Source organism: Enhydra lutris, unplaced genomic scaffold (genome assembly GCF_002288905.1).
Source record: "Enhydra lutris kenyoni isolate GAN:26980312 unplaced genomic scaffold, ASM228890v2 scaffoldscaffold37, whole genome shotgun sequence".
NCBI lineage: Eukaryota > Metazoa > Chordata > Mammalia > Carnivora > Mustelidae > Enhydra > Enhydra lutris.
In genome coordinates, this window is record NW_019154121.1 from 20,797,393 (window position 1) to 20,869,481 (window position 72,089).

The window sequence follows — 72,089 nt, forward strand, 5'->3', positions numbered from 1 at the left end:
TAGGCAACCACTAATCTGCTTTGTCTGTCTGGATTTTCCTCATCTGGACATTTCATGCAAAAGGAAATTTACAATTTATGCTCTTTTGGGACTGACTTTTTTCACTTAGCATAATGTTTCTAAAGTTCGCCCATGTCGTGGCATGGATGAGGACTGCATTTCTTTTTATGTTGAACCATAGTCCATTGTATGGATAGACCATATTTTATTTCTCCACTCTTCAGCTGATTGACATTTGCATTGTTCTCGCTTTTTTTACTACTGGGAATGATGCTGCTGTGAACATAGATGTACAAATCTCTATGTGGATATATGTTTTCATTCCCCTCAGGCAGATATCTAGGTGAGGAATTACCACATCACATAGTATCTCTAAGTTTAACCATTTGAGGAAATGGCCAGACTGTTTTGCAAATGCCTGTGGCATTTTACATTCCCATCGGCTGTGGAGCAGAGTTCCAATTTCTTCACATCCTCCACAGTCCTTATGATTACATTTTTAAAAAGATTTTTTATTATTTATTTGACAGGCAGAGATCACAAGTAGGCAGAGAGGCAGGCAGAGAGAGGGAGAGGAAGAAGCGGGCTCCCTGCTGAGCAAAGAGCCTGATGTGGGGCTGGATCCCAGGGGCCTGGGATCATGACCTGAGCCGAAGGCAGAGGCTTTAACCCACTGAGCCACCCAGGCATCCCTACATTTTTTTTATTTTAGTTTGATCATGCGCTTTGAATCGAGCAACCTAGGCTAGAATCCCAGTTTTGCTGTATACTAGCTATGAAATCATAATTAACTTCTGCCTCCATTTTTTTTCCCTCTGTAAAATGGAATTAATAATAACAGCCACTTCTCAGGACAGTGGTGCGGCGAGATTAAATAAAACAATAGGCTTGTAAAGCCCTTAGCACAGTGTGGGATTCAGACAGCTCTCCTTGGAACAAAGTAACAGTGACAGCTTATTATTATGGGCCTCCTCTAGTCCACCGGCTTTCTGTCTGAGACGCTCTTAAAGTCACCTTGTACCTCCGAGAGCACCTCCTCTTAGCTGACTGGGAGCTAAGCTGTGAGTGAAAGGCCCAGAGAGCTGCCCTTCGTTAATGCCCAGAGCTTATGGCAGATGCCAGAACAGTTCCACTGTGACGGCAATTCTCAGAGCCTCCAGGGGCCACCACGGGGCGCTGCCCTACCCCAGCAGGAGCTGACAAGGTGACTTCCCACCCTCTGCAGGGCAGAGGGGCCAGGAACCTTAGCAGGCCCTGGTTGAGGAAGCCTCAGATTGGGTCTGAACCACTTTTTATGTAAATAGGTTTTCCCCCTCCTTTTCTTTGGCAGGAGCTCCGGTTTTCATGCTATCATTTTAGCAACAATCGCAAACATGATCTGTACACGCAGGCATTGTATGGGGGGAGAGAGATGATTACTTGCTGATTGCTACTGTTGTTCATTTTGGAGATGACTCCACAGGTGAGAAGGACACTGCTGCAGGCTGGGGCAGCGGCGAACAGCAGAGTTCAGTAATGCCAGGGCATGGGGAGGGACGACAGGGGGACAGTCCCTCACCTGGGGAGACCTGGCAGTCAGAGTCGCTGTGCTCGCCAGTCGAGGTATCTGTCTGTGGGAATGGCACAGCCAGCGTGGACAGGAGGCACAGGCCCATCACCTTCCCTGCTACCCAGTCTGGCCCATCTTAGTCAGTGACCCAGGCCTCTGGGCAGGAGCTTAATTATGCTGCTTGCTGTGTTCTGCACATCGAATCTCTCAAATGCATCCCCCCTCTGCGTTATCTCACTCCTGGATCACTGCAGCAGCCTCCTCCCTGCCTTCCGGTCTTCCTGCCTCTAGACTTGCCCACACAGGGATCCACAATGGATCTCCAGCCCACATGATCTTCCTGTGCAACTAACAAGATCAGGTCAGTTTCCACCTTCAAAATCTGCAATGGATTCCTTTTGTGGGAGGATGAAATCCATCCTAAAGCACTGTCCACTTCTTCTCCATGCTTCTAGAGCTTACTGTGACCTCTACAGTGACCTCTACTACACTGCCTAGATCAGAGGTTCATTTATCGGCCTTTCCCCATTCACCCCAGGTTCTCTCAGGTCAGGAATTCTGGTTTATTTATGCAAGTATCCTGACATCTGAGAGCTTCTGACTCACAGTAGGTGCCCAATAAATGTGATCCCCTTTACATGTGAATAGTCATGAGGGCACCTGGGTGGCTCGGTCGGTTGAGCTTCTGACTTGATTTTGGCTCAGGTCATGACCTCAAGGTCGTGAGATCGAGCCCCGTGTCGGGCTCTGCACTCAGTATAGAGTCTGCTTGGGATTCTTTCTCTCCCTCTCTCAGCCACTCCCCTGACTTACACTCTATAATACAATAAATAAGTAAACAAAATCTTTTTTAAAAGTCATTATAATTTTTAGAATTCATTTGCCTTAATTGTTTCTCTTGCTGACCTTCACCACTCTGAGGTACAAACAGTAGCTGCTACTCCCATCTTACAAATGGGAAACCCGAGACTCAGGGAGGATAAGGGATGGTTCAAGGCTCCTACAAAGCAGGAAAAGGGGAGAACTATACTGACACACGGGTCTTACAAAGGAGCAATTGCTAGAATTCCATGAGGAAGGCAAGGCAGGTTACTATTGTGGACCACCCACATCAATATTGCTATTAGAAACATCAATTTGGGGCCCTACCCCCTAGATTATAGACTGGCAAGTGGCCAAGCCCAAACTTCCCAGCTGCTGTCTTCCTGCTAAGATCATATTCTCTGTATTGTCCTGTGTCTTGCTTCTGGGGTTACTTGTGTCCTCGTTTCCTAGTGGTGGGCTCTACTACACCAGCTAAAAGGAAAGCTCCTTCCTACAGACCCTGTGCAGCACCCACTCAACACAGTCTTTTCCTATAAGGTCAGAAAACTGTGGGGGCCAGAATAGCACCCATCCTTCAAACGTACTTCCTACCAGCACTGATGAAATGAAGTCTGACAAGTGTTTCTTTTGCATGACTCTGGGAGTTGAGGCAACCAGAGCATGAATCACTTGTAATGCCCCCGGTAGAGGCATTTCCAAGACAAGATAATCCCCCAGTGTGTACAGAAGCTGCACAGACAGGCACAAAGGTCAGAGGCTGTGCTTCTGCCTGGAGCAACAGCTTTGTCCTCTCCTGCCCCTGCCTTGACTTTGAAACACTCTGTCAACACTGATCTGCCTGGAATCAGAAAGCGTCCATGTGCCGGCTGAGCCAGAGAGAAGTGGGATGGAAATGGCATTTGCCCCCGGTGGCTTTGCTGGATGACCACATCCCTCCAGGCTGCCATGCATGGACACACTGTTCTGGGGAGTAAGCCTGGAAGGCCTGGCCTTCATCACTCTGATGGGTGACCTTGGATGACCCTTGCCCTCTCTGGGTCAGATTTGCTCAGGTGCTAAGTCCCCAAGGCCCTTCCCAGCACTGATGTGGCATCTATGACATATTCCAGGGGGATACTAGTTGCAGTGGGAGTCTGGCTGGCTATCTTCCTACCTCATGGATGGGGAGTCAGCTGATACCCCAGGACACAAGTCAACCCCAGCTGTTTCAGCTGACAACTGTCTGAAGACAAGGGAAGAAGAGAGGGAGAGGTCAGCGTCCTCCTGAATTTCCATGTCTCTGGCTTTGAAGGGTTGTTAAAGGTCTTCTGGTCCTTTCCAATCTGCCCGCCTATTTCCTAAGTCCCCGCTAGCCCACTGGTTCTCAAACTTTCATGCATTAGAATCACCTGGAGGGAAAAACAGATGGCTGAGCCTCACCCGCAGTTTCTGATTCACTTGGTCTGGGCTAAAGCACCAGAATTTGCTTTTCCAACTTCCCGGGTGCTGCTGCTCTAGCTGTTCTAGCCATCTCAGTGGGGACCACTGCCTAGCAGCCATCCTGCCCCTGCTCTCCTGTGTCCTGGCCCTACCTCCCTTGCACAGATCCCCCTCAGATGGAGTTTAAAACCCGTCTCCCCTGTGGCTCCTACCCTCTCTTCATAGTCTTCCCTTTAGAATCCTGGCAGGTGTGAGCACCTGACGAGAACAACAGCAGTTACCCCCTCTTGCCAGGCACTGGGCCAAGCATTTTGCATACAGGAGCTCGACATCTTGTTGATTCCCTCCAGCCATACGGGAATAAAAATATTATTTCTACCTCACAAGGTCACTGTAAAAATCAAAAGAGTCAAAAAACATGAAATGACTTTGTAACCTTATAAACTGTTACAAGTTTTGTGTTTAAGTGCTCCCTTAGTTTGCTAGGACTGTTATAACAAATACCACAGACTGAGTGGTTTAAACAACGGAAATTTCTTTGTTCACTGTTCTAGAGGCTAGAATTCCAAGATCAGGATGCTGGCCGCTTTGGTTTCCTCTGAGGCCTTTATTTGGCTTACAGATAGCTGCCTTCTCCTTGTGGCCCCATTGGGTGGTCCTGGTGTTTGTGGGTCCTAATCTCTTCTTCTTAGATGGACAGCTGTTTTATTGGGATAGGGCCCACCCACAGGACCGAATTTTACCTTAGCTACCTTTCTAAAGGCCCTATCTCCAAATACAGTCACCTTGTGAGCTAATGGGAGGTAAAGTTTCAACATATGAATGGGGGCAAGTGGGACATTATTCAGCCCCTAATGAGTTTCTAACTGAAGCTTGATTAATGACTAGCTGTGTGACTACTGAGAATCACCTAAACTTTCCGGGCCTTTCTTTCTTTCTTTCTTTCTTTTTTTTTTCTTTTTAAGATTTTATATTGGGACACCTGAATCCCAGTCAGTTAAGCCGCTGCCTTCGGCTCAGGTCATGATCCCAGGGTCCTGGGATCCAGTCCCGAATCGGGCTCCTTGCTCAGGGGGAGCCTGCTTCTCTCTCTGCCTCTACCTGCCACTTTGCCTGTTTGTCCTCTCTCTCTCTGACAAATAAATAAATAAAATATTTAAAAAAAAAGATTTTATATTTACTTATTTGAGAGAGAGTGAGAGAGAGCACGAGCAGAGGGAGAAGCAGCGGAGGGCAGATGCTTAACCGACTGAGCAACCCAGGTGCCCCAGGGCCTTGTTCTCTTCATCAGGGCCCAGCTTCTAGTAATTCCAGGCACAGTGAGAGAATCCAAATTGGATGGGGGGTGGGGTAGATGCGTCAGCTTTCTGGGGAATTGAATTTGGAGAATAAAGATGATCAGGATGGAAGCTGGCTGAGAATCAACGGAGGAGGTCCCGTGTCCAGGTACCCCTTTAGGTTAGAGGCGTGGGGCCCTTCCCACCAGAGGAGCCTTCGTTCTCAGCTTCTCGAGGCTTTGCCGAAGAGGCAGGAGCCCCAGTCCTCGTGAGGCTCTGGCAACCTGCGCTGCCAGCCCTCCATTCCCCTGCTGATCTGCTCCTGATCTGCAGAGACTCCAGCCAGGGTACTTCCTTCACAGTCCTCTCTGTGGATTCCAGAACTTTCTGGAGAAGGGATGAGTGGGCGGAGAACACGGGCTTTAGAAACCAGCTAGATACCTAGAAGCAGGAGAATCATGGACTCAGTTACAGTTCACGGAGTTTGCTGTCATTGTTGTAATTATTCTTATAAGCGTTTACTGAGCAGTTACGAAATACCACCCTGTATCTTCTCAACAATCCTGAGACGGGTGCTATTACCCTATTTCTTAAATGTGTAAACTGAGGCTTAAAGAGTTCATTCAGCTATCCACACCCTCAACACCTGTAAGTTATCGAGTTAGAACTTGAACCCAGAGCTTTCCGAAGCAAACTTTATGTGCTGAACCTCTGTCCTATTACACCCGCATTAAAACATTGTGTGGTGGGTAGATACTTAATAACATAGGAAAATACCTTTGATGTATTCAGGGGGAAAAAGATTAAAAATTCACTATCCCTATTCTATCAATAAGTGTGTAGGGGGTTGGGGGGTTGTGTAGAGGGAGGGGAAGAGAAAGGAAAGACAGACTCAAGTCAGTGGTTATTTCTGGATGGTGGATACTTTCCTATGTTTTCCATAGTACTTAGAATAAATATGTATTACTTTCTACATCAGGGGAAAATGGATTTTTTAAAGTGGAAACTGACAGACAAGGGATTTGGAAGGAGACAGACCTGGGTGAGGATCCCCATGGTAGCTTCCCAGCAGCTGGAGCTGCCACCTGTCTCTGGATCCCTCTGAAGGGTCCAGGGACTGGTGGGGAGGGGCAAGGAGTTAGGAGTACACCTGATTGGGGTTCTATTTTTGAAAGAGGGCTGTGCTGGCATCCCCAGAGACGGAGCACGGTGTCTTGCCCTGAACAACCACTGCTATTTTTAGAGGGCGCCAACGAATTGCAACCAAGGAGAGAGGCGGGAGGAGCTCCTGGATGCTTCTGGAGACCCTGGGGGTCCTGAGCTGAATCCCAGTCTCTTCCTTCAAACAAGTCTGCCCGGGAAGTCGGTCCTCAGCTTCCCTGTGCCTTCGGATGCTGCAGTGACATCGAGAGTGTCCTTAATGCTGTGAGGGCAGAGAGGGCTGGGGCCCAACCCGAGGCGGCCACTCTGTGTCCTTGACGGGTGTGCTCCTTATAAGCGTCATCAGCCCATGGGGCATGGGAGATGTCTGAAGTGGACATCTCTTTGCCACAGCCAGAAAACAGGCAAGAGAGGATTACTGTCTGGGGGCAAAGCCTCCAAGACGTGTTCGTGAAAATTTTTCGAGAGGGGCAGAAATAGATAGAGATTAGAAACAGGTGGAGTCATAGAATCCTCAGCTGCAAGGGCACTCATCCAGCCACCGCGTCTGTGTGCCTTGCCAGCCCTGTGCTCGCAGAGCTGCTGTGAAGGGACACATCCCCTGAGCACCCCTCCCACTTCTACACAGTTGCGTGTTTGCCGATTTGTTCTAAGAAGTGCCTTGTCCGCCTAGCGTACATAATGCCTAACGATTAATAATGGTGGTGGTCACCCTCTGAGGTCGTATTGTAAGGATCCCACCCACACTTTCTCATTTCATCTTCACTATGGCCATCTGAGTTAGATACACTACCGTCCCCATTTTGCAGATGGGAGTCTGAACCAATGCCTAACACATAACAATAACGATAGCAAACGTTTACACACCTACTGTGTTCCAGGCACACTTCTAAGTGATTTATTTATGTGAATTAACTAATCTAATTTGCACAGAAGCTTGTAGGTAGTATTATCCTTTCCAGTTTGGAGACTGACGTCACGGAGCTTGCAGGGAGCTAAGGTAGGATCGGAACCCTGGCCTTCTGGCTCCAGCAGCCGTGCTCCTAAGGGTGAGGCCACCGTGTTCTGTGTCCTTGTGGATATTTGTTTGATGACTTTCTCATCCTGACCCATTCTTCCTCCTCTGTCTTTGTGCCACACACATTGGCCTCTTCCAGTTCTTCTGTCTAGCCAAGCCCTAGCTAGTGTCAGGGACTCCTCAGACGCAGTTCCCATGTCTCCCAGCTATGTCCGTACTACTTGTCATCCCTCAGATTCCAGCTTCCCTGTCAGAGGGATGCTTAGAAAGATGCTCTGATTTCTTCCTGACCAGGTCAGGCCCTTGTTTTTCCTCCCTCATAATAGCTGTGCTGCTTCTTCAAGGGTCCAAAAGCTCCCCGAGGGCCGGACAGAACCACTGTCCACCCACCCACTTCTTCCTGGACATCCCGATACAATATGGCTACTCAATCATGACTTGTCACCTACAGGCCTCGAAGCAGGGCTAGAAAACGGGGCTGGCGTTGGTGACACAGGGATGACGGCAAACCGGTGGGTCTGTTCCCTCCAACTCACCACAGTTTACCAAGAGCACCTTGGTGTCTCTGAACAGTCTGGTACTTGCTTCCTCACAAAATAGCGCCCACTGGAGAAGGGAAAGCAATTGAGAGACTCTGGGAAGGGAGGAGCGAGGGGGAGAATTCAGCAGAGGTTCTCAGCCCTGGCTGCTCACAGGAGCGGGGATGCCCCTACCTCAGCGGAACCAGGCCTGAGCACCTGGAGCTTCTGGGGGGCAGACCTAGGCCTCAGCACTTTTCACACCTCCTGTTCCTGGAGCCTGATCCTCCTAGACTGTGTTTTGGAAGCCAAGCCATCCAGAGAGAAGAGCATCTCTTAGAACACCCAGTCCTGCCCTCCTTGCTCCATGGTTCCTCAGCCTGTGGCAAGCCTGCTTGAAGGGCCGGGCCTCACAGAAGCCAAAGATGAGGACAGTCGCCAAATCACAATCATCCTCAGCATTTAGTAATAGCAGCTGACAATTATTTTGAGTAAACAGGGTGCTGGGCCTTTTGGTTCATCCTCTTACCTAACCCTGGCCACAGGCCTGTAAGCTGGTAGGTGGTGCTGTCATTTTTCCAGAGGAGGTGGAGCCCAGGTTGGAACTGGGCCTCAGGGAGTCAGAAGCCCGTGCTCCCGCCCGCCTGCTGGGCTGATGGGGGGCCGGGAGCAGGGTGCAAGCAGCAGGGCTTCTGGCTTAATCACTAACAAGACTGGGCAGGGCAGTGGGGGGGGGCTGATTGGAACCTGCTACATTCCATGCTAGGATTTAGGAGATGGGGGGAGGGGCTCCCAGGGTCCCCCAGTAAATCAATGCATTTTAAATGTTTCCCAAATTGCTAAGCTATTTCAGGGCTTCTGAGGAGAAATAGCTTGGGGAAGAAGCTATTGGCCCTTTGTGCCCTGAACAGCAAAACAAAATGCCAGATGAGAAAATGAAATCACAGGACATTGTGGGAAATGGGGGAGGGCAGAGAATCACATGGGAATAGTTTGGTGTGCAGGTTTGGGGAGAGCAGTGAACCTGTGTTTCCAGGTAGAGTGCTAGGAGGCTGTGTGGTATGGGGGGTTTTGAGCCTGGGCACTAGAGTCCAAAAGTTCTAATCAAACCGCAGCCTGGGACTCTCATGCCCCCACGGTGACGTGCCCGTGAGGGTTAAGTGTAAGCAGGCTCCTCACAGGCAGAGGCTTCTCTGTGGTTCTTGAAAAATGCAGATGCCCAGGCTCCACCATCAGAAAATCTGATCCTGTTGCTGTGAGGTTGGCCCAGGCAGGGTTGGTTGGTAGAGATCCCCCCCGTGAGTCTGGTAAAAGGCCCAGCTAAGAACCCCTGCCTCATTTCTCCCTCCCCTTCTCTCCACTACTCCTCTGTCAGACCCTTGGTTTTTTTCCCCTCTCAAATGGGCTTGATGTTCTGTGAGGAAACAATCCCCAGACCATTCGGAGTGACACACACATGCTCTCAGTAAACTGTGGTGAGGTGCTGGGAGCAGACCCAGCCTGTTTTCAGTTACACCTTTGCCTCTGAGAGGAACCAGCGCCAGCCCTGTTTGCTGTTTGGCACAGAAAAAAGACCTGGGAAAAAGACATGTGGTTGCCACAGAGCAGCAAGGACTCAGAGCCTTTTTGCTAAAAACCCATCACCCCTGGTCTGGCATTGGTTGAACACACCCCGTACGCACACACAGCCTTCCCCTGGCCAGCAGCAAGAGGGGAGCTACGCATTCATTCCTGCAACCTAGGCTACTGCTACAAGGCTTTCTCATTGAGACTGTTTGGAAGGTTCTAGAAATATGGGTTAGGCAGGCTCTGGGCCTGGCCCATCAAAGAAACAAATCCCCAGATCCTAAGGAGAAGAGAAAATGAGTCTTCCAGCCTCTAGCACTCTGTTTGCTGGGTGACCTGGTGGAATGGGAGGCCTGAGAACAGGGGTGACTTACGCTGTGTAAGGAAGAGAGCCCATCTCCCTGGAAACAGACTGAAGGAAACACAGAGAACAATTTTCCACCTGTACACAGAGCTTTACCGTGTATGCTCATCATAACCATGGCTGTTGTTAACGGACCCTCAGCCAGGGACTGATTTCTCAGACACTGTAACCAGCAGCACCCCCACAATAGACACACACACACACACACACACACACACACACACACGAGGCAGGGCTGAGGATCCTGACTGACTTCATAGGCAGGGAAACTGAAGCTCAAAGGACCACAGAGCTAGGAAGTGGTGAGGCTCAGGCTTTTGCGAATTTTAAGCAGCCCCTTTCAAACTTTTGACTGAATCTTTTCAACCACTTTAGAGATGGGCCAAGGGGAGGTTGTTACCACTATTTTAAAGATGAAGAAGAATAAGGCTCAGAGACACACAGTGATTTCTCTAAGTGTCACACAGCTCAGCACCAGGGCCCGGACCTGAGGCCAGGTGAGTCAGGCTCAAATGGCTGCTTCCCCAACTTCAGCCCAGGCCTGCCTGTGGCACGCTCCCTGCTGCCCCATATTCATGTCCCCTCTGGATGCCTTACCAGCTGGGCTACCCCGTGTTCCAAACGCTCCCATCCTTCGTACCCCTCGTGAAACCCACTCTGCTTTCCACTTTCTAGCTGTGTAACCTTGGAAGGCTGATTACCTCCTGCCCTCTGTGAGGTCATTTTCCTGCCAGGTGGGGAAAGGAGCACCTGTCTCTCTCAGGGCTGCTGTGAGAATGATGAGGTATTGTCCATGGCACCGTGGCCCACACAGGGTCCTGGCTGATGGATACTTGCGGATCAGACAGATTTATCTGCGGAGAATTTCACACACAGTCATCCAGCGCAATCCTAGGATGAAAGGAGACAGTGACATAACCAGGGCCACACAGCAAGCTGGGGCAGGGCTGGCTGATTCTCAACCCTTGTGTCCTGATTCCCAGGCCAGTGCTCCATGCACCGGGACCAGGTGGCACCCTAGGACTCAGGAGAAAGGTCAACACAAGGAAGGAAATCCAGGAAAGATCCCTCCACCTTAACCTACCCAGTGCTTCATTAAGAGAGACCTGAGCCCCCCTGCCAGGCCATTTCACTGCTGTGAGGCCCTCCAGAGGCCCAGTTTCCCAGTCAAGAACACCAGGGAAGGGGAAGGCTGGTCTTTTTCTCAGTCCTAACATCCTAGAAGGAAACGGTGGCTTTGGTGTTTGTGGTAGGGGGGTAGGCAGCCGGCGGGCAATCTCACTATCCCAGGTATCCGGCCTGGCCTTCCTGCTGCTCACACAGGGTCCGGGAGCTGGGGTCGTGAGGAGAGTGAACAGATCTGCGGGGAGCTCCTGGGATGGCTTCTGCTATCAGGGAGCCCCAGGGCGGGGTGGGGGGGCTTCTGCTATCTATAACTTCCCTGACCCCCCACCTTGCTGGGGAAAGAGTCCAAAGCAAGAGCTGGAGCTGGTGGCTGAGAAAGGTGGTTGTCACTTGGCCTCTGGAGAGAAAATAAGTCTCCAAAACTTTTTCTTTTTATGCCTGAGACACTCTGATGCAGTCTGTTCTGAAAGTCTTTTTTTAAACTGTAATTATAATTAAACCTGCTTTGCAACACGAAGGGGGGGGAGCCCACGCTCCTTGAATTGCACCACCTATTCAGATTATTTACATCTTTATGTGATTCCTTCCACATATGCTGCCACAGACTGTTTCTGTTTGAAGGGGCGGTTTGGGGTAAGGGCTTCAGAATACTTGGTTTAGAGGCTTGGGGGGAATAATGTCTGACCCTCATTCATTAGTTCACTTAAAAAAAATTAATACTGAGTTTTTACCCTTTGTCAGGCTCTGTACAAGATCCCTAGAGTCGAAAGAGGAGTTAGACTTGGCTCTGCCTTCCAAAGAGGGCAAAGAGAGGAAAAAGAAAGGGGGTTGCCATTTATGGGGCACCTACTATGTGCAAGGCCTTATGCAAGGATTTTTTTTCTTTCTTCTTTATAGCAGGAGCACAGAGAAGGGAGAGATCAGTGTTGTCTGGACTGAAGACTCTAGAAGGCTGTCTGGGGGTGTGGGGTGGGGGAGCACCATTTCAGGAGACTGGAAATCATCTCTATCTAAACCCCGCTGGGTATAGGGAAGCTGGCCTCCCTTACAGTAAGTGACCAACTGCCCCCAATGCATTTCCTCTGACACCAGTGGTCTAGAGGTCCCGCAGGGCTCTCTGACCTGACATCGGGAGCAGGACCAGCATGGGAGTCTGGCTAGACAGGCCTGGACTTGGCAAAGCCAGCAGGACAGAGCAATTTCTCTTATACACTCTGGGGCCTTTCTCTTCTATTATTCATGCTAACTGTGGAGCCCAGGCCATGTTAGCTTTGGTTCCATTTCAAATCAAAGTAAAATCCATTCTGCAAATATTTGTTGAGGCCCTCCAACTTCTTAAACAGACACTCCTTACACAGATGGGTAAGACCTAACTTCAGGCTTCTCAGGGCTCTCATTCTAGGAGGAACAAGAGAGTGAATATCGCAAGAGCTGTCACAGGGCATCACAGGAGCATTTGCAAAAGGAATGTTCAGTGGCTTCATCTGCTGCTGCTTAATGAGGACCTACTTTGTGCCGGCATGGTCCTAAGGCTTAGGAGTCAGAAAGGAAGAGGATATGGTCCCTACTGTTACGAAGCACACATCCAGCTTCCTAAAAAACAGCAACAACAACAACAAAAACCAGAGCTATAATTTTGAGAAGACGACTGTGAACTGAGGGAGAAGGAAGGCTGTGGGAATAGATGAGGACTCTTGCGGATGGGGGAAGAGAAGGACACCTAGTATCTGTCAGATGCCAACCGGATGTTAGGGGTTTGCATGTTCTCTCTCTTCACAGTTGCTCTTCATGGGTTCGTTTTACAGATGTAGGAATTGAGACTAAGAGAGTTAAGTTGTTTGCCCAAGACAACAAATTATGAATATGTAAAATTTTGCCTTCTGTCCAATAATATAGCCATATTTACATTCATAGAAAACTGTGTTTTAAAAGACTTGCTGATAAGTAAAACTGATACTCCTTTGAGATTCACCGTACATATCCACTTGTTCCTTTTCCCTCTCCTTGTGGGTACTGCCTTTGAGAGGGTAGCAACAGGGCTCAGGGGAACAGGATCAGGAGGAAATAGGCAAAAGCCTTTACACATATTTTTATGTTCCCTAAAATTCAACCAGAAAGAAATTCCACCTAAGGAACTATGCCAATTACATCTGTTTTAATACCTGTGGATTTCTTACTAACACTTTCCACAAGCACTAGGAACTCTAGGATAGCCCTCCTTCGCAATTTCAATGAGATGTTTAAATATTTGTTTTGCGTGCTTGCAGGTAGCACCTGTGCTAAAATTTCCCCATAGCGTGGTCTGCAAGAATTGACTGCCTTTCTGAGGTCAGGACGTGGATTTGCTAACTTCCACACCCCACCCTTCCATGTTAGCCTGGCCTGGACCTGCTGTAGACAGAGCCCAGCCCCCGCAGGGACCCCAATGCCTTCTTCCTCCTCCCTCCTCCAGGGTTCCTCTTCTCCCTCCCCCTCCTTCCCCTCCTCTTTTTCCCTCCTCTTCTTTGCCTCTTCACCATGCTCCCACCCTGCTGTCCTCCCTTCTGTTCCTTCATTTTCCACTTCTTCTTCCCCTCTTTCCCTCCCTCATTCTCCTCTCCTCACTCGTCCATCCCCCTTTCATCGGCCCTCTTCTCTCCCCTCCTTCCCTCTTCCTGTAACTCCCTCCTCTTCCCTCTGCCTTCTCCCTCTTCTCCCCTCCCTTTTCTCTCCTTTATCATCTCAACTCTGCCAGGACTCCCTTGAAACCCCCTACACTAAGGCTTTTTCAGCTAGGGTTTGTGACTCCCTGCAGGGTCTGTGAGTAAGTTTCAAAGCGTCTGTTTATCCTGGAACTGGAGCCCAGCATTCTGGGATTGTGGGCATAGGTATCTCCTTTTGTGGAGAAGTTGCTGGGGTTTGATCTGATTCTCACGGTGTCATGGAGTTGGACACACCACTTCTCTTTCCAGTTCTTCATCTCTGGTTCATTGTTTTCCTAACTTCCCACAAGTGAGATTCACAGTTTACTTATAATTGATTCAAACTTTTGCAACTATTGAAAAAGTAAGTGCACAGAAAGCCTTTGTAGAGAGAGCCCAGTACTCGGGAAGCCTGAGCGTCCCCGGCAGTCGTGTGGATTAAATGAGATCTCCTGGGTGAGTGTTGGGCATGTAGGCAGTGCTAACTCAATGACAGTCTCCAGCCCTCCCCCTTTCTCTTGAAACACTGCTCTTTGCAGATGAATAAAGTTGGGTCTCATTTTCAAGAGCTGCCATGACACAGTGCCTCAGATGGAGTGTCGTCTTTTCTTCCCATTCTGTAGGCTCCAAGTCTGAGATCAAGGTGTTGGCTGGGTTGGTGTCTTCTGAGTCTTGTCCTTGGCTTGAAGAAGGACCTCACATGGTCTCTCTTCTGCATGTGACTGTGTCACAAGCTCCTCTGCTTGAGAGAACAGCAGGCGTACTGCATTAGAGCCCCCTCGTATGTCCCCATTTTACCTTATTACTTTTCTATAGACCCTATCTCAAAGAAAACTCATATTTGGACGTACTGGGGGTTAGGACTCCAATATATGAATGTTGGGGGAGGACAGAGTTCAGCCACCAACACACTGGATGGAATCCCTCCCTTGCACTGGTCTCACCAGGGCCCTGCCTGAGGGGCCAGTCTCGGGGAGGGGGAAGTTCCCCAAGCCAATCAACTGAAAACTATTGCATTTAGAATTTGGTCTTAATTCAAACCACTATTGACAGAAGGTTATTTAGGAAGCACTTTCTGGCTGAGCGGGTCCAGAATTAATTATTAAGGACCCATCCTTGCCCTGGCAGGAGTCATGGACACCACGTGAGCAAGGAGCCAGCCCACGTGGTTGCCTCTGCTTCCTGACAGATAGGAAGAGTCTGTGTTTTATTTATACGTGCAGCTATTCTTAGTCGTGTACTTTTCCCTGTGTCTTCAGCAGAAGGGAGTCTTGTAACGACTCCATCTTGAACCCCTCTCATATTCAGATTAATTGATGGGGTTCAGGTCATTGCCCTGGAGTTTAAGAGCCAGGATGCAGTAACCCAAACACATTACCAGATCATTAAAGCTGTGTGTGTTCAAGTTTAACACCCACAAGAAGAAGGTGGAGGGAAGGGTGGGGAGGCATGGGGGCACTGGAGCTAAGAAGTAGGTTTAAAGATTTCATACATATACACCCCACTCCCCTTGGAGAGTTCAGTTAACAAAATTCTTCCCCTAATACCACCTGCAATGTAGATACGTGGTCTGAAGACAATCTCTCAGCAAGGCCAATGGCCAGGGGATCAGCCTCCGAGGGGCAGTTTCAGATGCAATAAATTAGAGCTGTGCGCTTAGTAATATACATTGGATGCGGGCGAATCAATAGTCTTGGTGCATTCAAGTAAAGATTCCAAGTAGTTGATTTCAGGAATAACCCTTGCTATTTATTTGCATAGTTCTGTGACCTTAGGCTGTGCTTTTTTAGAAGATTTGAGATGGCGAGGGTCTCTCTCCTCTTGTTGTCCCACCCCACCCTCTGGCATGTAATTTTCCCAGGATTGCCGGCCTCATAGATTGTAACCTCATTTATCATTTCTCCACCGTCTGCTCTTCTCTGTTCTGAGGACTGGCTCTGGGTTTCTGCCATAAGGCACTACAAAGTGAAGAGGAAAGTTCTCCACTGACTAGTTGTTTTGCTTTGGCATGTCATTTACCCTTCTGGGCCTCCTCTGTATAGTTGAGGATAACATACCTGCCTTATGGAATTGCTGGTAGGATTAGAGATAAAGGATGTGAAGCCTTCTCTGTGGTGCCTGGGATACCAGTTGATTGACAAATAGATGTGATTATTATTACAAGTTTCCCTAGATGGCTTTGCTGGGTGGAAGGGGTGCTCTGGGCAGTCAGTACCCCAGATTCCTACTCCCCTCTGTTACCTAACGGACCTCCATTCTGAGCCACAACCGCCAGCCTAGAAACCGAGGTTCTCACTAGTTCAGCCAACTATCAGCCTGGCAATAGAAAAGATGATAGACTCATCCAAGACATGGGAAGATTAGTAAAGGCGCTGCAGTAGAAAAGAAAGAATATAGTTTTGGCAGTTAGAAAGATCCAGATTCAAATCCCAGATTTACCACTTTACCTCGGGCGTATTCCCTTGTTTCTTTGAGGCTTGGTTTATTCGTCTTTACAAGTGAGATAAAAGCGTATTTGCTTACAAAGATGAATGTGACAATGAAATTAAATCTTCTACACATATAAAATACACCTCTGTTCCTGGCACAGAAAGACACTCAGACCTGGGAACAACATCGTCATCATCATCATCCTCATCATCATTGTTAGGAATATTACCTCCTTGGCAATTGTTTTTGGAGATTTTGACTATGTCAGGAAGAATTTTGAAATAGAAAAGCTTCTCTGCAGTGCTAATGTTTTGTTTTGTCTTTTTTTTTTTTTTTTTTTTTTGCCCCCTAGCCCAATGCACTTTTTCTAAAGACTGCTAAGGCTTATGATTCCATCAAAATCAAGAATTTGGTAATAGGCATGAACAGTTACATCCCAAACCTTAGGCAATGATATATCAGCTTTTCCTTTCACAGGGTCCAAACACGTGAAAATCAAATGGTGTATGCCAGTACTCATGGGGAATAGGCTTTCTGTGGAAAGTTCCACGTGAATCGTCACCCGGCACCAAGAGTCACATGGCACCATGACAGTTGCCAGTGATGCAGTGTGAAATTGGATGGCCATCTAAGTGGACCCAGTCAACCTACTAAGTCCTGCCTCAAATATGAGACCATAAACTTTGGTTCTACCGCCTTTCAAGTCATGGGCCAAGGAGTAGAGGACTCTATTTTTTCACATATTTTAAAATTAGTTTTTCATTTCAAAGAAATATATAGATTGAACTGGCCAAACTAGAGGATTGAAGTTACAGGGATGCTTGGGAGGTTCAGTCAGTTAAGGCTCTGTCTTCAGCTCAGGTCATGAACTCAGGGTCCTGGGATTGAGCCCTGCATTGGGCTCCCTTCTCGGCGGGAAGCCTGCTTCTCCCTCTCCCCACCCCCACTCATGCTTGCTGTCTCTCAAAAAATAAAATCTTTTTTTTTTTAAAGAAGTTATATCCAACATTTGTACTTCAGAATGCAATATTAAAAGCCTTACATATTCAAATTGATTTAATTATAAAACATTCTCAAGGTTAAAAAAATTAAAAAATAAAACATTCACAAGGTAAAATTCACCATTTTAGCCATTTTTAAGTGTACAGTTTGATGGTGTTAAGTCCATTTATGTTGTTGTATAGCTGTGAACACCATGCATCTACAGAACTCCTTTATCTTCCAAACCAGATTCTGTACCCATTAAGCAATAACTCCCTTTTCTGTCCTCTCCCTACTCCCCAGCAGCCACCTTTCTAGGTACCTCAGAGACGTGGAATCATATGGTATTTGGGTTTTGGTGACTGACTTACAGCAGTGGACATAATGTCCTCAAGCTTCATCCCTGTTGTAGCATGTGTCAGGATGCCCTTCTTTTGTGAGGCTGAATATTATCTCAGTGTACTTTTAGGCAACATTTTGTTTCTCCATTCATCTCTCAAAAGGCACTTGGGTTCCTTCTACCTTTTGGAAGGTTCCTTCTACTTTTCTGACTGATGCTGCTAGGAGCCTGGGTACACAAGCATCTATTCAAGTACCTGCTTTCAGTTCTTTTGGGTACATACCCATGAGTGGAATTGTCCAGTCATACGGTAATTGTCGTTCAAAAGTTTTGAAGAATGGCCACACTCTTTTCCACAGCAGCTGCATCACTTTACATTCTCACCAGCAGTGCACAAGAGAATCCATTGCCCCCTATCCCTGCCAGTGTTTGCTAATTTTAGGTTTTGATAGTCGTCAGCCCAATGAGGGGCACCTGGCTGGCTCAGTCAGTTGGGCATCTGACTCTTGGTTTCAGCTCAGGTAATGATCTCAGGGTCATGAGATCAAGCCCTGCTTCAGGCTCCTTGCTCGGTGGGGAGTCTTGCTAAAGATTCTCTTTCCTTCTCCCCCGGCTCTCTCTCTCTCTCTAAAATAAATAAATAAATAAATATTTTTAAAAAGATTTTATTTAAATCTTGAAGAGAAAGAGCACAAGCACGGGGAGTAGCAGGCAGAGGGAAAGGGTGAAGGAGGCTTCCCACAGAGCAGGGGGAGCCTGATGTGGGACTTGATCCTAGGATCCGGGGGTCATGACCTGAGCCCAAGACAGACACTTAACCGACTGAGCCACTCAGGTGACTGTAAAATAAATAAATAAATCTTTAAAAAAAAAATAGTCTTCCTAGTGAATGTAAAGTATGGAGTCATTCTTATTTATTTCTCCATTTTTTTAAATTAATAAACTTTACTTTTTAACGGCAGTTTTAGGTTTATGGCAAAATTGACTGGAAGTATAAAGAGTTCTCGTAAACCCCCTGCCCACACACTTGCACAACCCCCCCCCCCACCATCAGTAGCCATATCACAGTGGTACATTTTACAGTCTGTGAACTCTACACGGACACATCATTATCCCCTAAAGTCCTGAGTTTACATTAAGGTTCCCTCCTGGTGGTGTACATTCTATGGGTTTTGACAAATGTATAATATGAAAGAAGTTCTGGTGATCCCTCCTTGTTGTTTGCCAAAATACATTTTTAGAACTGGGTGATGAAGCTTGAAAAGCACAATCAGTGCTTTCCCTTTCCATGTCGCCTTGGTTAATGATAAGCCTGAACATAAACGTATTTACACGATATGGTGCCACTGAACCTTCGTGGCAGTTCTCAAGCTCAGACCTGAGCTTTCAGAGTCAGAGAGATCCTGATTCAGCTCCCAGAGCTACATTTTCTCACTGTGTGCCCATGGGGAAGACACTTAATCTCAGTAACGCTCAGTGTTTTCTCCTATAAAATGGGATTGGGTTATAATATCAAATTCACTGGAGGGTTGTGTGAATTAAATGAAATAATCCATATAAAGCCCTTTGCATTGCTCTTGAAACAGACTAGAGATTCAATAATAACTAATATTATTCCAAACCATTCTGAGCACCTACTATTTGCCAAGCTCTCTACTGTTAATCACCTACTTGGTCTTCAAACCTTTTTTTTTTTTTTTAATCATCTGTCCCTAATAGTAAATGACTTTTGACTATACATATTCAGCATTTTCATCTTTACTTATAAGTTATACCATGATTCACTCTCAGTCCATGTACTAAACATTAGGAAAGTTTAATGCTGTCTTTCTTAAGATTAAGAGAGAGAGAGGATGTTCAGTCATGTTCTCCCCAGCTACCAATAAGTTGTCTTGAACACTTTGTTTTAGAGGACTCTGGTTTTGCTTATTTAAGACAAGGGTTGGACTTTTTTTTTCATAAAGGGTAGATAGTAAAGATTTTTTACTTTCTATAGTCTCTGTTGTTTTTTTAAAAAAATATTTTAACTAAATTTTTTTAAGCAAGCTCTAGGCCCAGCATGGGGCTCGAACTTACAACCCCAAGATCAAGAGTTAGATGCTCTACCAACTAAGCCAGCCAGGCACCCCTTGTCCAGTCTCTGTTGTAATTACTCAACTCTGCTGTGGTTAAAAAAGCAGCAAAGACATTATGCAAGCAGATGGGCATGGTGGTATGCCAATAAAACTTTACTTGCAAAAACAGGTGTTGTCCACAGTTTGCAGACCTCTGACCTGAAGATGATGCCTGTTATGAAGATGAATCTGGCAAGGGTAATATGGGTTAACAGAGAAGGGGCAAGAATCAGAGCAGAGGCTGTAGCAGGGTCAAGGCCAAAGGTGATGACAGCATGAATCTCCCAAGCAGGAACCAAAGGGACCTCAGCAAATTCTCATTTCCTTCTCTATTCTGGTAGATGGTTGCTAGCAGCATACTTTGGCCCATGCCTTCCCTCCTGGGTGAATTAAGTAAATGTGATTATACTTACATGGATTAATACTATGTTATTATTACTAAACATATACTACATAGTATTATTACTATAAAATAAGTCCTATACTTCCATGCATCTATAGGAACTTGTAACCACATACTCATGAATCTGCACGCAGCCCCATGTTGACTCATTAGCTTTCTCGAGTCCTTTGGAAAAGGAGGTAGAGTAAAAGTGAAGGAGTGAATAATTAGATGTCAAATAATTAAAAGTACTGTTGAGGTGCCTCGTTAGCGCAGTAGGTAGCACGTCAGTCTCATAAAAGTACTGTTGAGAAAGAATGCCTTTCAAATAGTTTTTTTTTAATTGGGTTTTAATATGGCTGACTTGGAAAGTTTCTCTCCAGAGATGATGTTGATTGGTAGCCTATATAGTTATTAATAACATGTAGTCAATCTGCTAGGAGTATATTAAGTGTTCAGGAGAGAGAACATCAGGAAGTGGCTGCCAAGGATTCAGGCAACAGTGTCTGCTTGGGACACATTGTTTTCTTGGCAGACAGTCAGTGACCATTGCACAGAGCTGGAGTTGGTGTATAGCCTGAGATGGCCCATGGGTCTGTATCTCACGGTTTTGAAATGTCAACCACCTCTACTGAGACCGGAAGCCATCAGTTAAGTGATTGGTCCTCCAGGCAGTGCATTCAGCAAACAGTTTATAATCAGAGACTCCTAACCAAAATTTTAGTACCACATCTGTAAAACTAGGCTGGGTGACTTTAAAAAAAAATACATTTATTATCATATTTTCTCACTTCAACATTTAGACCTATTTATTCTTGAAAATTTAGAAACTCTAGGTGAGCACGTGGAAGAAAATAATAAGTAGCTATTCCCCTACCACACTGAAATAAATGCTCCTGCTTTCTCTGATCCACAAACACACACACAGATGCACACAAACACACACACATTTCACCTCTCTCTAATCTCTAAAAATAGAACCCTCCTCCGTATTGAATTTTGAGATCTGCTTTTCTTGTTGAACAATATGTAATGTACAACTTTCCATGTCATTACATAGTCATCTACAAAATCTGTTTGTAAGGGCACATAGTATTTTATCATGTGGAATGCCAGCCGTTTTTCTTTACATTTCTCCTACTGTTAGACATTTGGGTGGATTCCCATCGTTTTCCACTCTTCTGCTCACTACTGCACTGAGTGCTAGTGCTGGTATTCGGTCGGATAGCACTGACAGGGCAATGCAGCCTGCCATGTCTCAGCTAGTGGGTGCCTAGATCGTCACTATTTTTAATATCACCCCAGAAACATTTTTATATAAGTCTGTGGATTCCTTGGGATACTTTAGAGGACCACTAGAATTTCTGAGTTATCAGAATTCCATATATATATATATATATATATATATATATATATTATTTTTTTTATTTTTTTTTTTAAGATTTTGGTATATTTTGGCAAACTGGCCTCCAGAAAGATAAGTACTAGGTTGACCTGTGTGCAAAGCCCTTCGAGCCCAAACCTTCTGGGGTAGGTATTCCAGAACTTTGATGAGGAAAAGAAAGAACAAAATAGAGCTTGCTTTGGAATCAAAGATTGACATAGATGTGGACAGTGTATTAATTGGGGATCTGACAAGAAACAGGGGCAATTCAAATGAGGTGGTTCAGGAGAGTGCGGTGAAGGGGCTATCCTTTTTTTTTTTTTTTTAAGATTTTATTTATTTGTCAGGAGAGAGAGAGAGCACAAGTAGGGGGAGCGGCAGGCAGAGGGAGAGGGAGAAGCAGACTCCACACTGAACAAGGAGCCTGATGTGGGGCTCACGATCCCCTGCCTGAAGGCAGACCCAACCAAATGAGCCCCCCGGGTGCTCTGAAGGGGCTATTTTTTTTAATTAAATTTTTTAATTTTTTAATAAACATATAATGTATTTTTAGCCCCAGGGGTACAGGTCTGTGAATCGCCAGGTTTACACACTTCACAGCACTCACCATAGCACATACCCTCCCCAATGTCCATAACCCCACTCCCCCTCTCCAGACCCCCCTCCCCCCAGCAACCCTCAGTTTGTTTTGTGAGATTAAGAGTCACTTATGGTTTGTCTCCCTCCCGATCCCATCTTGTTTCATTCATTCTTCTCCTATCCCCCTTACCCCCCACGTTGCATCTCCACTTCCTCATATCAGGGAGATCATATGATAGTTGTCTTTCTCTAATTGATTTATTTCGCTAAACATAATACCCTCTAGTTCCATCCACATCATTGCAAATGGCAAGATTTCATTTCTTTTGATAGCTGCATAGTATTCCATTGTATATATATATACCACATCTTCTTTATCCATCCATCTGTTGATGGACATCTAGGTTCTTTCCATTGTTTGGCTATTGTAGACATTGCTGCTATAAACATTTGGGTGCATGTGCCCAGAAGGGGCTATTTTTAATGTGTGGCAGAATTAGAGGCAACCAGGAAGCCTGGTGAAGCACCCTGAGGCTAGCAATAGCTGGGAGCTGTGGCCACCCAAGGCCAGAAGGGGGAGGGGAGGGAGCAGCCCCTGGGACCTGGACGATAGCAGTGGCTGCATTGTAACTGTAACAAAGGGCTGTCCCCAAAGAGTGATGCCCTTGCACACAGGCCTGCAGCCACTGCCAACCCACAGTACAGCAGAGAGGTTGCCCAGTGAGTAAAATACCCCAGCCTCATTCTGCTCCTAACTTCAACCTGCCAAGACTCCTATTGGCTGAGCCCACCTGGAAGCCAGAGGGAGGCCCACTGATCCAGGTTAAACAGTGGCCTCCCAGGGCACTGAGCAGGAGGGAAAAGGGTGGGAAGGCTCTGGATGGGCACACTGAGACATCTGGCTGGCACAGCCCTAGACCAAGGCATGGACATCAGTTCTCAGGTTTTTGGTAGCACCTGGGCCCAGAACAGACAAAGGGAGGATGAAGATGAGCCAGGGTGTGGGGTGGGGGTGGGGAGGGGCGCCAAAGCAAGGCGATCTTATGTAACTTACATCCTTATGAAAACGCATTTTGCTTTTATTTTAAGGCATGCTATTTATGAATTCCTTAGGGGGTTAAAAAGCATAAGAGATGGGTTTTTGATGAGATGTCAATAGAAAAATCTCTTCTCTCCTGGAATAACGGCGCTGTTGTTTTGGCTTGCTGTTTTTAAAAAAAAGGCCATCTGTTTTCATCAACATCAACAAGAATCTCTAGCCACCTTTTCCCTCATAACCCTCCGTCTCTTTGCACAAATGACAATATTCCCTTCGTGATTCATTCCTGGAGACATTCTTCTGGGCTAAATGTTGCTACTAAATTTGTACTTGAGTTTTCACTGGGAGTACCACATGATCCTTGCTCAGCCAGCCACTGTGCCATTTCGGCTTTCATTTCCCAAGCCCCAGATTGGTATACCTTGGGGTGGCCAGTGGCTCTGGACGAGGCTTTTATGCAGTTGGTTTCTCCTGTGTTCTCAAGGGATGTTTGAGGTCTTCGAGGGAGCCTAGTAAATAGCACTCCTCCTTCCACCTGAGTCCTGAACAAATTGGGAGACAGATAAAGGGTGACAGATGGAAGCTAAAATATCACATTTATTACTGGTAATGAATAAATTCCCTTGGTAAGAGAGCTGAATCAACTTGGTCATTGGATCCAGGATTAGGCAGACTGCCCCACCTGGTCATGGACGGTGCCGGCTGGGGGCGGAGAAAGAGCCAGCCCTGGAAGAGTAGAAATAAGTGTTGCTAGTCACCAAGAGGAAGAAGGGTGAGGCTCAACCTGGCATACTCGGTTTGTTCTTCCTCAGTTTCCCTCCAGTATAACTCACTCCACTACCTGTGAGTAAAGGGTCAGAGAGAGGCCAGGAGAGTCACTAACGGGGCTCCCTTTCCGTGGAAATTAGTATCAGAATTAGAACAAAGTTTCCCTTTGTTCACATAACATGGGTTACAGTGGCATTGGTCACACAGAAGCTAAAAGACGTGCCTTGCATGAGCCTAGTACTTAAAATACACTGAGCAATTTTTGTTGACTTTGTGTGTTCATTCACGTAATGAATAGTTACCGAACAAAGACGGAAGGCCAAGAGAAGGAGTTAGCTTTTTTATTCTTGGTACAGCAGGGAGCCGCTAGAAGATTCTGAGCAAGGGAGAAACATGATCAGATTTACACTTTGGAAAAATTACCCTTATTGCCTTTTGGAGAACGGATTTTAAGGAGGACAAGTTGCAGACGTGGAGAGATGGATTAGGAGGCTTTCTCTGCTGTCCAGGTGAGAAGTGATGATGTCTGAGACTAGGGTGAACACGGAGGAGAATGACACAAATGGACAAGTGGGGGATAACCTGCAGATAGAGTTATCAGGATTTACTGATGGATTGAAGGAGGGGGAGAGGAATTGAGAGTGTGCTGCAGTTTTAGTTGAATGACTGAATGGATTAGAGATAAAGTAGACAGGGAGGGACAGGTGTGGGGTGAATGAATGATGGTGTCCCCAGGCTGCCCAGGCTCTTATGGAGGCTTGCGGTGGGCTGATCATACATCCCTGTTTGTCTGGGCCAGTCCTGATTTATACCTGCTGACCCAGCATAATGATTAAGAATGCTTCCTTTTAGGGGTCTTGGGTGGCTCGGTCCGTTAAGCATCCACTTTTGATCTCTGCTCAGATGTTGATCTCATAGTTGTGGGTTCAAGCCCTACATTGGGCTCTGCACTGGGCATGGAGCCTACTGAAAAGAAAAAAGAAAAAAAAAAAAAGAATGCTTCCTTTCACCCTCAAAAGTGGCCTGCTTTGGATAATTAAGTACCTGGTCACTCAAGCCTAGAAAGAATTTTGAGCTAATAGAGAAATATTGGAAATGTGCTTTGTCATGTGAAAAACAGTGTATAAATGAAAAGCATCAATCAGCATTTGTTATGTTAATGAAGATTTGTCCCAAAGCTGTTCTTCTTTGCTCATGAACTTACACAGTTACTTTAGGTGACCTGCCTCTGTTGCCTGATTCACCTTCCATGCCCTGTCTCTCCCACCCCTAGAAAGGGACTCTGTTCATGAATCCTCCTCCTTCCCTCGTCCTTCTCCCCCTCCCTGCTCCAGCCTTTCCCGCAGGTGCCAGTGGTTTCTAAAACACATACTTCATTGCCCTGTGGGGGCTCTCCATTTGAAGGAACCCAATGGTTCATGTTTTTATAGATCAAAGCTTTGTGAAGTATTACACAGTGGGTCCCTGCTCTAGCACTTTTTCTTGGCTGGTTCACCTCAAGGAAGACTTAGTCTTATAAAACAATCCTCACTTGTCCTGGCTCCCAGAGTACTTTGTGAAAATGAAAATACCCACTTTGCAACTGCCTTCCCTTCTTGAAAATGTCTAAATATACAGTGGTGCCCACAGAGGCTTTTGCATTTTACACAAATGCCACGGCTCTGTATGTGTGCAGGGGGAGGCACGTCCCAGTTTGGAGAAGGACGTTTCTAGATGCCCAGGTTGTGGTCCCAGCCCTTGCCCTTAGTAGAGCACCTGCAAAACACTCACTTCTCACCTTCTCGGGTCTTCATCTCTTCACTGTAAAATGGGGGAGGGGGTCTCTCCCCACTTTGTCATTGCTTCCAACTCATTGCTGGTTTTCCTTAGGTGGCAGGACAAAGAACTGCCTGATCATGATGCTTGTGGACCTAGGAGGGGATTATGGCACCATCTTTATTTCTCAAGCCAAATTTGAACTGACGTGAGCCTTCACACATGGACTGATGCAAGTCTGTGTCATTCTCTGATGGCCCCCTCCCCTGCTTCCTCTTCCCAACAGACCCTAAACCAAGGACATTTGCACAATCTGTGTGATGTTCATCCCAAAAGGTCTCTCAGACTTTTGAGTGCTAATTTGTATTACTTTGCTAGGACTGCTAAAACAAAGCACTGAGAACTGGCTTACATAACAGAAAGTTATTGTTTGGAAGCCAGAAGTCCAAAAGCAGGGTGTCGTTAGGGCTGGGGCCTTCTGAAGTCTGTGATGGAGAGTGTGTTCCCAGCCTCTCTCCTGGCTTCTGGGGTTAGTTGGCATCTTCGATGTTCCTTGGCTTCTAGAAGCATTGCCCCAGTCTCTGCCTTCCCCTTCACATGCCATTCGTCCTGTGTGTGTGTGTGTCTGTCTCCAGATTTTTCCTTCTTAAAAATACACTGGTCATATTGGATCAGGGGCCCACCCAACTCCCGTACATCCTCCTCTTACCCGACGACATCAGCAATAACCCTATTCTCAAGGTCACATTCTGAGGAGCTGGGGGTTGACTTCAACGTCTGAATTTTGGGGGACACAATTCAGCCCATAGGAGCTGTTTTAACGACAGCCCACTGTTATGGTTAACACCATTTTGTCTCACAGACAACCCACTGGCCCAGGGTCAGCTGCCCAATGCTGGACTCCCAGTGTGACAAAGTCTCATTTGTCCAGCTTCCAACCCAAGTGCACATAGTTCTTGGAAGGAAAGGGGTCTTCTTTGTGCTAACTTCTGCCTCTAGTGATGTTCCTCACTATACTCTGGTGATCACTAGGATCCTTAGCAGCGTCTCCAACCCTGACACTCTCAAGGTCTCCAGATCTCAGAGGTGTTCAGAACAGCTAAGCGTGAAGAGCTCCTGGGAATGCAGTAACGCCAGCCAACTCTCTGTAGGGGCAAAGATGCTCAGACCTTGGACACAAAGTCCTGTCCCGTTCTTCCTGGAATGGGGTGAGGGGAATACTTACATTTATTTCAAATGAATGTCAAGGTCTTCTGCCCTCTCAGTCCCCTGTCTTCCTTGCTGTATCAAAAGACAAATACATACAAAGGGACACAGGTTGTTCCTCGTCCTAGGCCGGGCTCTAATGTGTACAATCGGTCAATGTTTACTGGGCAGCTACAAAGCGCTGTATGGAACACCGAATTTGAAGTTGAACACACCACTGTTCTGCCCTCGGTTGATGGTGAATGATCCAGATTTTAAGTAATCATTTGACACCCAATCTGCCAGAGAAGAGATGTGGCTCGCCCCAGGTGCGACGCAACCGCTGCATGTCAGAGTTAGAACCAGGGTGGATATCTCCCAGCTCCTCATGTGTGTAAAGTCTGTGTGGCTTTCTACTTGGGGGGTCAGGAAATTCTGATTACGAATGTCTTCTGCTGCCTGGTGGGCATTGCCTTTGCCCTGGTCTCTGACTATGGGGGCGCTGGTAGTGGCTTGTGGTTAAGCGTTGGCCTCATCCGTGTTCATGTGGGAGGGAGCGGATCCCGTGGCCTGACACTGGATCTTGTAAAGGAAACCATCGTGGAGAGCCTGAGCATGACCAGAGATTTGTTAAATTAACAGTCTCTGGGGGAGTTTCAGTCACTGCAGCGGAAATGTGCTGATTAAAGAGACAGTTTGGTGGAAGGGGGAGGTCTGGAAGACCCGGCTCTGAGTCCCTCTGTCCATGTCCTTCCCTCCGTTGCCTCTGTGCTCTGGCTTTGCGATGCTGAGCAGGTTACTCAACGCTTCTGAGCTCCAGTGCCTTCCCTCTCATGACCCACTCAGTGCCAGGGTTAAGGAGGGGAACCAAGCTGCTTCCCAGCTGCTGCTGAGCCCCAGAGCCTGGGCTTGCTTTCCAAATGCACCAGTGTGTCTCCTATCTCTTGCCGTGTAACAAACCACCCCAAACTCAGTGCTTTAGAACAACTCTTCATTTTTGCTTTGTAGTCTGTGGGTTGGCTGGGCAGTGCTGATGAGCTGCCTGAAGCTTGGTGGGGCTCATTCATCCACGTGAGGTCAGCCTAGGGTGACCAGCCCTCCCCATCTGCCCGGGACTGAAAGGCCTCTGTGGCTATGAGACATTCAGTTTTAAAGTCTGGGGCAAAAGGGAGTGGGTTGGTCACCCTCCATCAGCTGGTGGATGGGCTGAGCGCTGATTGTCATCTGGGGCAGGGGGAATATGCAGGAGGGTGACCAGGCATGTGCCTCTTGTGCTCCAGTAGACTGCCCTGGGCTTGACAGCCTGGCGACTGAGCAAACCTCCAAGAGAGCAGGAAGACATGAGCTCAGAACTCTCACACAATCACTTTGCCTCATTCTGTTGTTAAAGCAAGTTACCAGGTCAGCCCAGCTTTAACAGGTGGGAAGATGGTCTCTACCTCATCATAGGAGCTGCAGGTCACAATGCAAAGGGGTGTGTATCCAAGGAGGGCAAGAATCGTGTCAAATTTCTGATCAATCTACTGCAAGCACTAAGAGCCCTGTTTTCTGCAGCACTCACATTCCATCTCTGCTAGCCCTTAGGATACCACCAGGAGCCTCAAGTGTGCTAATGCGGCAGAGCAAGCTTAGGGCCTCCCAAAGACTCTCCCCTTTGTGTCTTGCTTTCTCCACCATCTCCTTAACCCTAAATGGAATACCCTTCCCCTTTGCCTGGCCAGCTCTTCTCTTGGAATGCAGCTTCATAGTCACTTCCTCCAGGAAGTCCACCCTGACTTCCCGTGCTGGTTTAACATACCCTTGCCCACCTGGGTCAGCACCCCATGCTCCCACGGCCCTCTGCTTCCCTGTATCACAGCACTGATGCCTAGTACCAGCACTGGGGATTGGGAGCTCCTTGACTCCAGGGGCGTTGGATTTGTCTCTGCTTCCCAGCACCCCACAGAGGGCATGGTGCAGAACACATGTTCCAAAGTGTAGGCCTTAGAGGTGGCTTGAGGTCACAGCTAATTAAAGGCCCAGCTTGAATGGGAGCTCAGGTCTCTTGAGCCCCAGAGTCATTGTTCTGCCCCCTCTCAGGTGGGCCCCATTCAGCAGTAGACATCAGCATCATTCTACCCCCATCTGCCAGGCACAAGACAATTATCTAACCGTGGTTCCAGCTCTGCTAACTGGTTTGTGCTTTTTTGGGCCTTGGCACTGTCCAGGGTGAGATTCTGCACACACAGAACAACAATAATGACGTGGCTGTCAGTGGGGAGGTCAGACCTGCCTCCGGCTCTCCCTGCCAGGGTTGGGGGACTCTCCTTTCAGAATCCCCGCAGGTACCCAGCCTTCACACTGGGCCACAGGCCCTGTGGACACGGAAGGAGCCGATTTGGGGAGGGGGAGCGTCAGGCCATCCTGGATCCTCCTCCACTCATCTCTGACCTGGGCCCCACCCCAAGGCTCTGTCTGTATCCTGACCACTTCCCCTCCCGCCTGCCCCGTCTTCTCCACCCACAGCCCCCACCCTTGTGCCAGCCCTGCCCCTTCATTTGAGCATTCAAGCAGCCTCTAAATGCTCACACATCCACCTCAAAGTCAGCGTGTGCTTTCAAATGCAGGAGAAGGCAGTGATGAAGAACAAAATTCAGGAGCCAGATGGCCCAGCTTCTGCCGCTCCCGGCTGGGTAGCCTGGGGTAATTTTCTTAACTTCTCTGAGTCTCCTCATTTGTCAGTGAAGATAATGATAGCACCTCTGTCTTAAGGTATGGTTCTGGTTCTGATTCTCCAGTGTTGCCAAAGTTAGGCAAACCTGGGTGCCCCCGGCGTTTCTTGGCCTTGTGGCTTGGACATGTGATTTCAACTCTTTGAACCTCAAGTTTCCACATCAGTTAAAATGGGTTTATAGCATAGGATTGTGGGGAGGATTGAGTGGAACAGCACCAGGCCCAGAGCCCAGCATACAGTAAGTGCTCGACGGATGTCCCTTACCTTTTCCTCCCAGCCTACCTGTGCTGTTGGGCCAAGAGGAATTCTGTCATCCCCACAAACAGGGGCTTAGCCATGTAAAAAGCGGGCTTATTCGCAAGATTGAACATGCTGTGTTTACCCAGGGTGTGACCTAGGAGCCCCCAGGCAGAGGGCTCACACGGGCCTGCATAGTCTACTCGCTTTTCCTGACACACACGTCAAGCCACAGAAATGGTCCCATCAGACCTGAAAAGTCAGCCAGTCTTGTGTGAACATGGACCATGGAATCCTCACACAGGCCAGCAGTGACTTGACCATGCTGTAGGGCTTGGCCTGCTGAGGGGCCGACTAGGACTGCTCGAACCCGGAGTACCCCTAGGGTGGTGGCTGACACCTCAAAGCTAGGAGAGACACCTTCCAGGGCCAGCTAGGCAGAGCCAAGAAGCCCAGTGACCTCACCAGATGGGTGTCTGAGCAGCCAGTGGGGCTGGGGGAGGACTCAGCGGGGGCTCCAGATCTCGTCTCCTCTAGATCTTTACCCAGGGGATTTGCCCTTTCATCTCTTGGGCACTTGTTTCCTCGTCTGCAAAAGAGGCCCATGAGGACTAATAAATGTAGTGAGTGCTGGGATTCCCGAGGAGCAGAAGACAATCCCCACCTTCCTGGCCCACCTTCCAAGTTCACTGAAACACAGAGGAATCAGATACAAAGTAACAAGAGTAAAACATACATGGCATTCTCAGTACAAGTTAGGCACAAACATGTACCTAGCACTTACTGTTTAAATCAGTGTTCTCAGCACTGTTCTGAGCGCTTCACAATATAATTTAATCCTCACAAGAATTCTATAAGGTAGGTACTATTATTATCTCCACTTTATAGATGAAAGCACCAAGGCACTGAAAGTTTCATCAATTTGCCCCAAATCACACAACTAGTGAATGGTCGAAAAGAACAGAATGCTGGGTGGCCTGGCTTCAGAGGCCATGACCTTGAACAGTCCAGGGCACCAGTTACACTTGAAAGCATACAGTGCAACTTTAGATCTGTAGCCAGAGGTGCTTGCTAGCCCCTAAGTCACCCTAGAATTAGACAGCCTGTCTGTTCCCTGGAGGAAAAGAGAGGTTTGTTTCTGTAGGCCATCTGGGGGTCATAGGGGCAGGGGGTAGGGGACGTGAGGCAGGTCCGGTTCCGTCTTCCAAATCCACCTGTCCCATAGCTGCCATTCCTCCAGAGCACCTGTTGGTTTTCTAGGTCTGCTGCAACAAAACTCAGTGACTTAACACAACAGAAATCCATTCTCTCCCAGTTCTAGAGACTAGAAAGTTCCGAATGCAGGTGCAGTCAGTAAGGTTGGTTCTTTCTGAGTGAAACTGCATCCCATGCCTCTCTCCTCGCATCCTCGGGACTTCCACGCTGTGCACGCCTCCCTCCAGAGTCTGCTGGACTTCTCCCCTTGGCCTCATGGTGCCCTTTTCCATCCTTTGCAAGGATACTCTCACTGGATTTAGGGTCCACTCTAATCCCATATGACCTTATCCAGACATTTACCTTAATTATATCTGCAAAGACCCTGATTCCAAATAAGGTCGCATTCTGAGGTTCCCAGCACACATGGATTTGGAGGGGGGGTGGGAGGACGCTATTAAACCACAACAGAGAGGATCATGTGAGGGAGCAAGAGAAGCCACGAGTGTTCCTCTAACAGCAGTTTTTCTGTAAGGAAACATGATGCAGAAGATCGTCCCATCTTAGTAGGTACTGGCTTGGCTCCTTTGTGATGGAAAGTAAAACAACAGTGGCCTAAACCTGACAGATGCCTATTTCTCTTGCACATAAAATCCCAGTGGGGAGATCGAGATGTTCTGCTTCACAAGGTTCTGCAGGAACTGAGTCTTCTTCTGTCTTATGGCTCTGCCATGCCCTGGGATATGCCCCCAATCCCAAAGACAGACACGGCTCTCTAGAGGGCAGGCAGGCAGCAAAACAGGAAGTGGAAGGTGCCCACCTTCCTTCTAAGAGTGCAACCAATGCCTCCGCTCACCCTCATTGGCCAGATCTCAGCAGGTCACCCCTAGCTGCAAGGGAATCTGGGAAATCTAGTCTTGGCTGAGAGGTCATGTGATCAGCTACATCTCAGGGGATTCTGTTTACTAAGAGAAAGACAGGGAGAGCGATCGTTGAAGGACAGCTAGCATAAAGAATGGGAAGCCCCTGCTTGGCACCTGGTAGGTGGTCAGCAAATTGTGATTTTGATCTTCTGCTGTGACATTGCTAATAACATCTTCTCATTGACCTCATGCCAGTAAATCTTTACATTTTCCATTGACCCTGTCACCTGTCATCATAGTAACCCAAATGCAGACCGATTAAGACTTCATATTCTTGAGACGGTCCACTCCTTTTCATACTCCTTAACTTGGCTCACAGAGTCTGCTGCTCTCCCGGCCTGCTTCCCTCCCTCCCAGCTCATCCCCAGCCTCCAGGTTACACAGCCCTGGAGTAGGACGGCTCTCCACATTCCCTGTAGCTCTGGCTGCCAGGAATCTCCCGTGTCTTGGAATCTGAACCCTCTGGGCACTGCACGTTCTCCCCATGCCGAGTGGTTGCCTTCCTATATGCTGGAGGAGTTTGTGGAAAGAATTTTCTGGCATTAGAGGGTGAAAGTCAAAACAGTAATTATAAGAACATCTGTTCCTGAGTGGAAAGCGTATCATATCCTCTGCACACTAGGACACATGCCTGCACTGTTCAGCTAGCTGGAGGTTGAAATGGAAGAGAATGTCCTGGGAGTGGGGACTAATGGACCCAGCCAGGATGGAGGCTGGGCTTCCTGGCAGGAGGCCGTACTGGGGAATGGGAAAGAACAAGGGTAGGGGATGAGGAGCTAAGTGAGTGAGTACAGGGCAGAGGCAGGGAGTGAAGGAAGGGAGGAGTGATTGAGTTGATGAGTAAATGGAGAAATAAATAAATAAATAAGTGAATGAGTAAATAAGTTATTGACTAAAGGAATGACTATGTGGTTCTGGGTAAATGAATAAGTAAAAATTTAAGGAAATGAATAAGAATGAATGAATGAATGAATGAATGAATGAGTGAAGAGCTATAAAGTAATGGATGGAATGAGTGGTTGAGTGGATATACGATTGAGCCAGCAGCTGAATCACTCTTCTGGGCAGACAGGATTGGCAGCAAGACTGGAATTATGCGGCAGGACTAGAGCCTGATGCAGCTGGAGGCCCAAGGTCAGGGTCAACCATGCCAGCTCCTAGCTAGCACATCAGAAGGAAGGCTCAAACCCTGGCTGTCTTGTACCCAGCAGGTGTCTGTAGCTTCCTGTGCTTTGGCTGACGTGAATTTACTTTGTGGGGGAAAAAATGAACCTTTCCTTCCAGAAGAACCTTACCAAAATTGTCTGGTGCAGCCAGAAAAGCTCAAGGTTCTATAGGTATTTTGTGTTTGTGGATATGATTCCAAGGTAGATTTTCCTACTTTGGGCTATGCACATTGCCCAGCAAATTTGCAGAAAGTCCTGAGGAGGGACTAGACAAGGCATCCAAGGATATGGGTACAAACTGCCCAGGGTGCAGGAGGCCAGGATCCCTGGGTCCCTTGTGAGCTGAGAACAGCCTCTGTGAGCAGAGGGAAGCTGTGAAGCAGGCTAGTGTTGGGTTTGTTGGTGGGACAAGCCTGAGATGAGCGCCTTTGACCGTTTCCCCTGGGCCTGGCCTAGTTAGAATGTTCTGCTCTCAGTTCACTTCAGCCATGCTTCCTGAGAAACTTGCTGGCTTTTCAGTGCTCTGGATATAATGATGGAAATACATGGTCCTGGGCCTCATGGAGTTCAAAGTTGTGGGGCCACCAGACAAACCCACCGTACACTAGAATGCAATTATGGTGGCAAGCAGGGGACTGTGGGAGCCCAGAGAAGGGAAGGTCAGAGAAAGTGTCACAGGGTGGATGGCCTGGGGACAAGATCTTGGAAGAGGGTCAGAAGTTAGAGACGGTCTAGGCAAACAGACAGCATGAGCAGAGTCATAGAGGCATGAAAGGACAGTGAATGTTGATGAAATCCATAGCTCTGAAAACTACATGGCTAGCTAGCGGGAAGAGGTCCCAGAAGGCAGGTGCTAGGTCTTATTCACCCCTGCAGCACACCACTGAGAACAGGGTTCCAGGTGCCTAGAAGGTAGTAGTAACGATTTGTTGGATGCATGCAGGCAGGCATGAAGGTGTGAAAGAAAGAGAAAGCAAAGGAGCGGGGTTGTGGGGGTGGGGGGATGTGGAAAGTACAGAGAGGTCAGGGGTTTACTCCAAGTTGAAGATCTGTACAGGGGGAGCAGGTCCAGGGCACGGCCAGTCTGGGGGTGGCATTCCCAGGCCAGCACCTGGCCCACAGTTAGCTGTATATGTATTCTAGATAAATGGACGAAGGTTGCGATCTGTGAGTAGTTTCCTGAATTTGTATCAGAATAAGACAGATAAGACTACATCACATGAATGGTGGACTGGTCACTCCTCAGCCCTTCTTTGGTAACTAATTATAAGCTGGAACGGCCTTTTATAATGATCTACTACTCCCACCCTCCTCTTTTATTTATGGGTGAAAAATCCAAGGCTCAGAGAGAAGTGGTTTGTCCTTGTGCTTTTCATTTGATGGCATTTACGTTGTCCTGTTGAAGTCCAAGGAGCCCAAATTCTGTTTCTTACACCTCCACTAACTGTTTTCCTCATGGAAATGAGTGATCTCTAAGGTCCTTCCATGTCCTCCCCTCCTATCCATCTCATTCACTGGACAAATACTCAGCGAGCATCCCCCATGTCGGGTTTTGCATCAGGTTCTATAGGGGAGACTAGGGAGGAGGACCCCCTATGCATGCCCCACCCAGGTCCTCCACCAGATCCCATTATCTTAACTCCTGTAGGGTGATATTTTTTTTAACTGCTTATCTATCTGCCATTCCCCCCAACTCTAAGCTTCACGGGGGCATTCTTCATGTTTATGCTGCCTTAAATTCTTTCTGCAGCAAGGTGAAGAGTTGATGTATATATTAATTAATGTATAGATTATTTTTTGTCCTTTGTACCCAAAGCATCTTGCCCAGGTAGGCATTCGCTGGAGATACTCATTGGAGACAGCTCAACAAGCAGTTACTCTCACAAGGGTGAGAACCACCCCAACAGGGGAAGCACAGAGGCCATGGAAGCTCAGAAGATGAGCTCGTACCTAGTCAGAGGCTGAGGGAGGCTTCTGGAAGGAGGACCTTCTGCATCTTCCAGGACAGGTAGAACTACTCAGAGGACGTTTAGAGGACAGAGAGAAAGGGCACAGCGTGTACCAGGTGCCCGAGGCCTGAGAGAGCCTGGCCCACTTGAGGTCTGCTTGGGACTCCTGAAGATGCCAGAGGCACACCCTTCCTGTCCCTCCATTCTGTGACTCCTTGATGGGGCATGTAGTACCCACAACAAGTGGGGGGCTCAGTACTGCTGTTTTCTGTGCTGGCAAGCCCCTAGCCCATAACCCCTGCCACACACACACACACACACACACACACACACACACAGAGGACTCTGTGAACGGGGCTGGGGTGCTGGCTTCAGCCACAGTGGCCAACTCTGGAGCCAGTGGATTGACCATCCCCCCAGGCTTTCTGGGCTGTGCCATGAGCCAGCCTTGGTTTCTGCGGGGAGGGCAAGTCAGGCTATTCACCTGAAGCTCACCACTTGTGGGGACCAACTTACAACCATTTTTACAACTTAAACCTATTTTTTTTTAAGTTCACTGAGTCCCCTAGCAGGCAACCTATAGGTAGGCTGGGTTGGCTGGAAGTTGGTGGATGGAGAGGAGTAACAGAAGTCAAGGAACCCAGTCAAGAGTCAAGTTCAGAAACTAAATGTGACCCAGATGCACATCTGCATGCTTGTAACCCAGATTTCAGGAAGAAAGCTGAGCCCAAGATATTCTTAGAGTAGGAAGGAGGGAGGGAGGGAAAGGGAGAGGCAAGCAAGCTAGCAAACTCTGCTTAGAAACAAACATCAACTATTATTTAAACATCAGATATTATTAGGAAAAAAAAAAAAATAAAGGCAGGTTTCCGGAGCAAGCACTCCAGAATCTATCTGGATAGGTTGCTTTTGCTCTGGGGTTAATATGAGGAAATAGCATTCTTAAGCACCCATATTAACCTGTCTGCTGTTCTATGGACTGTGACAGCTGCATTTTACATCTTAATGGCTAACCATTTATTACACACACACACACACACACACACAGCTTTTTTTTTTTTTCTTTTTGCCATGAACCAGCTACTCAAGCCTGGAAGCTTTGCCCCCAGAAACAGGTTTTAAGGCAGAAGCTCCAAGTAGGCTTTAAGTGGGTTCCTACAGAAGCCCCCACTGTGTGCCCCTTGCACTTACGCAGATCCTCTGGCTGGCTGCCTTTTGCAGGTACCCCTCTGGCTTGCCCTTCTAGCCCTTCCTCTGCACTGTTGTGATCTCTCTGCAGAGAAGAGTCACTCTCTTAGATAACAGTGAAGCCATAGTGGCACATAAATATATGGAAGGGTCCCCTGTGCACAGAGAAAGCAGGAGAGCAGAGGAAGAGGACCAAGCTGACCGGCTTGGACAAAGAGAAGGGATGTGACCTCAGTCAGCAGAAGAGGGTGACCAGTGATCTCAAGAATAGCTACACTTATGTACCCACCACCTGCCTGCCTTTGTTCCAGGAACTTTAAATGTATCATTTAATCCTCACACGACTCTTAGGAGGTGGGCATAATCGTTAACCCTTTTGAGGTTAAAGAAGAAACTGGGGCACAGAGAAGCAAACTCAGAGTGATACAGCTGTGAATGGAGTGGCCAGGACCAGATTGAGTATTCTGGCTCCAGAGTCCATGATCTAAAACCTGTGCTCTGACAAACCTTTACAACCAAGAAGTATTTATTGAGCACTTGCTACATGTCAGGCACTGCTCTGGCAACTGGGGATATGTCAATGAACAAAACAGATTATTTGATTGGCTGCTAGGTGCCTGACCCCCCCCCCCCAAAGACATCTCCTGGTGAAAGAGGCAAATTGCCCCATTCTAGTGGGGGAGCAGACATTCATCCAGTGGTTCAAGTAAGGATATCATTTCAAGTGCCCTGAAGAATGTGGAGTAGAGGAAGCTGTTCCAGCCTGAGGGGCAGAAGCAACTTTTCCCAGAAGTGACCCTAAGTCTACACAGAGACCTAAAGCTGGAAGAGATTACTCCCAGAAGAGGAAGTGGCATTTACTCCAGGAGTATGATGGCCCCAAAAATGACTGCTTTGCTTGGAACTCAGGAAACAGGGGGCAGACCGTTAGATGGGGTCAACAGTGTGGGCTGGAAACAAAGTAGAAATTTCACGTTTAGTGAAGTATAATAGGAAGCTCCTGAGGGGCTGGAACAGAGTAACATATCCTTTGGGTTTGGCACAGTTTCCAAAGCTTTTCCCACCTGCTCTTTGTGGTCGGAAGGCAGTCTGGTAAAGCAGGCAGGTTTAGGGTCCTTGTTCCAGCCTACCAGGTCAGATCACTGAAGTGCCTCCAGAACGATCACAAAGGATTGGGAGAGTGAGGATGAGTCTCTAGGTCTTTCTGCTGCAGGGGCTCCAGAGGCTGACGAGGGAGGCAGAGAAAAGACAGGAGGTCCCGTACATGGTGCCAGCACGGGTGACATGGGACAGTGTAGGGCATGTGGGGAGCTCACAGGGAGGCTGTGATGTGGAAGGGTCTGGTGCTGTGCCTGGCACACAGTAGATGTTCAGGGAACGCCCCTGCCCCTTCTTTCAACTGCGGGAAGCACGGCTTTGCTTTGGCAGCCCGGCTGGTCACCAGCTCCACCTTCCGTGTTGGGGCGTGTTCTCACAGACATCAGGCTGGTTTTGGTGCAGTGCATGAAAGAGGAGACAAGTCGCATGTGTTTCTTGCCCAAGACAGGGTCCCTGTTTTCTAGTTCTCGAATGCTGTGCTGAGAGATCTTGCAAAAAGTGAATGGGCTTGCCTCTGCCTGGACTCTGTAGAGGGAAACTCGATAAGACTGTTTCCTAGGTTTGCTGCTCCCTTGCCCCTGCTCCCTACTACGATATCCTGGGATGCTTTGGTCCAAAAAGTTCCTCATCAGAAAGAGCTTCTTTGGAAATGTATCCATCCAGGAAGAATCACTAGTACTTGCTTACAAAACCCTTTTCACACTTTTTTTTTTCATTGAATTCCTATAATAATCTGGTGAGGTAACTACCTATTGATCAACATTTTATGAAAGGGACTTGAAGTGGTTGTTGTTCACAGCACACAGGAAACCAAACCCAAACACAGGTCTTCTGTGACCCCGGGGTTGGTCTTTTCTCAGCTGCATCATGGCGATACTGCTGTCTGCACAGAGACATCACAACAAACTTTCCCTGCCTTTGGGTTTTCCTGCTCATTGGAGGGCTGATTTTGGACACCTTCCTGATCACTAGAAGAACGAGCAAGGACCCTCTTGGGGGCCGTATTCCAGAAGCCTTGCTTCATAGGAAGCCCAGAGCTCAGAGCTGCAGTCCTTTCTCTGGCAGATCCACCGGACATGGGCAGATGGATGCCGGCCAGGGTTAAAACTGTGGCATTCGAAGAGGGCAGAGGAATGTGGCTGGCTCCCAGCCTCTTATTTTCCCATTCTACTGGAAGGTCGTGTTCATTCGAGCATTTAAACCAAAAATAAATTATTGTAATCCATTTGCTAATTATACCATGCTGAAGTTCTAGACGCTGTAAATTACAGCCCTGATATATCTAGATGAAGTTTCTGGGAGTTTATTTTTAGCCATTCAGAAAGCACTCAGTTTCCTAGAATCTTCATTTGCAAGTCTAGGAGGGGACAGGGAAAATGCATCTCCACAGTCCTTCTTGCCCTATGACTTGGACTCTGCCTATCTCTGGAAAAGCCCGTGGTTGTAGTAGCTGATCCTGAAGCCCTATCTTCAAGCCCTGACTCATTTTGTGACTATAGAAAATAGGATGTGTCCAAGCACAGTTCTTCCCTACCCAATTCATCCTGAAGCATGCCAAAACCCCAGCATGTCTGTGAACCATAGAATATGGGCCTTCAGAAGCCTTGGGTTCAGGGGATGTATGCTTCCACCCTTCTGATACTTATATCCTGGGGGGTGAAGACAGGAAGGATTTTATGTTTATTTATCCCCTGCTTTGTACATAAAATGCTGCTGGGTGCTTGCACATGGGTGATTTTTGGATGGCCTCCCCCATTCAAGGTCAGTGACATCCTGTTTTGGTCATCAGTCACTCATGAACCTTTGTGTGCCAGGCACTGGGCTTGGTCCAGAAAACATCATGAAGGTACCGTGGTTGGGACTCCTAGGCCCCACAAAAGATCAGAAGGGAAGGGAAAGCATGACATAAGTATGTTGAATTGCCTTTTGAACTGCAGTATTAGCCACAGATGATAAGTCACCGAGTACTGTCAGAGATATCCCAGACATATATTTGCTTGTAGGGGGAGGAGTATCAGGGACAGCTTCAAGGATGGAGAGGTACGTGAGCCAGGCTTGATGTAGAAATAGGATTTAGAGATGTGGGGGTTGGGTAAAGGAAATCAGCAGACCTGGTTTGGTAACCTTGGCAACTACCCTGGCCACATCACAGGGATAGCTGTCCCTGACCAGTCAGCAGTCACAGATGCCTAGCAGAGCACATTTCTTCCCATACCCCATGACTTCCAGCAGTTTTCCTCCAATTGTGACATAAGTCTATTTTTTCAGAGGGTGAACGTAAAAAATCCTTTGGAACAATTTCTTTGGATGCTTCTAGTATCTAGACTTCTGGATAAACAATCTTTCCTGTATTTATGTAATTCTTGGGTGGATGGATGAGTGTGTGGTTAGATGGATGAAGGGGTGGTTTGGTGTCCTTGCAGAACTGCCACAGCAATTAAACTGGGTATGCTTGTGGGTAGCTTTATGGGAAAAGGGACATGGCAGCTGGGCCCTGAACAATGGACAGAATTTCTTCAGCGCACAGTGTGGATAAAGGTCCTTCCATTCCGAGAGGAGCCACGTGAAAGTGTGGAATGCATGACATGGTAGGAGAATGGCAAGTCACAGAGGCCAGGGTGTAGGGGGTAGGATGTAAATGTAGTGGCAGAGAGCACAGGCTTTGAGTTAGACAGATGGTGGTTTGAATCCCAGCGCTGCCACATCTAGCGATGCTGAGTGATCTTGGGCAAATTCCACTTCTTTTCTTAGCTTCTCCTTTCTCATCCGTAAAAGAGGAATATGAATAATGCCGGCTGTTGTGAAGATTAAATGCACTAAAGTAATGTCTAATACAGTGATTGGCATACACTTAATTTGTACTTAATACAGGGTAGTTTATGGTTCTTATTTTATTGAAACAACTCTCATTAAATTATGAAAATGCTGGTTCAAACCACCGAATTTAAGGAGGGAGAGAAAAGGGAGCGCTTTACTCTTTTACATTTAAGGAGGAGGCAGAGGAAGGAGCAGTAGCAGAAGAGAAAAAGAAAGTCCTTGGAGGAAAACAGGGGAGCAGGAAGGTTTCCAGAGGATACAGTGATCCCACGAGTGGAGGACGCAAAGAGACCACCACAGGTGGAGAAGTCTCTGGAATTGGCAGCAATAACATTGTTATGATTCTAAGAACATTCTGGAGGTGGTGATTTGTGGGGCAGAGGAAGTAGTACTTTAGATGACTCTTGGGAATTCTCTCTGGAAGGAGAAAGAACTTGCAGTGGGATGGGGCAAGGACATAGGAAAGGCTTTGTTGGATGAAGGGTGTTTGAACTCTGCACAGTGTTTCCCTACCTTTCCAAACCCAAGCCTCCGTCTGATAGACATTAACACCAGTGTCCCCTTCCAGATTCTGATATTCTGGCCCCCATGATGCAACACTTATCTTCAGCTCCTTTTGGGCATCATATCTGCCAAGAAGGTCTTGTCTGGATTTACTTCTAGTAGTTGTATGTTTAAAACAGTAGGGATTTAATGACTCCCTTGGAATGGTACCAGCAGGCGAGAAATAATGTGGGCAGGGAGGGCAGTAACAAGGGTAGATCTGAGATCACACCAAGCAGGTGTGAGGGAGGAGGGAGGAAATAAGGAGGGATCCTGCAAGGCTGGTGTGGAGGACTGAGCAAGGAACCCCACCAACTGGTGTGTGTCCCCTCTCTATGTGGGTCCTCACTTCCGCCTGCCCAGGGGGACACCTCTTGGGTCTGTCGAGAATAAGAAACCAAATGGCAGATGTGGTCATTGCTTGGAAACTTCAAATGCTCTGTAACTCTGGGGTATCATTATTAATAGTGTTATAAGTAAGAAATAGTACATCTAGCTCTCTTTCTCATGTGTTCTCTCCATTTTCGTCTGCACAGCTTCTAGGTCAGTAAGTGTAATTCTAAACGGCAGGAGAGAACGCACATGGATTACGCACGTGGATTGCACACATAACCTTTTACAGATAAGGAAACAAGTGTATGTGGAGGTTAGAAACTAAACTAGCCCGGGGTAACACCCAACAGCTGGGGAATACATGTTCTTTCCAAACACACATGGGACATTCACAATTGGCTACATCCTAGGCTATAAAATGCATCTCAGTAAATTTTAAGGAATCAGCAGCCTGCGGCTCACATTCTCCCAGCACTGTGCAGTTAAGCTAGAAGTCACTAACAGAAAGATGAGTTCAAAATATAGAGATAGAGAGAGATTTGCAAAAACACTTCTAACTCACTCATAGGTCAAGGAAGAAATGATAATAGAAATTTTAAAAATACTTGTAAGTGAATGGTAAAAGAAATATTAAATATCAGAGTTGTGGAATGAAGCCAAGGCAGCACTTAAGGGAAATTTATGACCTTGAAATGCTTGTATTAGGGAAGAAGAACGGCTGAAAATTAATGAATGGGCTAAGTATCCAATTTAATAACAACAGTAAACATAAATAAATAAGATAGCCCAGGATTACACAGTTATAAGTGGTAAAGACAGGATTTGAATACACACATGGCTGTCTCCAAAGCCCTTACTCTTTCCACTATACAGTGAACCTTTCTGTGTGCTGTTTTCCATAATATGCCCAGTGCCTGGAAATTCTGCATCTCCCTAAGAGTCAAAGAGATGAGCCTGTAGGGTAAACTCCCTGCATCAAAGGTTGATGATAAAATCCCACTCATTTATTCATGTATCCTTTTACTCATTCAGTCATTAAATATTTATTGAACATTTGCCAGGCACTGTGATGGCTACCTTCATTGCCTTTCCTCTGAGTGCTCAAGAACCAGTCTTCCGCCTGGGGCCAAAGCCACCACTGCTGCTGCCCTTCCCCCACCACAGGCGCTCACCCACCTCCCCCGCCCCTCAAGCTGCCTGAATCTTCTCTGCTGCTTGTCAGCACAGCATCCTCATCAAAAATGACTGATTTCTCTCTTGTCTCTTTCAACAGGTAGACTGAAATTACCATGTGTCCAAATTAAAATTGCATACTTGAAGAATTATTTGAAGGACTATTCTTAGATCCATTTAAGAAGATTTAAAGAAAAGTGAGTTGGTTTTTGTTTTGTTTTGTTTTGTTTTTATACTTCAGAGGGTGTTCATGATCTAAATTAGTGTTATGGGTGATTTTTTTCTCTACCTCTTAAATATGCATTAATAGGTAGACTTTATTTCCACTTATTTTATAATACCTTTTGTTCCCTAAGAACGATGAGCACAGGGTACAAGATTACTGCTTGCCTTCCCTATAAGAGTTTAGTGCCTTTCAAAAGCTTATGCCATCTTAGAGATGAAAGGGCCTTAGAGGCATGGGCCATTCGTTAGATGATAGATAAATAGATAGATAGATAGATAGATAACTGATGTAGATTGTAGATATTTGGCCCATGCTTGGAAACCTCCAGGTACTGAAAAGAAATTTGTTATTTCCCCACATTTAAGATTTTTTAGCATTCTTCCATAATCTGGATTTGAAATCCACTCTTCCTCACAATGCCAAGCCTCTCTCTTACTGACTAGACAGTCCTAAATCTGGTTGAAGACAAAGATCATGTTTTGCCTTGAGACCTTTTCTTATTCTTTGTTCCTTCAATAATAATTTGGTTTTATGAGCCATTCCTGCCCTGGTTACCTTCTCTCCAATACTATAAATGTCTCCTTAAAAAGGTATGCCTGGAACAGACAGAGCTCAACTAGTGTCCTTTGTCCTGGGAGATCCATGAGGACTGAAGGGAAAGAAACCCAAGTCCAGACTTGGGTTGCAGACTTAGTTCTGCTCCTGCTGAGCTCTTAGGAAAGTGCCTTCAACTCTCTGAGCTCAGAGAACACAAGGGTAGGATAAGAGGTCCGAAGATGTTGTTCACCTCCATATGAACATTTCTGTTGACTTGGAGTAAGGAGGTGACTGCTTCTCACTATCCTGGGCACTGGCGTGAGCCAGGGCTTAAGGATCAGTGGGACCTGGATCCAATTCCAGTCCTATCACTTACTGACTTTGAGCCCATAGACTTCTCCTCCCTGAGCATCCACTTCCTCATTTGTGAAATAAGGATATTAATGCATGTGGCATGGGATCTGTGTGAGCTGTGCTGGGATAAGGTACATGAAGCACTTGTTACCTGGCATGTAGGATGTATTCAATAAATGCCAGTCCCTATTCCTATTATAAGTAGTGGTGGAGCTACTTACTTTGAGCTGGAAGAGGACAAGAGGTGGTAAGAACTCTAATAAGTCAGAATATACGAGCATGCTTATTAGGGGTAGGGGAGAAGTGTCTACATCCTATAAATATTCATGCAAACATAAACTTAACTCTGGGAAGTTTATGCAATTCAGACTCGGAATGGGAAGGATCAGTTGTTCTGGAATATATTGTCGAAAAGGAAACTTTTAAGGTGGGTCCGAGGAACTACACAAATTCTTCCAACCTCTGGCTGCTGCCACCACCTCAGTTTTGGACAAGAAAAATCGCTGTCCCTTAGACCCCCCTAGACCTTGAGACTCCTCAAAGAGTTATGTGTGTTCAGAGTAGAAAGGGATTTAGAAATTAAGTGCATACACATACTTTGTATTACTTGTACATTCTGGGATATTCAATACTGTGGAAATCAAGAGGGTGAAACTCTGATGAGCTGAGCATGGAATGAACTGGTAGAGTCCAGCCCACAGATTTCTCGAGTCGAAGAGCATGTGAACATGAGTGCACGTAAATGTCTATGTGTACTCACACACGTGCCTGTGTGTCTGCTCGTGCGCACAGCTGTGTGTATGAGAGAGAGAGAGAGAGAATCTTTGGATGCTATAGGTGTGGTCACCACTCTACAGAGTGACCAGCTGCCTGGAAGGAGAATAACAGAAATGGAAACACAAGCTGTGGCATTGGTCAGCCTCACTCTGTAACTGCCCGCCCGGGTGACCTTGACCACATTTTTTTTTAAATATTTTATTTATTTATTTGACAGAGGGAGAGAGATCACAAGTAGGCAGAGAGGCAGGCAGAGGGAGAGGGGGAAGCAGGCTCCCCGCTGAGCCGAGAGCCCGACGCAGGGCTCGATCCCAGGACCCTGAGATCATGACCTGGGCCGAAGGCAGAGGCCTAACCCACTGAGCCACCCAGGCGCCCCCCTTGACCACATTTTTAACAAAAGTGCCCATCTCTGCCTTCATGGAGCTTGAAGTCTATGGACAGGTCTACTCTGGGGGGTTGAGAGTCAGCATAGCATTTACCCTTCACACTGGACGAGTGGCCTACGATGTATGAATGCCCTTCTTTTGGGGTTCATGGAGTTTATCAGTTTAGGGAAATTTATTTGACCTGTTGGATTAAAGGAACTTCCTGAGGTATCTTAGTGCTACTCCCCCAAGGTCCCACAGCCTTCCCCCAAAGGTCCCAGGCCACTCCTGCAAGATCCTAGTCACCTCCCCTAAGATCCCAGACAGCTCCCCCAAAGTCTGGGCCTCCCCACCAAGGTCCCAGACCACTCCCCCAAGGTCCCAGCCACCTCCCCCAAGGTCCCAGGCCACTCCCTCAAAGTCCCAGGGCTACTCCTCCAAGGTCCTGGCACCTCAGTGGATCGAGAGCCCACATGGGTGAACACACCCTCTAGCCTTTCTAGGAAGGCTAATTCCAGAGGTGTCCCACACCTTGGCCATCCTGAGCCCGCTTCCTCCACCTGGATTTGGGACTGGCAAATCTTAAATTCAGAACTGGGAACTGTGTTGTCATTTAATGCATGGAATAAGGATTTTTTTCTTTAATTTGGAAATTAAATATAGCCAACATGGCTTTTGTTCTTCAGATACCTACTGACCTTCAGATAGCTACTGACCTTTTGTTCTTCAGATAGCTACTGACCAGTGGGTGCCACTGATCAGAAGTGCCCCTTTCAGGGGTATTCAGACCCAGGGAAGACTACATTGTCCTGGTTTATGGGGTTTTTCAAATTGTATGTTGTTTGACCCATTAGGGGGTCATGAAATTCATTTGGTGCTTCAAGATTGTTATGTATTAAAGTAAAACAGAGTAACCCAGTAACCCATAGAGTAAGTGAAGATATGTACTTTGTATATATTCAACAAAGCTCCTTTATCCAAAACAGTTATAGTGGGAAAAAATGGAAAACTCCCACAAATCAGTAAGAAAAAGACAACCTAATAGAACAAAGGCAGAAGACTCAAACACAAACTTCACAAATGAAGATAGCCAAAGAGCCAAAGAGCATATGAATACATGATCAATTCTCAGAGAATTCCATAGTGACCAACTACGGGAAATGCACAAGAATGACTAAAATGAGGAGGGTGACTAATACAAGTGTTGCAGAGATGTGAAGCAACTAGAACTCTACAGGGCTAGTTGACGGCGGATTTGCTACAGTGACTTTGGGAACGTGGCAGTATCCACCAAAGCTGAACATGTCCATACCAATGCTTCATGCCTGGACACACAGCTGTGAGGCGTGCGCACTCCTGTCCACCACAAAACATGGCCAGTGGAATGGATAACCTGGGGCTTATCCACACAACGAAATATTGTGCACAGCGGCATCCATGACTCTCACACACATAACGTGGAAAGAAAAAGCCAGGCATTAGGAACCTTTCCCACATCTCTATAAAGTACAAAAACAGACAGAACTAGTGAGGGCTTTTGGAAGTGAGGACAGCAGTTCCCCTTGGGGAGGAGTTGGTGAATGGGAAAAGGCAAGAGGGGTTTTCAAGGTCCTGGTGATGCTCCATCTCTTGGCCTGAGCGCTGGCTGTGCAGGTGTCTTCAAGTGCGAGTATTTATCTCATTCGTCATGTATGACGGGTACACGCTGCTCTCTTACAGCGTGCTTCAATAAGTTTATAAAATGAATTCACAAGTCAAAATTTATAAATGAGCATAAAGGAATAGAAAACACAGCAGGTAGTGAGGGTAAACATCCGCAGAACGTAAGTTCTCTGTGTGTACTGTCTGTATGTCTACATTGCATTGCGATGTCGACTGTATTTCTTACTGGGAGTCCCAGCCCAAAGTCTTGAGTGCCACTGGTGTCCAAAGACTCTGAGGCCCAGAGAAGCAGAAAATTAAGAGCAGAGCTAGGAGGAGAGCAGAGCTGAGAAGATGTTAGGTCTCCTGTGCAGATTCCGTGTCTCTCCTTTCCCTGCCAGTCGGTGGAATGGTGCATTCCGTTGAGTAGGCTCCGTCTGGCACCCTCATCTCTGGGAGGCAGTCCTGTGCTTTCTGTCCAAGGGGAGCGATTGTTTTTCCACCCACAGACGGGCAGAGTCTGAGGCCCAGCCACCTCTGCAGGGGCCTGGCTCCAGCTCTCCGAATTCCTTCCCACCTCCTTACTGCCTCTTCTGCCTGATCGGCTTCCCTCAGAGCTCCGGAAACATCACTGCACTCAATCGTGTTTTCATTTGTGTAATGTGACTGTTGTGCCAAAGCTGTTTTATGGTTGTACAAGTTGGAAAACTGTGAAGAAAACACACTGGGAGAAGGGGATCCAACAAAGCATGCTTCAGTCCTGGCTTTGTGCTTTTCTTTTGTTACAAAGTGGAGAGTCCATTCCGCTGACCTCTCCTGTAGGGTCTGCGTGTTCCCAGCCTCTGAGGATATCCGATTTGCAGGATGCAGCCCTGTCCTGGCCAGGCAGAGCTTCACAGAGGAGGGAAATGTTCTATGGGTTTTAAGAGGCCCAGTATGAACTCACACAGGGCCTGGAACCATCTTAAATAGGAAGGTTACATCACATCAGTGCCCTTCCAGTTCCTTTGACTAGGACCTCCAGTAGGAAATACATTTTAGGACACAGCCCCCTGCACACAGGGAGATGGGTGTGGTTTAGGAGGGGATAGCCCAGATCTCCCCGGGAGGGGCATCTGGCGCAACCTCTGGGTCAGGGAGCCAAAGGGGGCCTCAGAAGTTTCAGAGCATGGGGCACCTGGGTGGCTCAGTGGGTTAAAGCCTCTGCCTTCAGCTCAGGTCATGGTCCCAGGGTCCTGGGATCGAGCCCCACATCGGGCTCTCTGCTCCGCAGGGAGCCTGCTTCCTCCCCTCTCTCTCTGCCTGCCTCTCTGTCTACTTGCGATCTCTCTCTCTGTCAAATAAATAAATAAATAATCTTTAAAAAAAAAAAAAAAAAAAAAAAAGAAGTTTCAGAGCAGCCAAGAGGTCTGAGCTGAGGATTGGGGAAAGGGAAAATGCACAGGCCAGATCACTGAGGAGAGGCCAGCAGCTGAGAGCCTCGTCTGAAAGGAGTAGTGTTGTGTTCTAGAAACTGCCTGCACTTCTGTGGAGTTGAAGTTGAGGATCTGTGTGGGGAATGTGGGAGAGGATTCAGAAGAGGTGGGCAGGGACGAGACGGTGAAGAGCCTCTGTGTCCATTCATGAGATTCGTGTAGGCAAGAAATGCCTGCAGCCTTTGGAGACAGAGGTAGAGGTGCGGTCAGATGCAGCTTAGAATGTCCATGGGTCCCACAACTGTGTTCTGCAATGCTCACTTGTGCCGTCCTCAAACAAAACCTTCAGAGACCTGTTCTGATCTAGGCCTGGTGGAAGGCAGACACTGGAGAGATGAGTAAGAAAGAGGTCCCAGCCTCACAGTCCTGCCAGTGGACCGATGGGTCAAAACCAAAGATATATTTGACATAGTAGTTACTATTCCATGGTAAAATGTCCCAAACTGTGATCCAAGATGTATCAGTCCTACAAAAGAAAAGGAGAATGAAAAGGAGGAGGGTTTCCTTTGGAGTGATCTGAGAAGTGCTGTATACTGAATGGCTCCTGGGAGATCTCACGGCCACTAGCATACTTAAGGTTCTGAGAAGTCCTGCAGTGAGGATGCGAACCTAATGTTGCTCAAAATTCTTTGTTCCTTTCTCATGTGTCTTCCAACCTCTCTGTTTTTCAGAACTTATTTTAGGGAATTCTATCTGAAAGAATGACCTGAAGGGTAGTTGGGAGCTCTGAAGTAGAGAAGGGCTCTCTGCATGAGAGAGGACAGGGAGAGTTTTTCAGAGAGGGCGATTTTGTGTGCATTATATAAGGCCCTATCTGAGCCTAGCACAGGGTCTGAACCCCCAGCAAGGACTTGGTAAATGACTAATAAAAGAAGGAATGGCCACTATGTTTGCTGGTGAGAAGAATCCAGAGTTCTCAGCAGGTTCCAGAGATGGAGGGCACACATTAACAATGGTTCAGTGTGCCTTGGCAGTTAGATGGAGGGTCTCTTTCCTCTTCCCTGGCCCCTCTCTTGACTGTTTTGGAAAAGGCATCAGGAGGCAGCAAAGGCAAAGGGGTTTCAGGTCCCATACTCTCAAGCCAGCCCTCCTGGATTTGAATCCCAGCTTCATCAAGTCCTAGCCAGTTCCTTAATTCTTCTGTGTTTCAGCACCTTTCCCTGTAAGATGAACCCAAAAATAGTGCCCAGGATTAAGTGTTAATATAGTCACGGTCCTGAGACAGCCCGACAGGTGGTAAGCATCACCTAAGTGTTGGCAATTCTGGGTTGCTGGCTGCTCCTGCTGGACGCCTCCCACGGCCTCTGGCTGAGTTCCCTCCCCACTTTCCCAGCAGACTGCAGATCCTCGGATTCCTGAACGAGGTATTTTGCACATTTCTATCCCCCACACCGACTGGCACTGGGAAGGGCCAGAATGACGTTTCTTCATTTTCCATAGTCAGGGCTGTTTGAGGTAAGGCTCAGGTTCCATTCCTGGTTATTAGCGCTCAACAGCTCCGGCTGGGTAAATATTTCTGAGGAAGTCCAGCACATCTATTATTAATTTACTGCAAGCGGTTGCTGTACATTCCAGAATTGCTTCTGCCTACGGATGTTTTTGTAGGCTGTGTAGCGTTCTCCTGCCCTTAGTGCCTTTCGGGGGTGTGGTGGCAATGGGCCTCTCCTGCCTTGGTCTCCCTGGGGGGAGGGGTGGACAGTCGTGTGGGCGGTGGGCATGGGCTGCCTGTTGGATCCTGTGTAATTCTGGTAACGGACCCAGGGAATCTTTTCTTTATACCCCCCTACTTTCAGCTTCACACCTGGTTTAGTGCAGAAGCCAGGGTGTCAACCTTGAGACCACTCTCTCTGCTATGGCCCCATGTCCAGTTGTCACCAGGTTCTGGTGACACCATCTCCCAGACTTCACAAACCCATTCCATTTTCTCTTGTACTGCTATACATCAGCTAGGCCCAGCATCCATCTCCTCCCACTCCCCAAATCTCCACCATAACCCCCCTCCCAGCTTCTCTGATCATGAAACCAATTCAAGACCCCTGCTTTGCATTGCCACGGAGTCCCTGGCTTTTTAAATCACCTTTCGGTCTTTTTAATACCGATCCCTGTCCGACTTCTCTACAGGACTGTAAGTCTATGAAGACAGGGACCAAATTCATCTTGGGAATGATGCTCGACAGATAGAAACCTCCTCCCAGTTAGTGATAAACAGAAAGTTATGCTTTCCTTTCTCTTCTCTCCTTTCCTCCTTCCCTTTTGTCCTTCCTTCTTCCTTCCTTTCTTTTTCTTAACTACAGTTGAAAGGGGGCTAATGATCACAGAGGAATCTCAAGGCCACTGTAGGAAGAAAGGAGACAAAATAGGCAGGACCCTGAACCCCCCACCCATCACCAACCCAGAAGCTACCCATAAAGGGTAGGTAAACTCCACAGACATTAGAATTTTATTTTTGATTTTTCTATAGGGAAAGTAAAAAGTCATTCTTCTCTAGGACTGACTCTGTAGCTATACTTCCTAAGTTTAAAGCCCAGCTCCATCCTTACTGCTATGGGACTTTGAACAAGTTACAGAAGCTCTCCATGGTCGGTTTGATCATCTGCAAAATGGGGTAATGGTTGTGTCTGCCTCAGTGGTTTGTTGTGGGATTAACAAGTAAAGCATTTAGAAACATGTTTAGTTAGTAATTATGGTTATGGTTGTGATCATCTTTGTTCACAGAACCACGTATTAGTGTTCCACACTTCCATTTGCCTGGAGCATGTCCAAATCCCCCAGTGGTTAGGATTTATATATACTTGTAGCTTTCACTGGCTGAGACACGTATTAGACAGAAAACCGCAGTGGACTCAGTAACGTCTGAACTCTGTGTGTATTTGTTATAACAGCCCCTACATGGGTTGTATAAAGACGTTGATTCAGTTATAGACAATGTGTGGTGAGCCAACATACAGGTTCTGTGTGGATGTTTCAGTAAAAAATATCCCCCAGCTAGAAAACTGTGATCTGGATTATTACTGTTTCCTCCAGTGTAGTTCATGCCCATGGTAGGCACTAAATTAATATTTGGGTAAGCAATAACTGGATGGATGGACAGATGGATGGATGGATCGACAAATGGTTGAATGAGTGGGTAGATGAGGCTGTTTCACATTGGCCTCTTGATTTCTTTGAACATAGTAAGTGTGAATGCCTGTTAATGTGTATGTGTCTATGAGTATTTGCAGAGAAAGTCCCAGCTATTTCTGTCCCAGGGAAGAAGATAGTCATAGTTACATAGTTTGCATATTCCCCCATTTTTTAGTTTACAAGGTCATTTTTCACTGGAGTCCTTTCAGCTGTCCAGCATTGACAAAAGATAAGCACTCCCTCTGCCTCTTCCATGCCTTTCTCCTCCAACAATGAGGGCTTTGTTCAGGAAAGACTGCCTATGGATACCCCTTTCCCAAGGCCCCAGACCCTTGTCTGGCTTCTATCAAGAGTATTGACGGGGGAGGGGGACACAGACAGTTGAATTCAGGGAGCAGTACCCGTGGCCTGGTGCCAATTCAGCAAATCAGGCTGGGGTAGATAACTCAGTGTCTCTTCTGGGATAAGGGCAGCCTGGCCACCTGACCCTGTTATCCAACTCTCTGCAGCCAGCACCCTGGTAGTCATCAAACACTAGTTTCCCAGAGTCTCTTTCTCAAGGCCCCGGAGAGGATACAAAGCTGGAGCCAGGAGTGAGAGATGGCAGGAGGACATGTAGTCAGTCTAAGAGTGTGAAGAATTTTACCCCATAGGTGTAAGCGGCTGCGGTGGCTCTGTGTCTTAGGGCTTCAGTTCACTAATGAGATTAAAATGCCAACAGTCTGCCTCTACACACACTTACTTGGGAGCACGTCGGCTTGAACTGCTTAATGAGTGTTAGTCAGGAATCTAAGAAAGGCCTGGGCAGGCAGGCGCCTGGCAGATTCCTTGTTGGTTAGAATGCTAAATGTGTCGCCCTTTGAAAGCCCTCAGTTGCTCAGAGAGCAAACCCAGGGTTGTGATTTCCTGGTAACCCTTACATTCCCACTGTTTCCAGTTGTTTATGAATCAGTAAGCCGATGTGGGTAAAGAAGGGTTAATGAGGACATTTTTGATAATGACAAGGACAACAATTATGATGATTATCACAATAATAGTGGTTATTAAAACTGGCTGCCCACCAGAAACACCCAAGAGTTTGTTTGTTTGTTTGTTATTTTGAAAATAAAGTCTCTGGGCCTTACCCTAGTAATTTTATTTCCCCAATCCTGGGGCCAAGGAATCTATACAGTTAATAAGTATGCTGGATGATTCTGATGTTCCTGGCTGAACCCTGACTTTGGGAACGGCTGTTCTGTAGGATGAGGGCATATAGGACCTACACTGGCATCTGACTGTCACTTCCTAAGCTATGTGGCCTTGTGCCTATTGCTTAGTCACTCATAATCCTCCCAAAGAGATGATGTAAAATGGTGCAGCCACTATGGAAAGCAGTGTGATGATTCCTCAAAAAATTTAAAATAGAATTGCCATATGATAATGCAATTCCACTTCTGGGTATATAACCCCCAAAAGTGGAAGCAGGGACTTGAAAAGTCATTTGTATGTACATGATCATAGCAGCTTTATTCACAACAGCCAAGAGGTAAAAGCAACCCAAGTGTCCATCAGTGGATGAATAGATAAACAAGTTTTTACATACACATGCAATGGAGTATTAGTCGGCCTTACAAAAAGAAGGAAATTCTGACACATACCACAATGTGGATGAACCTTGAGGACATTCTAAGTGAAATAAGCCAGTCACAAAAGAATAAATACTGTATGATACACTTATATAAGGTACTTAGAATAATCAAATCATGGAGATGGAAAGTAGAACGGGATATGGGCAAAAGCAATTCTAAGAGGGAAGTTCATGGCAATAAACACCTATGTTAAGAAGCAAGAAAGATCCCAAATAAGCAGCCAACTCCACACTTAAGGAGCTAGAAAAAGAAAAACAAACTGAGCCTTAAGTTAGCAGAAGAAAGGAAATAATAAAGACCAAAGTAGGTATCAATTAAATAGATAACACAAAAGCAAGAGAGAAGATTAGCTAGACTACAAGTTGGTTCTTTGACAAGATGAACAAAATTGGCCAACCTTTATCTAGATTAACCAAGGAAAAAAGAGAAAGGACCCAAATCATAAAAACTATAAATGAAAAAGGAGACATTGCCACTACTACCATAGAAATTTAGAGGATCTTAAGAGGCTGCTGTGAGCAACTGTATCCCAATAAACTGGACAATCTAGAAGAAATGGAAAAATTCTTAGAAACATACAACTTACCAAGACTGAATCAGGTAGAAATAGAAAATTTGAATAGACCAGTCGTAAGTAAGGAGATTGATCAGTAATCAGAAATCTCCCAACAATAACAAAAAAAAACCCATAGCCAAATGGCTTCACTGGTGACTTTTACCAAAGTTTTAAAGAAGAGTTAATACCAATCCTTCTCAAACTCTTCCAAAAAGTCAAAGAGGAGGGAACACTTCAAAACTCATCAAGACCAGCATTATCCTAATAGCAAAACCAGAAAAGGATATTACTGGAAAAGGAAACTATGGACCAATATCCCCAATAAATTTATAACATGCTCAATAAAATACTAGCAGACAAATCCAGAAACATATTAAAAGGATTATTCACCATGATCAAATGGGATTTATCCCAGGGATGCAAGGATGGTTCAATATATATAAGTCAATTAATCTGATACATCACATTATAGAATGAAAGAATTCCATGATCATCTCAACAGACACAGAGAAAGCATTTGACAAAATGCAACTTCCATTCATGATTAAAACTCTTAACAAACTAGGCATAGAAGGAACATATCTTACATAATAAAGACCATATATGGCAAGCCCCAAATTCACATCATACTTAATGGTGAAAGTTTAGAAGATTTTCCTCTACAGTAAGGAACAAGACAAGAGTACCCAATTTAACCACTCTTATTCAATATAGTACTTAAAGGCCTAGCTAAAGCAATCAGGCAAAAAAAAAAAAAAAAAGAAAGAAAGAAAGAAAGAAAAAGTATCAGAACTGCAAAGGAAAAAAATAAAATTATTTCTATTTGCAGATGATTTTATTTTACATATTTTATAAAGACTCTACCAACCAAACAAACAAAAACAACCTGTGAAATCTAATCAATGAATTTAGTCAGGTTTCAGGATATAAAATTAACATGCAAAAATCATAGTGTTTCTACATACTAACAACAAATTTTCTGTAAGAGAGATAAAGCAGTCAATCCCATTGACAATAGCATCAAAAACAATACTTAGGAATATATTTAGCTAAAAAAGTGAAAATCTGTACTGTGAAAACTATAAGACACTGAAGAAAGGAATCAAAGAAGACACAAACAAATGGAAAGGTATCCTGTGTTCATTGATAGGAATCAATATCAATAGGAAGATTGATATCAACCTAATATCAATAGGAAGTTTGATAGTATTAAAATGTTCATACTAACAAAAGGCATCTACAGATTCGGTGCAATCCCCGTATCAAAATTCCAGAGGCATTTTTCACAGAAGTTGAAAAAGCACCCCTAAAAAATTATATGGAACCACAAAAGATCCTCAATAGCCAACAAGTCCTGAGAAAGGACAAAGCAGCAGGCGTCACAGTTCCTGACTTTAAGATATACTACAAAGTTGGGGCACCTGGGTGGCTTGGTGGGCTAAGGCCTCTGCCTTCGGCTCGGGTCATGGTCCCAGGGTCCTAGGATCGAGCCCCATGTCGGGCTCTCTGCTTGGCGGGGAGCCTGCTTCCCCCCGCCCCCCGCCTGCCTCTCTGCCTATTGTGATCTCTCTCTGTCAAATAAATAAATAAAAGCTTAAAAAAAATACACTACAAAGTTATAGTATCAAAACAGTATATTATTGGCATAAAAACAGACAAATAGACCAATGGAACAGAGTTGAGAGCCCAGCCCAAATATATATAGGACAACTAATATTTTACAAGGGAACCATGAACACTCATAGAGAAAAGATGGTCTCTTCACTCGTGCTGGGATAATAGGATATTCACATATAATAAAATGAAACTGGACCCATCTCTTAAACAACTCATAAAAAAATGACTTGAAATGGATTAAAGACTTAAATGTATGACCTGAAACTATGAAACTCCTAGAAGAAAACATAGGGGAAAAGCTCTTTGACATTGTTCTTGGTAGATATGACACCTAAAACACATGTAATGAAATAAAAAATAAACAAGTAGCACTACATCGAATTAAAAGGCTTCTGCACAACAAAAGAAACCATCAACAAAGTAAAAAGACAACCTACAGAATGGGAAAAGATAGTTGCAAGCCGTATATTCTGATAAGGGATTAATATCCAAAATATATAAAGAACTTATACAACTCAATAGCAGAAAAAACCATAAATAACCCATTTACAAAATGGGCAAAGGACCTTAACAGACATTTCTCCAAAGAAGATACATGAAAAGCCAGCAGGTACGTGAAAAGATGCTCAACATCACTAGTTATCAGGGGAATGCAAATTAAAATCACCGTGCAATATCACCTCACACCCAGAATGGCCACCATCAAAAAGACTAACATATAACAAATGCTGGCATATGTGTGTGTCAGGTGTATACATATATTATGTTTGTGTATACATATGTATATATACGTGTGTATGCTTGTATATATATATGTGTACACATATGCATATACAATGGAATGTTATCCAGCCATAAAAACATAAGGAAATCCTATCACCTGTGACCATATGGATGGACTTTGAAGGCATTGTGATAAAAGACAAATACTGTACGATCTTACTTCTAGGTGGAGTCTAAAAAACAAACAAACAAACAAAAAATCCCAAACCAGAAAAACGACCAAACTCATAGAAAAAGAGACCAACCAGACTTTTGGTTACCAGAGGTGGAGGGTAAGGGCAATGAGAACTGGAGGAAAGTGGTCAAAAGGTATGGATTTCTAGTTAAAAAATAAGCACTAAGGGGGTACCTGGGGCTCAGTAGGTTGAGCCTCTGGCTCTTGGTTTTGGCTCAGGTCATTATCTCATGGATTGTGAAATCAAGCCTTGTGATGGGCTTCATGCTTGGCAGGGAGTCTGCTTGGAGATTCTCTCCCTCTGCCACTCCCCTTTCTCATGCATGATCCCTCTTTCACTCTCTCTCTCTCAAATAAATAAATAAATCTTAAAAAAATAAAAGCCCTAAGAATGAAATGAACAATATGATGACCAGAGCTAAAACTGCTCTGTGATACCTAGGGAAATTGTTGAGAGAGTAGGTCCTGGGTCACCTGGGTCGCTCAGTTGGTTAAGTGTCTGTTTCCAGCTAAGGTCATGATCTTAGGATCCTGAGATCGAGCCTAACAGGCTCCCTGCTCAGTGGGGACTCTGCTTCCCCCTCTGCCCCTCCCCCCTACTCATGCTTTCTCTAAGATAAATAAATAAAATCTTTTAAAAAATAAAGTAATAAAAAAAAGAAGAGTAGGTCTTAAAAGTTCTCATCACAAGTAGAATTTTTTTCCATTTTTCTTTTTTCATTTTATCATATCTAAATGAGAAGATGATGTTAGCTGAGTCTACTGTGGTCATCATTTCACATTTTAGGTAAATCAAACTTTCATGCTATACTCCTTAAACTTTTATAGTGATATATATCAATTATTTCTCAATAAAACTGAAAAAATTAATAAAAATTATACTTATATGCAGATCCATGCTAAGCATTTTACACAGGTTTTCTCTATTTTCCCCTAAGAAGCCCTATGGGGTGTATATTACTATCATCACTGTTTTACAGATAAGGGAAACTGAGTCCAGATGACTCATGTGTCCAAGGCAATATGGCTGATGTTGATCTAGAATTGGAACCTGAGGTCTAACTGGCCCCAGACGATGTATTTTTGACTCCAGCAGATTTACTATGTAGGAGGTAAATCAGGGATGCTTATTCACTTTCAGAAACAGAATCGTTTACTTGCTTTACAGGAGTCCTTTGAAAACCAACCCTCACATAATGCACTTAACATAAAACCCTGTTTATAAAGATTCATCTGGGGACAGCATTTTCAAGAATAATCTTTCCCATCTGTGTGGCTATAAAACCATATCAGAACACTTTCACAGGTATTATGTTAAACATCAGCTTGACTTAGACAAAGCTTATCACTCTTTTCTCTATAGCAGTACCATCTATTTGGTATTTATTGGTGGTTAAACAAACAGGCTTGGTACTAAATTTGAATCCCAGTTATTGCTTACTAGCTGTGTGAGCTAGGGCAGGCTCTTGGCCTCTCTGAGTCTCCATTGCTTCATCTGTGCAGTAGGCATAATAATTAGGGATTTATATATAGTGAATATTAAGTCCTTGTCCCTGAGTGTCACAAAAGTGAGGAATGTTATTTATAATTTACTGTGTTCACCCAGCTACCTTCAAAGGCTAATTTGGCTTTCTATGTAGAAAATCCTGGTCAGATTAACATGAGCAGGTTTGGTTGTTTTGTTTTGTTTTTTCCTCCAATATCAGTTAATGTATTGACATTCTGCTTTGTATTTCAGTCTTATGTGAACTTTCCAAGTATCTTCAGGTCCCATTTGCACTAGGACACTAATGAATTTGAGTTCCTGGAAAAGCCAAGCTAATATCCTGACCCCAAGGTGGAGAAAAATCCCCATATTCTGCTTCTGTGCCTCCATTTCATCACCTGGCTCAGTAGGTTCTGATGGTCTGGGCAAGCACCTTAGAATGCCCAGATAGGAATGTGTGAACCATGTGAGGCCAGCTGGAAAGTTGGAACACCGCAATTGCAGACACTGGGAATCTTCAAGGACAAGGGCTGTTGGATATGGAGATCTGGAGTTCAAGAAAGAGGTTGGGGCTGAACAATCAGACTCAGTCTGTAGGCCCAAGAGTAGAAGTAACCATCCAGGAGAGGGTGTAGGATGAGAAGAAAAGACCAGGTTGAGTTTATAACTGAATCAGGGGACATGAAGACTCAAGGCAGTCCACAGTAGTGGGAACAGAAGGGAACTTGTGAAGGTATAGTCAATACAGTGTGCTTTCCACTAGTCGGAGGGTTGGAGAAAAGAGACCAAGGTAACAGCCCTTTTCCCTGCCCACCCCAAGCTAAGCAGGTTGTTCCTCATTTATGTTCCCTCTGAGTTTCTCTGTAACAAACCCCACAGTCTATTGTAATTGTCTGTGTATGTATCTGCATCGCCCATGTCTCCATCATCCAAGGGCTTACTGACTTCCTTCCAGGTCCTAAATCAAATAGTGTGCCCCTCCCTCTTCCGTCTCCCTTACCCTGATTCATTTCTCTGCATAGCACTACCCAACAATAGGTGATTTGTTCATCGCGGGTCTCCACTAGCTAGCGTTGCAGTTGGAGAGAGTAGGGACTTGGCTGGCCTGCTTTGTTCATGACTGTGCTCCTAGTGCCTAGAAGAATACTTAAGGTGCTCAGCAAACATTGGTTAAGTCTCCCCTGACTCTTCACTTTCCCAGGTGGAACATCCCCAGTTCCTATGGTGTGGTTTCCTAACTGTCTCAGCCACAGCCTGGAGACCCTCACCCCACACAGCCATCCATAGGCTGTCTGCATTGCTCTGTTCTGAATAACTGGACGGTGATTTCTCTTGATGAAGATATTCTGGTGAATAGGTTCGGTTATATAATTCATGGGGTACGGTGTAACATAAAAAATGTGGATCCCTTGTTCAAACGTTATTAAGAATTTGAAGATAGCCATAGCAGAGCATTTAACGAAGTTTGAGCCCTTCTGAAGGCAGGACCCTGTGTGACGACACAGGTCACACCTTCATGCACCGAGGACCAGACCTCAGCAGGTTGTAAATACCAGGCTCGGAGTTTCTATTTTGTCATGTAGAAAAAAGGAACTACAGAAGGACCTTGAACAGAGGTGGCATTTAAAGTTTATCTCATTTTTTTCCCTGATTGTAAATTACACTCACTGTGAAAATTTGCACAAGTCAAAAAGGTATAAAGCCCTGATATTCTCTTTTTCCTCCTATTTCCCACCCTGCGGGCACCTAATCCAAAAACAAAACAAAACAAAACAAAAACAAAAACAAAACAAAACAAAACAGGGAAAATTTGGTTCATTTCCTTATCTAATTTTTTTTTTTTCCTGATGTAGCATAGTGAAGATCATACTTCAGCTGCCATTTTTGTCCTGCTTTATTCACATGACATTGTAAGAGGCAGGACAGCGGGGGTACTTCCTAAATGGATAGCTGAGGGAGACTGGCCCGGCAGCCAGTTTACGGAGTAGGCCAAGGGCTACTGGGTTGGCAGCAAGGATTGAGATAGTAGTCAAGTTGGGGTCCTGGAAGAGAAAACCTGAAAGGCCCTGAATTAAGGGTTTAGGGGTAGAAGTAGAAAAGGGACAGTTTGAGAGCAGAAACCACCCCGATGGGAGGTGACCACAATCTCTGTTCTTCTTGAATTCCCTTGATTAGTGGGAGACAACTGAAGTTCTTGCCACATCTTTTGTAGATTCTGCAGGTGACAGCAAGCCTTGGGTCATTTCTCGAACGCAACTCTTTGGCTTCTCCTCTCTAAGGCAGACCTGTCTTTCCTCCCTCTGCCAGGGCTCCTACTCCCTAGGCGGGGCCCCAGGACAACCTTGGGCAATAGCAAATGGAAATCCATGGAGGGAGCAGTTATGGCAGGGTGAGGTTTCCCAGTATTGGTGGCAGATGCCTTGGGGTTTCGATTTGCCCATTTGTTGGTAATCTGCAGTGCCTGTGCCTGCAAAGGGGAACGTTAACATTGTCGTTGGATCTTTAATTGTGCATTTCATGAATTTTCATGTTTCCGTTCGCAAGCTTAATGTTGCTTTCTCGGTGAGTTTTTTTGTACTTGAGCATAAGAGCCTTGTAATTACAGAGTGTTGTGGATTGCAGAAGGTGATTAAAATGGATTTCATGAAATCTGAATTCCCCCCTCCCTCACCCACATTCATACCACCAGTCCCATTGGTGGGCAAATAACTCAGACAGAATCCCACAAAGTTCACATAATCAGGGTATGAAGGGCATGAATTTTCTCCTCTGGGCTTTGCCTGCCTGGATCTTGGATCAGCTCCAAGACAGCCTTCTCTCTTCTCTTCCTCCTCCCCACTCCTCCCTCTCCTGAATGACATCCAGCTATCTCCCTGACCCCACAGCCACTCTGTCCCCCTGGGCTGGCTGCTTTCTCACTCACAGCAAAACAGTAAAACAGAGTAAATGTTCATCTCTGCTTTTGTATAACCATTAAGTGCCTTTCATTTGCCTTCGCAGTCAGCCTACACTCCCCTCTGAAAGGGTCATTCACTCTGAATAGAGGCTTGAAAATTGCCAAGACCAGCGAGGGTTTAAGAATTCCCTCTTGAGTGTCTCTTCTTCCTTAGGGCAAGTTGGTGGTTGATGGAAGTGAGATCTGACCTCTACCTTCCGCTGAATCAGGGAGGGCCATGTGGTGCTCAGGAGGACAGAAAAGAGGAAGTGACCTGGGAGTACAGAATGGAGGGGGAGAAAGAGGGGCCAGCAGGTTTCCTGGGGGAGGCAGAGGCCCTGCCTGGAAGGAAGGGGAGAGCAGGTGGGGTGGGGGGCGAGTCCAGCCTGGCGAAACCAGAAGATGATGCTGTAGGAATGACCCTCTTGACCAACAAGGAAACCAAGTCAGCTTATCTCAGTGTGTGTGTGTGTGTGTGTGTGTGTGTGTGTGTGTGTGTGTGTGTTTATTAGTGCTGGGAGGGACTTGGGAAGTCGTCCGAGCCAGTTCTTCCATTTAAAAGAATCTCTACTTCACTGCAGCTGGTGTGACCCAGCAGTGCCCAGGCAGCCCCTCTGTGTGAATCAGGAAATGGTGCACCTCCTGTCCCCAAGGAAACACAGGAGCCCAGCCCTGAATCACCCCTCTCAGCTGTATGTCCTTGGGCATCCAACAACCTGCCCGAGGATATGCAGTATCCCTAGAACAGAGACTGAAAACAGGCTTCTTTTTCTTAATTCACAGCACTCCCCGTGTCCCACCCCCACCATTCTCTTCCTCCATACCAAAATCCCCACCATACGGAACTCTGCCTGGGTCTCTAAGAAGTTCCTTGTCTTTCAGAGCTCAACCGCCGGTAGTTAGAATTTAATTGTTCATATTACGTATACACAAGCATATACCAATTGGCAGACATAGGTATACTCACATCAGTGAATGTGTCCCCTGTAAGTATTCAGAGACGTTACTGCAGGACAGGTTCATGGTTGGGGAGGAGCACACCTCCCCTGCAGCCCACGCCGGGCATGGGGCTGGTACCATCTTACTTCTGGGTCTCCCCACATGCCCTGCCTCCCTCTGCTCATGCCTTGCCCCTCCACCATGAACTCAGAGTTCCCCACACAGACAGTGTTTTCCATAGCTCTGTAGCACTGTGCGATCCCTCCGCCTGGAGTGCTTTTCTCTCACTGATCCTGTCTAGCAGATTCCTTCAAAGCTGTGCTTTGGCAGTGCTTTACTTGTCGTCTCTGAGGCCTTTTCTGGACACCCCACCCCCCGCCTCCTTTCTCTGTGTGACCCACGTCCTTTGTGGATATGGCGTCTGTGGCGTGCATGGCACCATATTGTACTTGGGTTTTCCTGGCAGTTTCTCTGCTAGAGTGGGCTCCCGAGAGTGGGCCCACAGTCTAACCCATCTCTGTGTCCCCTGTGCAGAGCACAGGTCCCAGCACGTTGAGGAGGCACCTTTTTTGGTGAACAAGTTAGCCCTGAAAGAAGGAAGGAGATCCCAGGAACATGGCCACAGCTTCATAGCCTGGGAAAGCAGGGTCTGGTGCTTTGCTGACCTAGGGCCTGTCTCAGATACCTGTCCCAGATCTCACTGTCACCCCTCCAAAGTCAACACACCCCACCCATCCTCCAGAGTGGAGAGCCTATGGAGTGGGACAACCTCTTCTTTGGCCTGAACTTTGGAACTCATCTGAAATGCACATCCCCATAGGCCTGACAGTGTTTCTGGCCTCTGCTTCACCTTGTGGATCCAGGAGCCCCCAACACCCCAGCACTGTCACCGGGTCCTGCTTGAACTGTTGACAGAGAGGGGTGGCAGTCGCTCAGACAATCCCCATGACCCTTCTTTCAGCAGCACACAGTGCCCCAGGACTCCCTGAGTGTTGGGCCATGGATTCTAGGCGCCAGGCCGGAACTCACCCACACAGGGTGTCCAGTGTGCTGGAAATGAGTCACGGGGGGATCCGGCTATGGATCCTGTCTGCTACAGGGTAGTTAGGGATGGGACTACCAGACCAATATTACCCTCTTCTCTGTGTGCCTTGAGTTGGTAAGAGTTGGGCAGCAAGAGGGAAACCTGGTCTTCCCCTGAAGGTGGACCACTCCTATAAAGCATGGGGTGGGGGTGGGCACAGGCTATGGTTGTGACCACCATGGAGATGGATAGACAAAGTGTCTCAGCTGCACACAGCAGGGATGTTATTATTTCTACTGAAGCAATCACAGAGGATTTCATGGAAGAGGTGATACTTAAACTAGGCTTCAAAGGAGAAGTAGAAATTCACCAGCAGGATGTCTTCTGGGCCAGACCATGGAAAGAGGCAGGTAGAAGGCAAGGGAAGAAGTAGCAACAGCAGTAATGGTAATAGCAGTTCTCTTGGGTCCCAGCGAAGTGCCGGGTGTGGATTGTCTCATTTAATCCCTTCTGCAGCCCTGTCTCTCTCCCCATTTTATAGCTGTATGGGAACCAAGGCACAGAGAAATTGTCAGAATCACACAGCTAGGAAGTGGCAGAGCTAGGATTCAAAACCAAGCTTTGCTCCCCAGGCCATCGTCTTGAAGACATGGTACTTCACATAGCCGAGTGCCTGTGGCACTGTCCAAGTGTGTATTCCTTAGGCCTTTGCAGTGACCCTTTGAGATCTTCCGAGGGAAATAGAGGTGTAGAGGCGTTGCCCAGCTCACCGGGCTCGCTTGGCCGGGCTGAGCTCAGAACCCCAGCCTCCCTGCCTGAGCTCTCTCCGCTGTCTGGCAGAGCCGGCCTCTCGGGCTCCAACAATCTTCCCTACCCTCGCTTCCTCTCTAGAAGCCTCCTGGGATGCTCCCCTAGGCACTTGTGATGAGAACCGCTACCTCAGAAGCCCATAAAATGAGGCTGGTTCACATTCGGGCTGGAAGAAGCTCACTTCCTGAGGCTGCCTCTGCCCTCAGAGCAATTAGGCCCCGTCACACCGCGCCTGCCAAGAATGCTTCATAAACACGTGTGCCTGGCCAAATTTATGGGCGAGCTATATTAATCACATTTTTAAAAATAAAAAGTGAAATAAATAATAAGTGGCAATATTCCGCTTTCATGAAAACCACCTGCAGCTCTGAAAGGTAGCTGGCACCTTGCTTTCTTGAACTGTCACACGTCCCTGCTCACTGCCATAAATGTTAACATCCCTCCTTAGACAGATAACCAGCTCTGACAGGAATCCACAGATGTGTGCAAAGTGAGTCACTGCTCTCCTGGCTTCCGAAAATGGAGGCGATAGAATTCTCTGGGGCCTGCTGCATGGCAGAGAGGAAATTACCAACTGTGAGTGTTTTCCAGTCCATGGTGAGGAAGGCAGAGAGAAGGGGAGGACAGACAGAGAGCAGACCCTCATCTGAACACAATTCACCAAGTGTGAACGCATTTCTGGGCCAGGTGCATGATGGTCACCGGGTCTGGTGGTCCGGGGGCACCCAAGGAGAGAGAGGTCTTTGTTATTGTTTGATTTATATTTCTGCTGTTTCCCATGACCAAAGTGATAGCACCTCAAAGATGTGTCCTTCTGAGGGTCTAACGTTGGAGGCACCTGATGCCCTTTTGCCCCTTCCTAGTGATGTTAATTTTGACCGTTGGTTAAGAGGACATATCTGTTCTATATGTATATACATATACAAACATACACATACCATGTAATGAATCACAGTTCTGCATGTGAAGACATTTACATATACATGCTTTATCTATACATGTTGCATGTGTGTGCACATATAGAGATGGAGAGAGAGAGTGAGAGAAAGTTAAGGACTTGGCTCACACAATTGTAGGGCAGGTCTGGAAGTTCAGGCAGGAATTGATGCTTCAGTCTTGAAGTCCAAGGTAGAATTTCTCTCTCTGAGAAACCTCCGTTGCTGTTCTGGAGTCTTTCAACTGATTGGATGAGGCCCACCCACATGGCTGAGGATAATCTCCTTATTTACTTAAGGTCAGTTGATTCTAGATGTTAACCGTATCTATAAAACCCTGGCACGGCATCAGCTGGAATGTTTGATTGAATAACTGGGTGCTATAGCCTCACCAAGAACACATAAAACTAATCATCACAGATGGTTTCCAGTTCCTCTATTGCCAGCTTTTCCTTTGTAATAAATAAGAATTTTATAGGGAGATACTTCAAGGCTATGTAAATATCCTTTTTTCATCAAACCTTCTCCCCTCCCCACCCTGGATCTACTACCGATTCTTGCTGGAATCATTTTTACTGTGACAGTTACAAGAAGCACTGTCCCTGGGAGAAGGGATCTGAGAACCTGTTCGCAGGCCCTAGTTTTACCACTCGGTTGGCTGTGTGACCTTGGACAAGTTACCTGACTTTCCCAAGCCGGGGTCCTCCCTGTTCAGATAGGGGCGACAGCACTTGCCCCAAAGTCTTGGAGTGCTTACTAAATGTAGTGAGAGGTACCAGGAAAGCACTTCGTAAAGTCTGTGGCGTTTGAGGCATTAAACACACACATCCATTGTCTCAGTGAAGTAATTCATGGCTGACCTTATTCCTGGGCCTCATTGGTTAAAAGAGGGACCTGAGACCACTGGGAGGGTTCCTCCAGCAAAATCATCATCTTCTTTGTCACCCTCATGTTGGGATACAATGTCAAAGCCTGCCATTAGCATTGACCCAGGGAACGTTGTCCGACTGTTATAGGAGACATCATCTGAGAAGTGGTCCCAGAGCTGGTGACATTTGAGATGTGTGTTAAAGGGCAAAGCTTGCAGTCAGACAAGAGAGGAAAAGTGTTCCAGGTGGAGGGAGTAGCATGGTGGGTGGAGAGGTTGTGGGGAAAGGGATAAGGAGAAGGGCTGTCTTTGAAACATGGCTGGGTACTCTTAAGTCTTCCAGAAGCATCGCACAGAGAGAGTTGTCTACTTGAATTTTTCCATTATTACTATTATGATTACAATTAGTATTACTGTGTCAGGTAACGTATAGCTACACTCTTGTGTACATAGTAGAAAACAATTCGTTGTTCTGAAGTAGCATCGTGTGCTGATTATGAGACAGACTCTGGGGTCAGAGTGCTCGGGTTCAAATCCCAGCTCTGCCAACATAGCACTCCTAGGACCCTGAGAAAATTCATGAAGCACTCCCTGCCTCAGCTTCCCTATCTGTAACATGGGGATGGGAGTCATAGTAACTTCCTCACAGGATTATAGTGATGAATAAATGAATTCATGTTTCTTTTTTTTTTTTTAAGATTTTATTTATTTGACAGAGAGAGAGATCATAAGTAGGCAGAGAGAGAGGAAGGGAAGCAGGCTCCCTGCTGAGCAGAGAGCCTGATGCGGGGCTCGATCCCAGGACACTGGATCATGACCTGGAGCCGAAGGCAAAGGCTTAACCCACTGAGTCACCCAAGCACCCCCTGAGTTCATTTTCTTAAGGCCTTAGCCTAGTACCTGGTGGGTGCAGAGTAGATGGTGTGCACTTGTGTGATAAATAAGAAAATATATCTTAGACATTTACTCTTTGGTCAAAATGTACTGCTTTCTTTAAGCTACCCAACAATGTATTGTTAATGCTTCCATTTATCCGCAGTCTGCTTATGACAGTCTACTTGGCTGCTTCATTGACATGGAAAGGAGAAGAAGATGGGGATCAGGAGCCGTGAGTTCTGGCCCTATCTCTGCCATTACCCTGCACTGTGATCTTGGACAAGTCAGCATCTCTGTCTGAGCCTCAATTTTTCCATCTGTAAAGTGGAGAAATGAGCCAGATCATCTCAGAGAGCACCTTGAACCCTACACCTTGAGTGTCGGTGACCTGTTCACTGGCTTTCATTTAAGGTGCAGGCAGGGGACTGGTGTCCACCAAGCACTCACAGCACTCTGGGCCTGCGCGGCCCCCTCCTGCTGTGGTCCCCACAGGAATCCCTTTAAGGAGGTGTGTTATTCTCACAGTACAGCCAGAGATGCCGAGGCTCTGGGAGGTCAGGCGGCCAGGGGGCTGGTCACTCCGCTGATAAGGAGCAGAGCTGGGACTCCGGTCTGGGAATGCCCATCCCCACACACCTTCTTTCCACTAGGCTGGTGTTCTCCCCAGCAGGTACAAAGGGGTAGTGAAGGAGTGAGTAAGTGAGTGACAGAAACATCCTTGCTCTGTTACGTTTAGGGAAATTTCTCCTCCTCCTCCGGGTAGCTACACTTCCTGCCTTGGTCACTTGCGAGCAATGTAACTTGGAGCAGATGATTTCATCTTGCTTAGTCTACAAAACAGGGATAATAATTCCTACTTCATGCAACTATCTTGAAGCTTAAAGAGCTTGTATAAAACATGAGCAGAGTGACTAAAATGTAGGTAATTTTTAAAAATAAGGTAACTTCTTGTTTGTGGTTGTATGAATCAGTGGTTTTCAGATCTCTAGGAAAATGTCAAATTTCAATAGAAATGAAGTCGCCAACTTTGTGTTTCACCAAGTCAGCTGATTAAATAAGAAAACTAATGTCTTCTAACATCAGTAATTCATAATAGTAACTAGAGTGTGACCAGCTCTGAGCTGATTCTCCCAGTCACCCAGCTATTTGAGTATCTCACTCTGTTTCAGACTGCCACCCAGAGTCAGCCCTTTACCTATCTGGTTCAAGTCAGTACCTGCCGAAGTGAAGTTTAGGGTCTCCTTTAGGTTGGCCCCATAAGGCTGACACTGGCTAGAGGGGAGAGGGAAGAAATGAGCACTTACCAGATGGGCCTACTTGGAAGACTCCTCCAGCTCTATCCTGATATAGTGGAAAAGTTTCTGAACCAGGAATCAGAAAATGTAGCTGTAGCCTCAGCTCTGCCTCCTGTTTGCTGTATAAATGTGTCCCTTCCTGCCCTGAGCCTCAGTTGACCCTTGTGCAAAATAAGAATTACTGCATTAATCCCACTAGGCCAACCTCCCAAGGCTTTTGTGAGGATCAGGTGTAAGAAAGATAGTGTGTGGATCATAGCCGGCAGTGTGCTCTTTACATGTGAAGGATCAGCCCCACTGGTATCTGACAGCAGGGAAGGCAGTTGAGGCCAGAGCTGGGAGGCATGGGGAGAATTGGATTCTAAGGGCCTGAACCCTAGAGGCTGGTGAAGTCTGTGTTTTCACCCATCCTTTGTTCCTGGGTTTCCAGGCAGGAGGATCGTACCCATTATCAGACTGGGTCTGTTTGGAGACACAGGTGATAACGAATTGCAAGGAAGCAGTTGCACAGATGGAGTTCCAAATGAAGCCAAACTATATTCACTGGTTTTACAACAGCTATTAAATAGGTTAAGGAGGAGAAAATAGTGATTTCACCCTTCCGAACTGACAGGGGGTTAGTTGATAGCTCGCACCTGTGCTATATGAAGCTGTGGGTTCCGTCAAGGATGATCATAGGATGTAATTGTAGACTGCACTTCACGAGCATGGGCATGTGTATATAGGCTTCAAGATACAATGTTTCAAGACAGTTCAACCTTTCAAGACAGTTCCTTTTTTCAAAAAGAATGTCTAGAATAAGCCTGAGACAGTCATGCTTACACTGGCTTAGGCAGGAGCTCCACGAGGCTATTCAGGAAGGACTTAACGCCTTCACAAGGTTGCCGAGCCCTGAGTGCTGGGATCCTGGGGGACTCTGTAACTCTCTTCAGTTAGATGGTAATAGTTGCCCAAGGAATGGACATGGGCCTATTTCCTATCTTCCCCTCAACTCCCTGTGAACCTTGCAAAATTCTCCTTCACAGTAGGACTCCTCACCCAAAAACTGTCCCATTTCAACTGTTTACCCTAAGTCCCGTAAAATGTACATACCCTCTGACCCAGTGATAACACTTTAATGGACCTAAGCAGACTCTCTTGCAGAGATATTTGCACAGAGATGCTCCTTCACAGCACTGCTTGTCATAACAGGGGGACTTGAACCCCCTCAATGCCAGCCACGGGGGCTGGTGAAGCAAAGAGGGCAACTCCATGCAAGGGAATGGTAGGCCCCGTGGTAGCCAGCTATGTAGACGGCCGTGGAAGGTATTTGTGATATAGTGAGTGGAAGTGGGGGAAGCAGATTACAAAGCAATATAAAGAAAGAGCTTACATCTTTAGAGAAAAGAAGTGACCGTGAGTGAGCAGACACCGGTACAGAAAGGGCCTGGGAGGGTCGCTGGGCACGGATGCTGGTTGTGATGCTGCGTCCGGGGATGCCAGGGTGCCGGGGGGAGGAAGTCTTTATTATGTGCTTTATGCTTTGCTATATTTTCTGTTACTCACAAAAATTTCTTGAGTACTATGCAAAAATCCTTGCTTTTGAGAAGCTTACGGTCTTGTTGGGAAGAGACAAAGACTCCAAAATACACAATTAATTCCAAATGCTGATAGGTGCTGGAAAGAAAAATGAGATTGTGAATTTGGGAGACACTGATGCAGGGAGGGAAGACCAACTTCTGCTGGGCTGGCAAGGGAGGGAAATCCTAGAGGAGGGCCATTTAAATGAGACCCGACAAAGAAGCGAGAGACAGCAGATAAAATCTGGGATACGGGTCCTCTAGGAGGAAGGAACAGCCAATGCAAAGGCCTTGCAATGAAAGAGAATTTTATACAATAATCATGTATTATTTCTATAATCAGATTAAAAACCTGTATTCAAATATCTATTTGGTCCTCTCAGAAACTCATAGAACACAGGTGAATGCTCCCATTCTGGGGACCCAGACAGAGAGCAGGTGGGATAAGAGAGTGAGGAGCTGCAGAGAGTGCCCTCCAGCTGCCATCTGTGACAGATTCCCCAGAGGGACAGGCCAGCTCATGGTTTGCTGCCTTGCCTCCCTAGAGGCAATTTTTTTTTCTTTACATTGTGACATTTCTGAAAGCAGAAAGTGTCATTACAATCAATGTGTCATTTACACAGTGCGCTTTGTTTTCTTTTCTCAAAGAGGCTGTTCCGGAATTGATGATGATTCTTACAAGTGCTGGAGTCTTAGGGCTGATACATCACAGTGGCACATGGGAAAATACGGAAAGGAACAGCCTTGGGGATTGGGAGGACCTTGGTGGAAGTTAGTGCTTCCTCCTGACGGGGGTGCATTTTGAGACCTTGAAGATGGACCGTGTTCTGCTAGATCTCTGCACACCCAGAGCGCCAGCTGTAGCCAAGCCTTGTGCAAGGGACCAGAAATGCAGGGTACAGAAATGCTTACAACAGGGGCCCTGGGGGATCCTTAGGGAGGAACCAGAAAGGGAGATGGGCCTGTAACCAGCCACGTACAACCCTGCTGGGTCAATGCCAGGTTGAGGAGAAGTCCTGGAGGCTAGGGGAGCCAGAGGTGGTACCCTTGACCTGTGGTTGGGTGGGAGAAAGCTTCTGGAAAAGATTCCCAAGCAGTCAAGGCATAAAAAGCATTAAGAGTGGAAGGATAAAGGCACAAACCAGTGTGTGCCGGGAATGGTGTGGAACGGTGGTTACAGGGCAGGGTGTACACGAGAACACCGCTCATCTGGGCATGGTGCTGGGCCTTGGAGGTGTGTCAGAGGGATTGGAGACCTGGAAAGATTTTAAGCCAAGAGGTGGCATGGTTCCATCCTGTGCTGTCCTGTATGACAGCCACCAGTCACAGGTGGCTATTTAAATGCATTAAAATTAAATAGCTCTTTTTAAAGCCATGAGAACACCCAAAAAGAAAAGTTAAAACCTCAGTTCTGTAGCCTCACTGGTCACATTGCCAGTGCTTGGCAGCCACATGTGGCTAGTTGGACATAGGGACAGTGCAGACACAGAACACATGTATCGAGATGGAAATTTCTCATGGATGGTATTGCTACAGAATGATCACTTGAGTTTGGGTAGAGGGGCAGATGGACAGACAGAAGAAGTAGCAGTGACCTCAGTGCTTTCTCCTGCCAGGCAGCATCTAAATGCTTCACATGTGTTGTTCCTTGAACCCTCATGGCACCTCACAGAGTCATATACAGGCCTGCTGAGGGGACAAGGCTATAGGTCAATTGTCAACATTTTCCAAGCCTTTACCCAGCTCAACTCTGGCTTCTCCCAGATGCAGGGTTCTACTGCTTGAATTTCTGGAAGAGTGTTGGAGCCTCCACTTGCTGAAAAGGTCTCCATCTCACCAGCTCACAGTTGGCCAAGAAGGCGCTACTGGAGAGCCTCCAAATTCCATGATGAGCTCTATGCAGCTTTGCCAGAAAGTCCGTCCAAGTGCCTAACCCAGCTTTCCAATTGATGACTGCGGTTGTTGCCTATTTCTTTCTGTTCAGCTTTCCCCAAAGGACGTGGAAACTATACTGTGCTAATGTTGAGCTCACACCATACTCAACCCTGTTTCAAGCACTTTACATCCTGACTCTTTTATTCCTTGTAAGACTAATGTGAAGTGGCTATTATTTTTCCCATTCAACACATGGGTGAACTGACTGGGAGAACTGACTGGGTCTTAGAGAAGTAGCTTGCCCAAGGTCATACTTTGTCCCGCAAGTCAGCAGTGGTGTTGGGATAAGAACGCATGCTGTCCTGGCTGGAGTGGGTTTGTAGGCATGGCGCTCTGCCCCTCTCATCATAAATCTTGTGGATCTAGAAGACAGCTGCTAAGTGTACTTTCCACCTGTTTTGGCTGGAGTAGTATGAGAACTTGATTCTGTTCCAGAAAACCTTGGCGGAAAGTTGTGCCCAATCATAATACAAAAGCCTCACATTTTGGGGGCACTTTATGTCATTTTTTTAGAGTACTTTTCTGCCAGAAGTAGTTATGGTAATAGTCATCCTACAGTTACACCATGTTTTCTGCTTTACAAAGTACTTTCATTTGCATGTTCTCATTAAATCCTCACACCGACCCTGGGAGGGAGGCGAGGCGAGGCGAAGAGTATATAGTTTGTCTACATAATACAAGGAGCCCAGAGAAGGGAAGGCACCTGCTTGGGACTACTCAGCTGTTTCTTGAATTCTGCTTCCATTGATCAAGAGCCTTTCAGCCTTGTCAGTGGGTTCCAAAGTCAAGTCTACATTGTAGGGGCAATGAAGCCATGACCCTATGCGCCATCCCTGGGGTGTGTGCCGAGGTCAAGACACAGTCTAATCTACAGAAATAATTCAGAATAATTTGAGACTTCCACTTCCTTTTCTCAGATGTTGCAAGAGACACCAAATCCATAGCGAAACTTCCTGAAATCTCCCTTTTCTGTGTCCCCTTCACTGCATTTACAGATGTTAGCTTCCATGTCTCTTTATAAATATATTATGAAATTTTTTCATAATTATACTCTTTCACAGTGAAAAGTATTTATAACAAATGTGTACATTTAAAGAATAATGATCAACTCTCGTGCCCCTACTGGCTAGCTTAAGAAACAGAACACGATATAACCTTCAAAGCCCTGTGGGGTCCCATCCCCACCGCTCATGTCAGGTCACTGTTCTCCTGTAGTTATGCTTTCATTTTTCTTTGTCTTGGTCAGCTTGGGCAACTATAACAAAATACTATGAATAGGATGGCTAATAAACAACAGACATTTATTTCTCACTGTTCTGGAAGCTGTGGAGGTCCGCAGTCAAGGCCTTTTGGCAGGTCCAGTGCTTGGTGAGAGCCCACTGTCTTTTTTGCTGTGACCTGACAATGCAGGAGTGAGGGAGCTCTGTGGGGTCTCTTTTATAAGGGCATCATTCCCCTTCATGAAGGGGATTCACCCCCATTAGGTAATTCACCCCCATTACCTAATCACCTCGCAAAGGCCCCACCTCCTAGTAACACCACCTTGGGAATTAGGTTGTAACACATTAATTTTGAGGGGCATTCACATTCAGTTCACAGTGTAGTCCTGGACCACCTTCCCACACTTTCTCAGCAAAATATTCTCCCCAGAGCAGCTCACATGCCCCTTGTGCTTCCACCCCTGCTCCTGGCCCCACACCTAGCTGGTGTGACCTTTTCTGAGAGGTGGGGAAGGGCCTGGAGAGGACCCAGGCGGACTCCTTTTCCAGTTAAGGAGAATGGAAGGTTGGGAACTTGTCTGCACACCTTGAGAGATAATGGGGAGTGTGTCCTCTTAAATTCATTCCCGGAGCAGCATTGTCACTGTGTCCCCTAGGGTAATCCCCTTCACCACGTGGACTTCTGAACTGGAAGGGGACTTGCATAACTTGGGGTTTCCTAAAATTGTCATTTGTTCTACACATATTTAGTGAGCACCAACTGTGTTCCAAGCAGGGTCACAGGTATGGAGGGTGTGGTGGGAAATTCCCTGATCTCAAGGAATTTACTGGATAGGGCAGGTCTTGTCCTTACTCCACCATCCTCCCTTCATTACTGTCACTAACCTACTCTCCTTTAAAAGTTAGAGTGGGGGGGCACCTGGGTCGCTCAGTCAGTTAAGCATCTGCCTTTGGCTCAGGTCATGATCCCTGGGGATCAAGCCCCGTGTCGGGCTTCCTGCTCAATGGGTAGCCTGCTTCTCCCTCTCCTCCCCGCTCATGCTTGCTCTTCGCACTCATGCTCCCTGTTGCTGTCTTTCTCTCTCTCTCTCTCTCTCTCAAATAAATAAATAAAATCATTAAAAAAATTTTTTTTAAAGTTGGAGCGGGGATA